The sequence below is a fragment of the Morchella sextelata genome, assembly GCF_020137385.1.
Source record: "Morchella sextelata strain SCLS chromosome Unknown scls_29, whole genome shotgun sequence".
NCBI lineage: Eukaryota > Fungi > Ascomycota > Pezizomycetes > Pezizales > Morchellaceae > Morchella > Morchella sextelata.
In genome coordinates, this window is record NW_025408644.1 from 1 (window position 1) to 52807 (window position 52807).

Consider the following 52807-nt stretch of genomic DNA (forward strand, 5'->3'; position numbering starts at 1 on the left):
AAAACTTTCTTAAGAAAATCGAAATATTTGCAGGCTGTGAAATGAACTTCATAAAGGTAAAACTCTTTCTGAAGAAACCAAAACTAAAATGTCTCTTTCTCATCCTAATGGTACGAGAATAGAGGTAACAGATTTAGAATTAAATACTTCAGCTGTATTTAATTCTATTCGTGAAGCTGCTAAAGCCTTAAATATAGGTCATCCTCCTTCGCGTAGCCAAGGAGCGTAGCTATAATTGGAAATCTCAATTCAAAAATACCACAAAACCTTACAAAGGTTGATATGTTTTCAGTAAAATAAAATAGCGCTTAATTTCCCTCCCTCCCTCCCTCCCTCCCTCCCTCCCTCCCTCCCTCCCTCCCTCCCTCCCTCCCTCCCGGCTCCCTTAAACCTAACCCCGCAGGAGGACTCCACCCCATCTTTACCTTGAAAAACATAATATAATGGAAATACCTTAAACAACCAAAATTAGTAATTTGATATCTGCACAATATAAAAAAAAATAACAACCCTGGTATTCCTTGCTATTCCCTGTGCTACGCGAAGCTACTGCGCATGCATGCATTGCTCCATGCGCAGTAGCTTCGCATGCGCAGGGGGGGGGGGGGTAATTTGTAATTTGGTAATTTTAAATTTGGTAATTTGGCGTACAAGGTTTATTGCTTATTCCTTGAGCCCTTTACAGCCAAAAAGAGCCATTTCCCGTCATAGGTTTTAATGAAAAGGTATAAAAAGTTGAGGGCCAGCTGTCCTATTTCTATTTCAGAGGGTCTGTATGCAAGGCTGAGACAAGGGAGCCTCCGAATAACCCCCTCTCATCTTCGATGAGAGGGGTGAGGTGGGAAAACATCTTTTCCGGCAGAGCAGTGTTTTTTTTTTGGTTTTTTTTGTTTTTGTGTCTTGTCTTTGTCCTGCTCGCGTAGCAAGTTACAACTACATATGTAGTTGTAACACAACTTCGTTAGCCCCGGAGTCAAAACCGACCCTTTACCTGTGGCTCACACCAACAACTCCGACCCGGTTGTAGCCGAGCCTACGTGAGGATTAAGGAACAGGGTTGGTTTTGGCTCCGGAAGTTGTGCAGAAACTGGAACTGGGTAATTTGTTTTTTTTGTCTGCCCCTACTTCGTAGCGAAAGGGTAAGGTAGCTCCTGGCTGCGCAAACGTATTTTTTTTTTTCTTCCTGCGCCCCATAAAAAGGGTCGGGGCGACTCCTCATTTCTTTTTTTTTTACCTTCCCTTCTTTAATTTCCCTGTGTGTGCAAGCCTACCCCCCGAGGGTCACTTCCTTGAAGCATACCCCCCCCCTTCTTGTCCTTGTATAATCCTTCGTTAATAGCCCTGCAAGGGAGGTAATAGGAACTAGGTCACGGTCAAGGAAAAGGATAACCCAGCGAAGCACCCCTCTCCCTCAGCCTCTGCCTAGGTTTTCCTCTCCCACCAGCATATTCAGTTTCCAGCTGCATCTTCCTTGCCCACGGGATAATGCGGCCTAGGTAACTACATACATATGTAGTTGAAACTTGCTAGGCGCGACCAAGGCCGCACACAAAGTGTGGCCCTCCCTTCTCCCCTCCCCCTCTCACCAGGCGAAGGCCATCCACTTACTACGTAAGTGGACGGAGCCGGGGGGGAGGAGGGATATATTGGGGTATTAAAATGGACCAGGAAAGCAGGCCCCCTCCTATCCTCTCATTAATTTCCTACCCCCTCTGACCCCCCCCGCCTTGGTCGGGGGGGGGGTAGGGAATTAACGGAGCCGGGGGGGGGGGCTCTCCTCTCTCTAACAGCCCTCTCTCTCTCTCTCTTTCTTTCAGAGAGAGAGGTTTTTTGCCGCTAGCTTCGCATGGGGCTGCGCCCTAGCATAAAAAAATGAGAGAGAGTAGGGGCGCCGCTCCGAGGGGAGGGGTGCTTGGCCTTTGGCCATGCACCCCTCCCCCTGGGTAGGCAGCCTCCCCACAGCCCATTACCCTGCCAGGGTAAGGGTCTGTGGGGAGGCTGCCGGCGATGCTCTTCTTTTTTTTTTTGCCGCCCCTCCGGTTTGGGCTGCGCCCTAGCATAAAACAAAATGAAGAGAGGAGCCGGGGGCGCCGCTCCTCCTCTCTCTCATTTCCATAGGAAATGAGAGAGAGGAGGACTTATAAAGGCATATACAAAATAAGAATGAAAAGCTAACGGAGGGCAGGCATACTTTGTTAGCCCCCCCTAATTTAGTGCATCTTTGTTTTATGGATTGATTGGATTGGTCCCACTAATTCTATTTATTTCATTTTACTTAATTTTTCTTTATCTAATTTATTAAAAAAAATGATAGTTATATTATTAACTAATAGCCATAGAAATCTTGAGCGGTCGGTATATCACTTCAATCAGATTTAGTTAAATAAAGTTATTTAGCGACCCGGTCGTTATAATCAAAACTTATTAAAGATAGATGTTTATAGCCATTACGGCATGGCGTAGCATCTAGTTGAATAGATAAATATGTATCAAATAACATGTATCGTTATCTTTATAACAATCTAATCATTTATTATATTCAAACTATGGTTTAGATTCAAACTCTAGTTATATTCAATGTAAATTACGGCTGCAGCTTAGCATGCAGCCACAATATTCCCTTCCTACACATCGATGCGAGGATGGAGCCGGGGGGGGGTGCACAACTTTGTTAGGGGGGGGGGAGCCCCCCTGCTCGCCACCACTAATTCTATTTATTTCATTTTTATCTTAAGGTGCTATACCCTGCATGCAGTAAATAACGTGGACTAACCAAAAATATATCAAGCCTATTCCACCTATTTATTTTCTTGTCCCTATACCTAATCCTGCAGCAAGTCTGCAGCCTGCATGGGTAAAAGAAGGTTCGTACCCATTGGCTGATATACAAGGGGGGGGGATACAGGCTAGAGCATAATCTTCTTAATTTCACTATTAGTGAATAATTCTTACATATTAAGTGGCCTCCTCCTTTCTGTTCTGCTGGCTCCTGGCTCCGCAAACACATTTTTTTTTTTTGTTATACACCCCCCTGCCTTGACCCCCCCAAAGCTGCGGATAGGGGCTGCATTTATATTCAGACCCGGTCGTGATTTTTTTTTTGTGTTTTGTCCAGTTCCCTACTTCCCCCTACCAAGGCGGGGGGGGGGGGCTATGGTACAGGAACTGGGTAATTTTATTTTTACTCTTCCCTGTCCCCAGGGGTCAAGGACTGCATGCACCCTCTTCGAGGACGCATGCAGCCTTGTTTTTGTTTTGTTTTTTTGTTTTTGCAACTACAAGGCTCCGCCTAAATAATGATAGGGGGGGGGGGTTCGCAGGGGGGGGCTGCATCCATGCAAGGCTGAGACAAGGACATACAAGGGGGGGGCATTTATATTCAGACCTGGTCACATGCAGCCCTCTCCGAACCATGCCCTCTCTGGGGAGCCATGAGGACCAATTGGCCCTCTGGGTGTATGCAAGCACAACTTCGTTATGCATGCATGCGACCGGTCGCATGCAATCCACAGCCCGATTCCCCCCCCCACTGCGTGGGGGGGGTCTGGGGGGGGGGGGGGGGAGGGGTGATACAAGAAGGCAACATAAAAAAAAAGTAGGAGGTTGCATCTCTGGGGGGCTTTCAGCCTGAGAGACGCTTTTTAGCTAATAATGTATTTAATTATTGTTTTTTTTATTTTTGTTTATTGGCTAAATTAAATTTAAATTCTGAATTTTGCTCAGCTCTAGGGCTCCGCCCAGCTCGAACAGCCCTCAACGCGCTTTCAGCGCGTAGAGAGGTTTTCTGGTCTTTTTTGCCCGGCTCCGGTCGCAAACCCAAAAAAAAGATAATTTTATTCTTGCCTGCATGCAGGGGGGGGGGGGGGTGGGGTAGTTTCATGGCTGCTCCGTACCGTAGAGTAGGCTTTCCATGGCCTTCGGTCATGCACTTGTCCCCTTTTGAGCCTATTCCTTGTTCTGGTCCTTGACCTATCCTTGAGCCTTTTCTGGTATGCAGCCCTTGCTCTTGCCCTTTATTTACCACTGCTTATATGTCCAGCATGTATAGGCTAAGGAAGTATGGCTGCCCAAATAGTGCATGGAGTCCTTGAATGTCCCTGCACATCCCTCCGGTACAGCCCCCCCCGCCCCCCTCTCACGGCTCCACTTTCGTAGAAAGTGGACCAGCAAAGCAGGGGGGAGGGTTTTCTTTAGGAGGTCCAATTAGGGTTATATAGGACCAATAGGTCTGCATGCAGGCGGTTTTACTTCTTCAACCTAAAAAAAAATGAATTTTTTATTTTTAAGCGGAGCCAAGGAGCCAAGTGTCCGTTTCCGGTTCGGTACCTTTACCCACGGGATGCGTCCTCGAAGAGGCTGCATGCAGACTGCAAGCTGTATCTGCAAAGCCTGCATGCAGCCTAAACGTAGGGGGGGGGGGGGCTCCGCCCATCCTTGTTTACTTAAAAATAGGTCTGCATGCAGGCGGTTTATTTTTTTTTATTTTGTTTTTGTCTGCCCCTACTTCGTAGCGAAGGGGGGGGGAGGGACCCAACTCCTGGCTCCGCAAACGTATTTTTTTTAGCGGAGCCAAAAATAAGAAAAGAGGAGTGTTAAATTTTTAGAAATAGGAATATGGACACCTTGATGGGGGGGGGGGGTCATCTAAAGAAACAAGATAAAATAGACTTAGCAATAACAGAATAATAAGGTAAACGAATCGAATTTATCTAATAATATATCTGATAAGGAAAATTAAATATTTAAATAATAAATATGTTTTTTTCAAATTTACTTTCAAATTTACTTTCGCTACTTGAAGTTTTACTGGTAGTAATCCCAGCATTAATGGTTGTAGCTTTTATTACTCTGGCTGAAAGAAAAACAATGGCCAGTATGCAAAGAAGAATAGGGCCTAATTTTGTAGGTTACATGGGGCTATTACAAGCATTCGCAGACGCTTTAAAACTAATCTTAAAAGAATACGTGTCACCAACACAAGCGAATTTCATTTTATTTTTCCTAGGTCCTATTATAACTTTAATATTTTCACTGTTTGGTTATGCTGTAATACCTTATGGTCCAGGTTTAGCTATATCAGATTCTAATTTAGGTATATTATATATGTTAGCAGTATCTTCTTTATCTACATATGGTATATTATTAGCAGGATTATCCTATGACTCTTCTAGATCAACAATTTTAGTTTAACAAAAATTGATAATGAACTAGAAGTAGTTCAAGAAAAACTTATAAATAAACTCAAAGCGATATATCTTATCGTCAGCCATTTAGTAGTATTATATGTGTTTGTGTTCAAACACATCTCTTTATTTAATCATGAACAAATACAAATATTATTGTTATGGTTTTTTATTATCTTTATTTATATCAATTATTATCTTAGATGACTGATAAACTAACAAATTAGTTGTACTTAGGTTAAGGCTAGAGCACGTCCTCTTCAAAACGGTCTAAAAAGAAAGAGATGCTTTTAGCATCCAACTGAATAAGAAATCAACAAGGATTTTCTTATACTGATATTAGAAAAGTTAGATTTTATTCTACTAACGCCAAGTCTTCTACTACACCTAAAATTTATCCATAGGACGATTCGGCAGTGTCCGACACAGGTCAAGAACAGGGTAGCTTATCTGATTTTTATTTTCCTAATAAAAATCTCGAATCCTTAAATCGTGAGGAGCTAAAAGTTTTACACCCCTTCGGGGGTGCACATAAAGGAGCGGCGGGCGCGCTACGCGCGCCCGCTGCATCCGCCCTCCGGGGGAGGGCGGACGCTATATAAAGATAGAGAGGCACCTGTGAAGCCTTTTGACCGTAGTCAAATTTTAGCTACTTGTTTTCATTGCTTAGATAATGAAAAATATCTTAAATTTTAAAAAAAGTGGGGGGGGGGTCTAAAGGTTGTATTTACCTTGTTGATTATAAACATGACCCTTTAATTTATTATATAGGAAGAACTACTCTGCTTAAAATAAGAGTAATTAATCACCTTAAAGCAGACAGCAGAAGCAAATTCCTCACCGGAGGTGTGGTGTTTTTTAAACGAGTAGAACCCTACGGAGAGAACACTTTAATCTGTCTGTTATAGATATATGCTTACCTGAGGAACAAGGAGGAAGAGAAAATCACTATCTCCAAACTTATCTTCCCTAATTTAATACTACTTTTTCTTCTTCTTTTTCCGAAACTGCGGCCCTCTCTTTTTTTTTTATCAAAAAAAAAAAAGAGAGGGATTTATACAAGCTTAAAAAGCAAACTGGATATGCTTAAACCTTCTTCTGCAGAATCTAAAAAAAAATGACATCGAACGTCTGTCTATGTGTATGAGATGGAAAGTAATAGCATTAATGAATCTTACGTTAATATGACACCTTAGCGGAAGCTTGTTCGACCCGGTCGGAGAAAATTGCTTGAGTTACACTAACTACACTTAAGGATACCAATGTGCCATTTAGAGGAAAGTTATATTATTCAAGCCTAATAACAGATTTATAATTAACATATAATTTAACTAAAAGTGCCTCAGTTGGATTAAATTTTTAAAATGATGTAGCTGTAAAGGTTTGGGTATAAAATGCCATAAGGCCCCTCCCCTCCCCATCCACTTACTACGTAAGTGGACCAGCAAAGCAGGGGGGGGGATCCGGGGCTTTAGAATTGTTAGAGGCTAGCTCTTATCCTTCCAAAACTCAAGCAGCGTATTATATAGGTATTAGTAAAGATGTTCTTAATTATTTTCTGAATACAGATAAAGCAGAAGGAGTTAAAGGAATATATCTATATACTAGAAAGCTTGAAGCTAAAAAGAGAGAGGCTCTTCTTAAACTCTCTTCTTCACTGGAGCTAGGTAACAAAATAAAAGTTTGAGCTAATGATGCAGCGACCGGTCGTCTCAAATTAATTAATGCTGAACCTTTTCCTAGTTTATTAGATGCCGCTAAATATTTAACATTAATTACAGAACTATTAGTCTACACTTAAACACAGGAAAAGCTACTACTCAAAATAAGACTCACCCATGCCCCCCGGCCGGCTCCGCCCCCCCCGTAGGGGGGGATCGGGTAGATGTACTTTTTTAGAAAAGAGATAACTTCAGATATAAGAAATGAGCGGCCCTCTCCTTTTTTTTTTTCTCCCCCCCCTTGGGGCGCCCGATAGGGCAAAAAAAGATAAGGAGAGGGGGATTTCTAGAGAGAGGGCTGCATCCCCCCTGCTTTGCAGGGGGGGCGCTTTTGAAAAATTCTACTAAAGCTAATATGAATCGTACGGAAATCTGGGTGTACAAAGTAGATAATAAAGGGGAGTTGGCGTTAATTCCTAATCAACCTTTTAAGACTAAACGAGAGGCTCTTCGTGTTCCACCCCCTCACCAAGTGTGTGGCACTCCACCCCCCCCGGCTCCCACTCATCCACTTACTACGTAAGTGGACCAGCAAAGCAGGGGGGGAGCCGGGGGGGGGGGGGGGGTAAAAATAAATTACATCTGATATCTAAAAGGTCTCATCTAGGGCTAATATATAAATAATTAAATAAATGGAGATAAAAGAGCTGTTACGTTATAATTATAAGTTTTTCTTAAATTTGCATTAGTCCTCCAATTATGTGAATAGTTGGGAATAAACCGGGTGAATTTCAAGAAAGACTTGTGTTAAGTCAACTTGAAGCGAAACATCATTTAATTTTCGACCCGGTCATATACCTTGTAATTATAAGGTGTATAAGAGTGTACCTTACAATGAGGTCCTCTAGGGCGCCCCCTTTTCGGACTACCCTTGGGGAGCCCCCCCCCTGGCCCCTGGCCCCTGGCCCCTGGCCCCTGGCCCCTGGCCCCTGGGGGGGGGGGGGGTCCCCATGGGCCGCTTTTTTGATTTTTTTTTTTAAAATAAAAAAGAAAAGGTTTTAAATATGTACGTTCAACGACTAGTAGATGAGTTAAGAAAGACAATAATTCTACCACGAGTACCCGGGGTCTTGCTTTATACTTCACTTTATCAAATTTCATAATTTTAAATAAAACAACTATACGATTATTAATGGCCTGACTTTGTTTCTTATTTTTATCTATAGGAGTAATTATCCCAGACTGTGATTATATATGTTTATTTGTTCTTGTTACCCCCGGCCGGCCCCGGCCTGCCCTCTCAACGCGCTTTCAGCGCGTAGAGAGGTATTTTAGATAAAAATACATGCACGCGGTTGGCTCCGCGTAACAAAAAAAAAATAAAAATTTATTTTTTAAGGCTCCGCCGTATGATATTAAGACAAATTTACAATATACAAACAAAAACATTATATTTTCACAGACACATATACGTAGTAGTGTTTGAATGTCTCTTCATGTACAAGCCAAAATGTTTGAACATAGAAAACAATCCTTTTCTACTACTTCGGCTTGCAGTACTATATCCAAAGGTAATGCTAATAACGATTCAAATTTACCTCAAAATAATAATACAGAATTATTAAGTTCTGAAGATTTAAAAGCTTTACATGCCGTATATATAAGAGAGCGGCCCTCTCTCTCTCTTCTAGAGAGAGAGGGCTGCATCCCCCTGCAGAGCAGGGGGACGCTTTACAAAGATAGAGAGGCTCCTGTAATACCTTTTTATCGTGACTTAATTTTAGCTACTTGCTTTCATTGCTTAGATAAGGAGAAAAGATCTGAATTATTAAAAGAGTGAGGATCTAAAAGTTGTATTAGGACAAGACCAAGACATAGTCTGAGCCATCTCGTGAGAGATGGAAGTAAAAGATAAAGAGCTTTTACTATAACAAGACTGCAAATTGTGGAATATATCCAAGTAGTGTGAATTATTATGAAGAGGATCATGAGGCCATAATGAAGAATCTATACATAGACGTGTTTGGTTAAGTTCTACTACTAATATTAATAAAGAAATGAAAAGACCAATATTATTTAATAAATATCTTTCTTCCATTACTTGTCCCCTTCCATCTATAAATGATATTGAAATTAGAGCCTTTTCTACTACTTCGGTGCAGCTTTACAGCGGAACTAAACCCTACCCCCGCCTTGGTCGGGGTGGGCCAGAGGGGGGGGGGCTAGGATAACTCAGATGAAAATTATAATACAGAAAAACATTATTATAATATAGATACCGATAAACTTCAAATACTATTAGATAATAAACAAAAACTTAACCCGGCCCTCTCTCTTTTTTTATCTAAAAAAAAGAGAGGGAATTAGTGACCGGGTTTTCTGATGCTGAATCAACATTCGTAGTTTTTATCGTTAAAAGTAAAAAACATAAGATAGGTTTATCAGTCCACCTGCATTTTTCTATCGCATTACATAGTAAAGATATAGCTTTACTATATTATATCCAATGCCCCCGCTCCCCATCCACTTTCGTATAAAGTGGACGGGGGAGCGGGGAGCGGGCCCTCTCCTCTCATTCATTTCCCTGCGTCCCCCCCCCCCGGCTCCCGGCTCCTAATAAATCAGAGGAGGGGGGGGGGGATGCATCGCGCGCGCTACGCGCGCGCGACGCTTTGCTGGAAATGAACTAGAAGAGGGGGGGGCCTCCTCTCTCTAACAACCCTCAACGCGCTTTCAGCGCGTAGAGAGGTTTTTTTGCCGCTAGCTTTGCATGGGGCTGCGCCCTAGCATAAAACAAAATGAGAGAGAGGAGGGCTATTAAAAGAAGAAAAATTCTATTTTTCTTTATTAAATTCCGAATATAACATCAGTAAAGATCCGGCTGCCCCCAATGTCAGGTAATAAGCACTCTAAAGAAACTCTGGCTAAGATGCGAATAGCAAAGCTTAATAATAAGCGGCCCCCTCTCTCGTAGAGAGAGGGGGGGCTGCATCCCCTCTCCCTCTTTACCCCCCCCCGGCTCCCCATCCGTACTACGTGAGTAGTAGGAGGGGGAGCCGGGGGGGCGGAGAGGGGACGCTTTCGGAAGAAACAAAGGCTCTTATTTCACTTTCTATGCTTAGTAGTATAAAAGTTAAAGTTATAGATAAAGAAACAAATACTACTGTTAATTATGATTCCATTACTGCAGCAGCTACAGCTTTAAATATTCGTATTCAAGCTATTTGTAATTATCTTAAACGTAACCAAGTCAACCCCCCCCGGCTCCCTTTTCTTTTGATTTTTTTTTACTGTGGGGGGGGGGGCGCTGGGCTCCGCCCTACCAAAAAGGGGGGGGAAGGAGCTGGGTGGAGCCCTAGCCACAAATTAAAAATAAAAGGCCCCTCCCCTCCCCTCTCCTCTCATTCATTACCCAGCAAAGCGTCGCGCGCGCGTAGCGCGCGCGATGCATCCCCCCCTCCTTCGGAAGAGGGGGGGGGACGCTGGGAAATGAACGTAGAAGAGGCCCCCTCCTCTCTCATCCCCTTACTCCGTAAGTGAATGAGAGAGGAGGGCGCCGCTCCTCCTCTCTCTCATTTCCATAGGAAATGAGAGAGAGGAGGACTTATAAAGGGAGATATGTATTTGAAAAAATTTAAAGCTACTACTCAAAATAAAACTCATCCATGCCCCCGGCTCCCGGCTCCCTCCTTGGTCGGGGAGGTGTATTTCTTCAGAAAAGAGATAAATTCAGATATAAAAAGTGAACTTAAAAAAACCCAATAATGCTGATTAGGCTCGTTCTGAGATCTGGGTCTACAAAGTAGAGGAGAATGGTGGGTTGACTTTAATTCCTAATCAACCATTTAAAACTAAACGAGAAGCTCTATGTGTTCTCGGTATTCACTCTAGTGTGCTGAATAAACATCTCGATTCTTCTATAGTATACAAAGGATTACGATCGGGGGGGGGGGGTTCAACATGCAACCTGCTGCGAAGCTAGCGACCAGGTCGTTGAAACCCCCGCACTTTTTAGTTCTCAACATTCTGAGGAAAAAAGTAAATAGGTAGTAAACATGGGATATACTAGGAAACTTTGTCACATGGGGCTCCGCCCGCCCATTATTTTTTGTATATTTAGTGAAGTAAGACTCGTATGTCATGGGGGGCTCCGCCCACCCTTCACTTTATAATGAAAAAGATTAATATAAAACAAGACTAAAACATAGTCTGAGCCATCTCGTGAGAGATGGAAGTAAAAGATAAAGAGCTTTTACGATAACATCACTGGAGCAGCTAACTCTAAATATTCTTTTTTAGGGTCGTTAAGAAGTACAGCTCAATTAATTAGTTATGAGTTAATTTTAAGTTCTGCTTTGTTAATTGTTATTATGTTTACAGGTAGTTTAAGCTTAACTGTAATTGTAGAAGCTCAAAAATGTATTTGGTTTATTCTACCTTTATTTCCTATATTTATAATATTCTTTATAGGAGCCTTAGCAGAAACTAATCGAGCTCCTATGGACTTAGCTGAGGCTGAACGAAAATCATTCCGTTATGCAAATTGACTGATAAAAATATAAATTTTATTATCTTTTTATGCACTTACTCTTGATTTGGCCTCATTAAAGATCACTATATGCTGGGATGGTTTTACGCTAGTAGGGACTTTGAGAGAAAAAGAAGGGAGGGATAAACCTATTTCTCTTAAATGTGACAGTCTTACTAGTTATATCGAATCAGCAGGAAACCAAAATTTAACAATAAAAACTTTCGACCAAGGATGGAAAAAAGATTTACGTTCCTTGTGCCGGCTCCAAAAAGTCAAATTTTTGGATATATCCACAAGAAAAATACATTTTATTATTATAATTAAAGTCTTTTTTATTCAAAACTCGATAGGTTTGGGTTTCATGGACTACGATATTTACCAAGTATAAATTTATATAGAAAGGTCTATCCTCTGCCATAAAGTAGCCCATTCCATCTTTGTTTAAAAAACTTCACTAATAGTGAATAACTCCTACCTTTTGCTTATTTAGCCATTTAGGTATTTAGTTATTGTTACGCCTAACTTTTAAGGAAAAATTAGAAGATTTATATATTTAAAATGAACAAAAATAATTGCCAATTATCTAATACGAATATAACTCCAGTCGCGGCAAAGCCGCGCGTGGTTTATGAAAAAGCTAAGCTTCAGAAGAAGCAGATCTTACAGGAAAACAATGTAAAATCAGGAATTTACCTCTGAACAAATTTGATAAATGGAAAACAGTATTTGGGCTCTTCGGTAGATTTGTGTAGAAGACTTTCTCAATATTTTTCTCAAAATCACTTAAAGCGCTGTGAATACATGTATATCTGTCGTGCTCGCCCCCGGCTCCTCTCTCACCAGGCGAAGCCCACTTAAAAAAAAAAATAAATTTTTATTTTTTTTAGGCTCCATTTTCGCTTTTCCCCCCCCCCCACACACGTGGTGTGGTGGAGGGGGGTACAAAATGGACGGAGCCGGCCTAATAAATAAGAGGAGGGTCTTAAAATACGGTTCGGGGGGGGGCTCCGCCCAGCTAATTTTTGTCGACCAAGGCGAAATTTTGGAATATTGTGAACCAGAGAAATGTATTGAAAGGGAAAATTATTACTTTAAACTATTAAAACCCACTTATAACATCTTAAAGGTAGCAGGATCAATCCTTGGGTATTAACATACTGAAGAAAATCTAGCGTCCCCCCCGGCTCCCGGCTCCTAATAAATCAGAGGAGGGGGGGGGGATGCATCGCGCGCGCTACGCGCGCGCGACGCTAAGATGAGGATAGCAAAGCTGGGAATCCAAATATCGGAGCCGGGAACATAAAGCAAAATTGCTTGCAGCCAATGTCGGTCGTAAACATAGCGAGGCTACAAAGGCAAAACAAAGTGCAGCAATGAAAGGGAAAACAAATACCTATAATTTATCTCAACGTAAATAAATTCAAGTTACTGACGTAACACCTAATATTACTACTTCTTATATTTCTATACATGAAGCAGCCGCAGCTTTAAATATTCGTATACAAGTAATTTCTAATTATATTAATCGTAATCAAAAAACAGCCTGGCTCCCCTCTCACGGCTCCATTTTCGTAGAAAATTATTTTTTTTTAGCCACTAGCTTCGCATGGGGCTGCGCCCTAGCATAAAAAAAATGAGAGAGAGGAGCGGGGGCCGCCCCCCCCCCCCTCTCTTTTTATTAAAAAGAGAGGGCTTTTTAAGGTAAGTATATATTTAAAAATAAGTAGGATCCTCAGAGACTACACGTGATCGTAGAACTTGGTTTAAGATGTTACTCATCATCTTAACTAAGATTAAATATGATATAGTCCACAATATAATATATGTATTGGCCCTGCGGGCCATATTTCTCATAAAAATATATTTCACCCCCCCCTGCGGGCAGGTTTAGTTTAAGCATTTTACTGTTGTTTATTATTGATATTCACTCCCCACCTCCTCAGGTTGTAGTTCTTCCAAAGCATAGGGTTTATCTAAAAGTTAAATCTAGGGCAAGGCCGCTTACCCCCCCCGGCTGCATGCAGGCTCCCCTCTCATTTATTTCTCTGAAATAAACGGGGGGGGGGAGCCGGGCCTTAAAAAAAAGAGGGAAGGTCAAAATGCATTTTTTTTTAGCAAAATTGGGGGGGGGCTCCGGAGCCTCCCCATAAAAGGGTCGGGTCAGGGCTCCGCCCAGCCCATTTTATATTGATGGGTGGGGGGGGGGGCTCCGCAGGCCCGGTAATTAAATTTAGATTAAATTAAATTTTCAGGGCTCCACCCTGCCCAAAGTAATATATGTAGATATGAAATTTTATAGTATATTTATCATTTTCTTAAAATATATAACTAAGAAACCCTTAATAATATTCCTCGGCCCCCCTCTCCTCGAACTACCCTCTCTCAATTTTATTGAGAGAGGTCTTTTTTTATTATTAAAAAAGATAGGAGAGGGGGGGGGGGAATTATAGGGGTATCTTAAAAAAATGTAATTTATAATCCTTAATTATACTTCCTTAAGTTTAAATAAAATTTTGATTTAAATAGGTTTTTAGTGTCATTATGAGCTTAGTAGGAGCTTAGTTTCATTTTGATACTCGTCAAAGGTATGTTTTGAAAGATACATCATGTGAAAGTACAAATTATATGTGGTGTATCGTGCAACACATACGGGCTTAAATACCAAAAGAATACACCAGAAAACTGCAGGTGGAGCCTCACATTATTATCAAAGAGTAAAATTATATAAAATTAAAATGAAAAACAACTTTTCGAGTCTATCTACTGGCCAAATGTTAGCTATCTATTATACAAACAAAAAACAGGTTCAATTAGCAGATGATATGGCTGCTGGCCGGAGGCCTGTCTTTATTGTAGTACTTTATCAAATGAAAGTAGATTCTAATACAACATTCTTTTATTACGATAATAGAAGTTCTCGTATAGTTAATCATCTAGTATATAGAGGAAAGTCGGCCCCGCCCTTTTCATTTTTATTTTTTTTTTAAAAATTAAAAATGAAAAGGTATTATAAAGCGCAGCATACTTCGTAAGCAGGGGAATTATGTAATAAATACTTTAACAAATCATGTGTATAGCTGAACCAAAACTGAGTTATCTATACTTATTTCACAAATTTATTGTAATAATAGACTTGCACAAAAAGTAAACCTTTTAACTGGATTTAACATCCAAACATATTTTTGAAAAAACAAAAACTTGCCCAAATTTTTAATTGAATTGCATAACTCGTTAAAACCGTCTTTGTTCATGGATAATTCCCAAAAACTTATAGATCATATTAATTTGATGGGGGTTTGTTCTACGCCCCCCTCCCCGGCTCCAACTACTACACGGCTCCCGACCGACCAAGGTGCTGGGCCGCTTGCATGGCTCCGCCAACGAGTGGGCGGAGCCGGCCCCTACATCATATTTTGTTTTTACCTTGCAATTATTATTTTTATTTTATTATTAAAAAAATATAAAGAGCTGCCTTCCTCACCCCGATTCCCCCCCCCACACACGTGGTGTGGGGGGGGTACGGGGGGGGGTGAGGAAGGCTGCATCTCGCGCGCGCCGCGCGCGGACGCTGCCGGCTCTTCCCCCCCCCCCCACTCTCTCTTTGAGAGGGGGGGGGGAAGAGCGGCTGCATCTCCTCTCCCTCTTTACCCCCCGGCTCCCCATCCGTACTACGTGAGTAGTAGGAGGGGGGAGGCGGGGGAGAGGGACGCTGCCGGCTCCGCTGGAGGGGTTAAATTTAAGTAGTAGTTAGACGGAGCCGGGGAGGGTGGGTCATATAGGGGGGGGTAAAGGAGTTACCTCCCATTCGGGCCTCCCTCCTCCTCCTACAACACGTGTTGCTGTTGGAGTAGGGAGGGCTCTATAAACTTTTCTTTTTTAATTTTTTAAAAAAAAAATCAAAAAAGCGGCCCATGGGGACCCCCCCCCCTGCATGCAGGGGGGGGGGGGGTCCCCAAGGGTAGTCCGAAAAGGGGGGAGCCGGGGGGAGCCGGCCTAATAAATCAGGGGGGGGGGGGGTAAGAAAATACTCAACCTTACCACCTAAGAATAAAACCGAAAAAATTAATGGAACAAAACGGTATAAAATTAGACAACCTAGATTCTATAACATCTCATCGTAGTTTACTAAAAACAAGTCTGTAATTTATGGAGTTATTAATGTTATTAATAATAAGCAATACATTGGTAGCTCCAAAGATTTGTATATGCCACTGCTGGAGCACGTTGTGGGTAACAAGTCAAATGGGGCGCTGCAGAGGAATTGCAAAGTTAAATAGGGAGGTTTAATTAATTTCATATTCTACGTATATGAGTTTTATTTTGAGAGTAATATGGTTGTTAACGGTAAACAGCTGACTGATTTAGAGACCGAATATATTGGAAGATCTAATTTTCAAGATTTATATAATTTCAAGAGAATAGCTACAAGTATGTTAGGTTACAAACATACAGAACAAGCTTTGTTAAAAAAGCTTGAAAGATTCAAAAAACAAAAAAAATCAACACATTACCTAGATTATAATAAAAAAATGGGGGGGGGGTTATTTCAATACATAATTATATTCTATTCGGAGTCGGAGTTAGTCTCAGGGTTTATGACCGAGCACTCAGCAGCGATTTTCGTGTTCTTTTTCTTGGCTGAATATGCTAGTATTGTACTTATATCTATTTTAACTAGTATCTTATTCCTAGGAGGCTATTTACTTCCTTTCCATTCATTAATAGGCTATATTAATAGTCCGATTATAGAAGGGCTTATTTCTGGTCTTTCATTAGGATTTAAAACCTGTATCATTATCTTTGGATTTATATGAGTACGTGCCAGCTTCCCCCGTATAAGATTTGATCAACTCATGACATTTTGTTGAACTGTGTTGCTTCCTCTCGTTTTTGCTTTTATATTCCTAGTATTATGTGTTATTGTTGCCTTTGATGCTGTCCCAACTAATGTTTCTCTTCTTTTCTTCCCGGGTTTGTCCTTTGCAAAAAAAAAACCCTGGTTTAAATTCAATTAAACCTAAACTAATAGCCTCCGCGCGCGCTACGCGCGCGCTAGGATGCATCTCCCCCCCCCGGTAGCTTCGCAACCGGGGGGGGGGGGACGCTGAAGATGGAGATAAGGAAGAAGTTTTATCTACGACAAGAAATAAACCCAGATTTAGACATAGTTAAACCGATAAAAGTGTATGAAAACCTACATTTAAAAGAAACACGTAGCCAGATCATAATGGATTATCCGAATCACACAGGGTTATATGGGTTTAAATGTTTAGTTACTGGTGATATGTATATTGGAGCCGGCCGAGTGCTATAAAAATTCACAGAAGATATTATGAACATACACATGGTTTTCATTCGAACATTATTTTACAAAATGGCCCCGGCTCCTCCTCTCTCAATTCTTTTTGACCAAGGCGAAAATAAACGAGAGAGGAGGGCTTATAAAAGTATGGAGCCTTGGTCGATAATTTCCCGGCTCCTGGCTCCGCATGGCTCCGAAGCAAGTTTTATAATCTTTGTTGCGGTTTCTGCCAATTTAGATATATTCGATAAACCGGCAGGCTTGGTCGAAAAAATCTGGGCGCCGCCCGCAAAATTAATTTCGAGCGGTCGTTATTTATCAAGAAACTCTTTATAATCTTACTAATAATACTGCTACTAATAAAGGGTTAAAACATACGGAAGTAAATAAACTCAAAATGAAAGAGTTAAGAAATCAAAGAGGACATCCAGCCCTTGGTCGAACGACCTGTCTATGTTTATGAGAAAGACTTAAGACTTTTAGCACGGGCCCCCGGCTCCCCCTTCTCTCATATTTTTTAATCTATTATTTTTATTTTATTCGCCTCCGAAGCAGCCCCTCCTTTCTCATTTATTTCCCAGCGTCCCCCCCCGGCTCCCGGCTCCTAATAAATCAGAGGAGGGGGGGGGGGGATGCATCGCGCGCGCTACGCACGCGCGACGCTTTGCTGGGAAATAAACGGAAAGGAGGGTTATTAAAAACATATTAAGAGAGGGGGAGCCGGGGGTTTTGATAGTGGGGGGGGGGGGGGGCAGCGCCCCCTGCAGAGGGCCGCTGTGCGGCCCTCCGCTTATCTTATAGATGTAAGAAAAATAGGTATAAATGGTGAGGTTTTAAGAAAATATCTAGATAGGGATAAAATATGGAGAAATCTGTATGTTTTTAAAGATACCGGCCCCGGCTCCTCTCCATTTATTCCCAGCGTCCCCCCCTCCCGGGGGGGGATGCATCGCGCGCGCTACGCGCGCGCGACGCTTGCTGGAAATAAACGGAGAGGAGGGGCCCGCCCTTTTCGGACTACCCTTGGGGAGCCGCCCCCCCTCAAAAATCACCCCTCTCATTGAAGATGAGAGGGGGTAGTCCGGGGGGGGGGGTCCCCATGGGCCGCTTTTTTGATTTTTTTTTAAAAATTAAAAAAGAAAAGGTTATTTGAAGGAAGTATAGCTGAGGATATAGATACTTCCTTAGTTATACAGCCAAAATATAAAGGTAGCAATAAAGACTTATTTGTTTATAATCTAGAAGGATCTCTTGTACATGAATTTTCTTCTTATACTGAAGGAGCTAATGAGTTGGGTGTTCCTTTAGCCAATCTAAATATATACATTAAAGAAGAAAGACCTTGAAAACAGAAATTTATCTTTACTGATAAGAATAAAGGGCCAAAATGAGTTCCTACGCCCCGGCTCCCCTCTCACGCTCCAACTACTACACGCAGCCTTGGTCGTAGTTGGACGTAGCCGGGGCCCCACCCGCTTTATGTTATGGGTATGGAGCCGGGCGGGAACCTCCTCTACCCCCCCTCTCCTCTCATTCATTCCCTAGCCCCTCTCCCACCCCGACCAAGGAGGGATAAGGAAATTAAGGGAGCCGGGAGCCGGGGAGAGAGAGAGGGGGCCGCCCCTCCTCTCCATCCACTTACTCCGTAAGTGGACGGAGAGGAGGGCTTATATAGTGATAAAGGGTAAATAATTAATCTTTCCTTCTCTAAACGCGGCTAAAGAGCAATTTAATATAGGCTGAAAATCCTTAAAAAGCATCTTGATACCGGAAATTGGATTACTTTACAGGGAGAAGATTGGATTATACTATCAACTCCTCGACAAAACAAATAATGGGAAAACTGTATCTTTTAGGTGTATTTAGTCAATCAGTTCAAGGTTTTGATATCATGGGCTGCATGATATGATTGGTACTGCCTTCATAGCAGTATGCTTCTGAAGAGTTTACTCTTACCACTCTACTGATTCACATCACCTAGGTTTGGAGTCAGCAATACTTTACTGACATTTTGTCGACATAGTCTGATTGTTCTTATACGTCTCTATTACTATTGGGATCATAGCGGCCCCCTTCCAGGGGGCTGCATCTCTCCTTTCAGGAGCTGGGCGGAGCCCTAGCGGCCCCCGAATTACCCTCTCTCAATTTTATTGAGAGAGGTCTTGGGAGCCGCCCCCCCTCAAAAATCACCCCTCTCATTGAAGATGAGAGGGGGTAGTCCGGGGGGGGGGTCCCATGAGGGGGGGGCTGCATCCCCTCTCTCTCTTCGAGAGAGGGGACGCTTTTAATTATTCTTTTTTATATAATTTGGATTACAATTTCTTTTCTGTTAAACTTCTTAAAGAAGGCAGCCGTGTTTGTTTTCTTTTTCTTGGCAGAATATGCAAGTATTGTGCTAATTTCAATTTTAAGATCTATACTATTCCCCACCACTCAATCCTACTACTCGCGTAGTACGGATGGAGTGGGGGGGCAAGCCTTGGGGGGGGGGGGTTATTTGTTACCATTTTCATTATTCACTTCTATAGGTAATCCCATTCTAGAAGGGCTTATTTATGGTCTTTTATTAGGATTTAAAACATGTATCATTATCTTCGGATAGTATGAGTACGTGCCACCTTCCCATGAATTCGTTTCGATCAATTAATGCAGTTCTGTTGAACAGTGTTGCTTCCATTAGTCTTTGCATTCATATTCTTTGTACGACCAAGGCGTATTCTTGTAGCATTTGACAACAAGGGTGTTCCAACTAATATTTCTCTTCTGTTCTTGCCAGGCTTTATCCTTTGCAATTAAACCAGGGAATTGGGAATTGGTAATTGGCAATTGGGCGCTTCGCAGCACAGCATGCGCTGGGATTGCTTGCCTTTTTAAATAACATTAAACCTAAACCAAAGACTGATGATGAATTTCATCTATGATTTGTGTGTTTATACCCTCCCACCTTAGCCCTCACCTTAGCCCTCCTCCACTAGCTAGCGTGTCGCGGAGGGAGGAGCCTCCTCCCATGACCAAGGCCGCATTATCCTACTTGCCCTATTTCATAGGGAAGAAGGTACTGCATGCTGCAAAGATGTGGGTGGGAGGGGTGGGTAGGGAGGTAGGGCGTAGGAGGTGAAGGTAGTTTTTACATAAGAACTGCAAAGGATGGGACTATAAGTTTTCTTTTTCTATTAAACTGCACATCGATGGCTAAAAACTACACTGCCAGTGGCCGTGACCGCCTGTGGCCGTGAGCCTCCGTGACTGCTTCCTTGAAGCACAACCTCCGGAGGTTGGGACTGCATGTCCTCGCCCCCCCGCCCTCCCCCCCCTCTCGCCCCCCCCACTCCATCCGTACTACGCTAGTAGTAGGATTGAGTGGTGGGTTTATAGAGGGGGGTATTTGGGACTGCAAGCTGGGGAGTGCTTGGGGAAAGGGGGGGGGGGGTGCGGTCGGCTCCTTGGAGCAAGCATGCGACCAGGTCTGAATATAAATGCAGCCCTTTCCCGGTAGCCATGCACAGGAGGAGTCTACCCAAGGGAGCTGGTAGATCCCTTAGTTCTTCAACTTTCTATAAAAATAATAGAAAATATTAAACCAAATTTCCCTAATTGAGGCAGCTTCTTGTTCTCGACCTGGTTGCATAGCAACAAAAAAATCCCCCCCTGCGTGCATGCCCTCTTCCGGGCAGCCAAGCGGTGGCTCCCCCCAACCCCCCCCCCTCCCCCTTCATCCAACTTACTACTTGCGTAGTAAGTTGGACGGAGAGGAGGGCTTTATTTGGGGGGAGGACTATCCGAAGGATGTGCTGCATGCAGCCCTGTCTCTGCACAACTTCGTTAGCCCGGGTGCCAAAACCTAGGCTGTACCTGTCCCAGTAGGGTCCCCTGCTGCTTAACGAAGGGCCCCTCCCTCTCACCAACTACTACAGGCAGCCTTGGTCGTAGTTGGAGGCGTGAGAGGGGAGGGTTGTTAATAGGAAAAGTACTGCAAGGACCCTCTTCTCCGAAGGTGGACGCATGCAGACTGCATGCTAAGCAGATCAGGGGGTTATTAATTTTACAAAGGCTGCACCCTGCGAAGTGGCCAAACAATATTTTTTTTCATATGAATATCTTTACCCCACTTCCAACGCGAGTAGGGCACCTTCGTGGAGAGGGTTAATTTGGCTCAGGATTGGGTCTGATTAAAGGAACATTATTACCTTATTGATTTTACATGTTTGATAGCCTCCCTGAAAAAAAATAAGCGGAGTGCGGGATGAGGCCTCAGGGTAAGATAAACACCCCTCGGCTGTGGAATTTATGTGTATTATATTTGATTATATTTTTATACCTGATACTATGACCTGTCTGCATGCACAACTTCGTGACCAAGGCGGGGGTGGTGATGGGGTTTAGATGTATATTCCGATATCCTGATGTAGTTAAGAATGTTATAACAGGCTGTAATAATATAATAGGGTAGTCTCCGCCAATGTAATGGATAAAGATTTACCTCATATTGTAGAAGAAACTAAAAGAATAGCACGAATAGACGCAATAATATCACTACTTAACACAGAAATTGAAGTGGGTATTGAAAGAGCAGAAGTACGTGTAGCTAAAATAGAAAAAAGTGAGCTTCAAAGTATTGGGGGGGGGGGTAGCTCAGATGGGATTTGCAAATTCGAATAAATAAGGCCCGCTTTGCAGCAACGTTGAGAGACTTGGGTATCAAAGACCCTTCTTTCCCTATGGCCATGACCCGAAAGAGGGGCTAGCATGACCCCCCCCGGCTCTGGGAAAAGGCACCCACAACTGGCCCCCTCCCCTCTCATTCAACTACTACACGCAGCCTTGGTCGTAGTTGGACGGAGCCGGGGGGGAGGGTCTTTATAGTTAGGGGAAAAGACGATATCCTAGAAGAATTAAGACGAGCAAATAATTAACTTTGTTTAACTTTATTTTTATATAACACAATCAATAATTTCAATATTTCTTATCCGGAGGATGAGCAAGCTCCCCGGCTCCTCTCTCATTTATTTCCTGCTAGCATCCGCGCGCGCGGAGCGCGCGCTAGGATGCGTCTCCCCTGCTCCGCAGGGGGACGCTGGGAAATAAACGTAGAGGAGGGTTTTAGAACTGCTTAATAGATTAGATGAATCAAAAGTCTTAATCCATCATTTAATGGCGGTATGCCTACCGGAGTGTAACGTATTTAACATTAACATAAACTAGTTATGCTTTTTTTTAACAGAAACAAATCATCATAAAAAAATGCCTCAATTAGTTCCTTTCCATTTTATAAACCAAGTTACATTTGGATTTCTACTTTTAACTACAATAATATATATATTTTCTAAATATATTTTACCCAGATTCGTGCGTTTATTCCTTACTCGTACATTTATAACTAAGTTATAATTACATTCTTTAAATCTAGCTATGCTTTTTTAACCAAAAAAGGTTATTAATAAAAAAAATGATGAACCTTTATACAAAGATATCTAGCCCTTTAGATCAATTTGAAGTCAGAAATTTACTAAGTTTTGATGCACCTATTCTAGGAAATATACATTTATCTATTACTAATATAGGTTTATATTTAACTGTGGGAATGCTAATAGCATTAACTTTAAATATTTTAGCAACAAATTACAATAAAATAGTATCGAATAACTGATCGATAAGCCAAGAATCTATCTATGCCACTATATATAACATAGTAGTAAACCAAATAAATGCAAGTAAAGGACAAATATATTTCCCATTTATCTTTGCATTATTCATATTTATTTTAGTGAACAATTTAATAGGAATGGTTCCCTATAGTTTCGCTTCAACTTCTCATTTCATATTAACATTTTCTATAAGTTTTACTATAGTTTTAGGGGCTACTATACTTGGATTCAAAAAACATGGATTCGAATTCTTCTCATTATTTGTACCTGCTGGTTGTCCTTTAGCTCTATTGCCTTTACTTTGTTTAATAGAAACAGTGAGTTATATTGCACGTGCGGTTTCACTTGGTCTTCGTTTGAGTGCCAACATTTTATCTGGTCACATGTTACTAAGTATTCTTTCAGGGTTTACTTACAAAATAATGATATCTGGTGTTATTTTCTTTTTATTTGGTTTATTACCTTTAGCTTTCATTATCGCATTCTCAGGGCTAGAAATAGTTATCGCTTTAGTTCAGGCTCAAGTTTTTGTAATATTAACTTGTACATATATAAAGGACTCTTTAGATCTACATTCGTAGTAACCTTAAAATAATTTAATTTCACCCCCCCCCCTTTGACCCCACCTCCGGCCCAATTGAGGGGCGCTTCGCACAAAGGCGGATCATATCTAAAGGTCCGCGCTGCATGCACACGCCCACCCGGCCGGCTCCAGAAGGGTCCCACCTTAAAGGCTGAATATAAATGCAGGCTTTTTCCACACCAATAACTCCGACCCGGTCGTAGCTAGTCTACGTGAGGGACCCTTGGGGGGGGGGGTGAAGTAGCGGCCCTTGGTCGCAAAAATTAGTTAAAAGAGCATAAATTCGTACATTTTATTAATTTAAAATTACATTAAACCTACCACTCTAAAACATTGAGTTAAACAAAGCAAGTGCGCCGCCCCACGGTTTAATTTTAAAAATGGATATTCTATATGAGAGTGGGGCTGTACAAAGGCGCCACCCTCCCTTTTCTTTTTTTACAAAAAGAAAGAAAATAGCTTATTTCCATATTTAATTTTTATTGCTGTGCCAACAAGCAGCCTCGCCCCGCCCTTTTCGGACTACCCTTGGGGAGCCGCCCCCCCCTCAAAAATCACCCCTCTCATTGAAGATGAGAGGGGGTAGTCCGGGGGGGGGGTCCCCATGGGCCGCTTTTTTTTGATTTTTTTTTAAAAATTAAAAAAGAAAAGGTTTTAGTAAACCTACTGCTTAATAGATTAGATGAATAGCCATCCTTCATTTAACGGAGGTATACACCGTATTTAACATAAACTAGCTATGCTTTTTTTAACAGAAACAAATCATCATAAAAAAATGCCTCAATTAGTTCCTTTCCATTTTATAAACCAAGTTACATTTGGATTTCTACTTTTAACTACAATAATATATATATTTTCTAAATATATTTTACCCAGATTCGTGCGTTTATTCCTTACTCGTACATTTATAACTAAGTTATAATTACATTCTTTAAATCTAGCTATGCTTTTTTTTTTTACCCCAAAAAACCAAAGTAAACCATAAGGGTCTTTTAAGACCCTTATGATCAATCCCTGTAGGGGAGTAGATTCAACCATTAATTATAGTGAAGAAGATTCATGCATTAATTATAGTGAAGTAGCCCCACGGCCTTGGTGGTAGATAATGAGAAGATTTCTGTGAATACCTCAATGGCTGCGGCGTACCCAGCCCCCCTCTTCTCTCATTCATTTTCGTAGAAAATGAACGTAGAAGAGGCCCCCCCCCCCCTTCTCTCTTTTTTCAAAAAAAACCTCTCTGAAAGAGAGAGGAGCCGGGGCGCCACCCCTCTCGAACAGCCTTCTCAACGCGGGGCTGAAAGCCCCGCGTTGAGAGAAGTTTTTTTTTTTTGAATAAAAAAAAGAGAGGGCTATTAAAAGGATAATAACTGGGACTAGTTTTATTCCCTGGATGTGCCAGGAATATTTAAAGGTATGAAAAGGAATGGTGACCAGGATACTTTGGACCAGGATACTTCGGATCATGTCGGAATACAAAAAAAGGAGCCTCCTATATTATACGGAGGCCAAAACAAGGCCCTACTTTGCAATAATATAGGAGGCTCCGCCGCCGACCGGCCGCAAAAAAAAACAAATATATTCCAAATGGATTTCCTTTCCTTGTCCTGCATGCAGTCCTTTTATTCCAGCGTCCCCCCTCTTATTTATTAGGAGCCGGGAGGGGGGAGACGCATCCCTCTCTCTCAGAGAGGGACGCTACTTGGGTAATATATACCTGAGCCTGTATGCAGGCGTGTATGTCCCCTGCTTACATGAAGGGTCGCCCCCCCTTTGGCTGAGGGGATACTATACCAGAGTAGTGCCTCCTCCCCCCCCCCACTTGGGGGGGTAGGGGAGGGAGGTGGGAAAAGGAAATAGGGACAAGGGGGGGGGGGTAGGTTGCTTAGCCTCCGGGTGGGCATGCAGGCTGCATGCAGGGAATATAATATTGGCTAGGAGTGGGGGGGGAGGGGGGGGGAAGTCAAGGGCAATAAAGGGACAGAAAAGGCGTAGCAGGCCGGTTAAAAATTTCAAATTATTTTTAACCGGCCTGCATGCACCCTGCATGCAGGCTGCATGCAGGGGGGGGGGGGAAAAGAAAACTAAATATCACTTCTATAAGTAATATAGGTTTAAACCCTCGCTTCTACGAGTAGAATAGACTTTACATAAAGTCGTAGGGTGGTATGCATGCATGGAGGGGATCTGAATCTGGTAGTGGTAGTGGTGGTGGGGGGGGGGTATTCAAGGACAATTGTGAAGAGGTAGCATTCAATAAGGAGGGCATACAGGAACTACACAGATCAGCGAGGGGGGGGGGAGAAGACAAGTAGGGACAAGTAAGGGACTACTTCTGCTTGCATGGCATAAATACATGGGCAAGGTCAAGGTCAATAAAGGAATGTCAAAATACTACAAGAAATATATAATAAGAAAGGGATTAGCTCAGTGGTAGAGCGATTGGTTTACACCCTATAGGTTGCAAGTTCGAATCTTGTATCCCTTATTATTACACCCATTAGCATTACCGTATCCTTATCCTATCCTCGGGTTTAACATAAACTTAATCTAGTTAAGGTTTAACCTTAACCCAAGTTATGTGTTATAAATATATTCTCATATAAAAAGGTAAGGTTGGCTCAACAAAAAAGTATTGACATTACAGTTTATAGATCGAAAGAAAAGAAGAAAACTAAAAAAGCAAAGCGAAAAAGTACCTCGATTTTTCTTTATCTATAAATCTGGTTAGTTATTATGTATATTTTATGGCCAAAAAATAGATAATTGCATTAAAATTTAAAGATATAATAAATTATTAAACCTTTTTTTTATTTTACTCAATTTTTCTGCATGCTGGCTGCATGCGTCCTCGAAGAGGGTGCATGCATGGCTGCTTCGCAGTAAGCTAAAAGAAATTAGTGCTTCGCTAATTGAGAGTAAAAAGATATAAAAAAAGGCAAAGCGATCAGGTCGTTATAATTAAATTAAATATCCAATATATATAAAAGCAGTAATAATATACTATATAAAATGAAAAACATAAATTAATAAATAAGAAAAAAATGAGAATTTTAAAAAGTTATCCCTTATTAAGAATGGTAAATTCTTATGTAATAGATTCTCCTCAACCCTCAAACATTAGTTATTGATGAAATTTTGGTTCTTTATTAGCTTTATGTTTAGTTATACAGATCATAACAGGAGTTACTTTAGCTATGCACGTGCGCTGTGGTAACAACGCAATGTCGTGGGATTTGATCCCGTTCGTTCCTTTTCTAGCGATCGTGTCATCTGAGTTAGGTATTACAGAAAGTGTAATGCTGAACATAGCATCTCAGCCAGAAGTGGGAGGTCGTTGAAAACCGATATCTAACGATTATACTGCAAGACACAACTACTATGATGAGACTCATACTAGTCAAACAACAATAACCACTGCCTCCAAGCTAAGAGGGGCCCTCGTCGGTTACAGGGGTCTTACTCTCTTGAGTAAATGTAGTGCATGTTTACTTATCGAAGGAGAGAGTACAGGTTCTACAACAAGTACAATTAAGGTTATGGGTGTTGCATCTAAGGTGGTAGTACGAACATTGACTTTGAACACAGGATTGCCTAAGGGAAGAAATTCCTATGGTAACGGATCAACGGTAGTACCTGGCGTAGCCCCTAAAAGGCTGCGATACGACTCAAGTAATATTGGGTGAAAGGGAAGCGTTGAAGCCTCATTATTATTCAAAAGAACATACGTCTCCGGAGGAGATACGGGTTTAAAATCCAACGTAGGTTTAAAGTTGAATAAACTCTTGGACAGATCTAGATCGGGACCAGATCAAGTTATAGACCGTAATCTGTACAACATACTATCTAGCGTTGAAATGTTAACCTATGCTTATGAGAACATAAAGAGTAAACCGGGGAATATGCCTCCTGGAGTCTCCCCGGAAACTCTGGATGGTATCTCTAAAGAAAAATTGGAGCAGCTCTCAGCCCTACTTAAGAGTGAGAAATTTAAGTTCGCTCCTAGTAGAAGAATTGGGATTGGCAAACCATCAGGAGGAACGCGCCCCTTAACCATCGCCCCACCAATGGACAAAATTGTTCAGGAGGCCATGAGATTAATACTAGAAGCAATCTTCGAACCCTTATTCAAAGACTGTTCGCACGGGTTCCGACCAAATCGAAGTTGCCACACGGCACTGAAGAGAGTAAGTCAAGAATTTCAACCAGCACAATGATTTATAGAGGGTGACATATCTAAATGTTTCGATTCCATCCCCCACGATAAGCTCATGAAGCTTATTGAGGATAAAATCACAGATAGAAGCTTGACAAAATTAATCTGAAAAGCCCTAACTGCGGGATATTTCGAATTCCAAATCTTCAAAAGTAACATCATTGGTACTCCTCAAGGGTCCATCGTAAGCCCTATCCTATCAAATATATTTCTAGATCAACTTGACCACTTTGTGTTGTCCCTTAAAAAGGACTTTGACAAGGGAGACAAAGCCATAAGAACGAAAGAGAGCAGGTATTACGAATATCATGTCCTCAAAGCTCGAAAGGCCGGAGACAAAGCCCTAATGCGTAAACACATCGCCGAAAGATCTCAATTTCGGGCCATTGACTTTGGAAATGACGGCTTTAAAAGACTGTCCTACATCAGATACGCCGATGACTGGATAGTAGGAATAAGAGGAACCCTCCAGGAGGCCAAAGAAATACTCAACAAGATAAGTCTTTTCTGTGCATCTATTGGTTTAACAGTGAGCGAAAGCAAAACTAAGATAACAGCCATAAACACAGATCCCGCCCTATTCCTTGGTACATCAATATCAAGATCTAACCATAGAAGCCATAGCAAAATGGGAACTATGCGTCGATTAAGACGTAATAACCTCGGCCTAAGATTTGAAGCCCCTTTAGACAGAATAAATAAAAAATTGTCTCAAGCGAAATTTATGGTCAATGGAAAGTCGGCTCCGAAATTCCTTTGATTACATAACGATCACGACCAGATAATCGTTCTTTACAACTCAGTCCTCAGAGGATATTTAAATTACTACAGCTTCACTCACAACTATGGTAGATTAGCTACTTATTTGGAATACATCTTAAAACAATCATGTGCTAAACTGCTAGCGACAAAATTTACACTCGGAACTATGGCACAAACATATAAAAAGTTTGGACATAGACTAACGAGCCCGAAAGGAAAAACATTCTTTAAACCGTCATACCGAGCCACATATAAGTATATGGAAAAGCCTAATCCAGTGGTAGGAGCCTTATCTCGAGAGAAGACAAACGCAACGTTCGAATACTTAAGATGTAAGAATTGTGACTCCGACTACCGGGTAGAGTTCCATCATATCAGAGCCATGAAAGACCTTAACCCAAAGATCTCTTACATGGACCGGCTTATGGTAAAGGCCAACCGAAAGAGAATACCACTTTGTATAGCTTGTCATATGATGAAACACAGAAAACGCGAAACAGTCTTCGATCAAACTACCTAGAAAATCCCAATAGCATTAATGGGGGGGAGAGCCGTATGATGGGAAACTATCACGTACGGTTCGGGAAAGGGTGACTGCTATCCCACCCCACCTTCGGTGAGGGAAATCCGAAGGAAGCAGTCATCTAGTTCACTACAACCCAAGTGTTTTAGAATCATTTAATTCTGTTGAGCATATCATGAGAGATGTTAACAATGGTTGATTAATTCGTTACTTGCACTCTAACACAGCTTCAGCTTTCTTTTTCCTAGTTTATCTGCACAGTGCGACAAGAAGTTGATAATTACAATGAGGTGAAATTCCTCCTCGAATGACCCTTCGAGTCCCTACCCGAACATGCGTTAGAAGTAATTCTTTGGTGTGAAGCTTTGGGAACAATGCTAAACAAAAGTTAGTTAGGGAAAAAGCTAAGGTAAGCGAAAGCGAAGATATGTATTTACGATTCGTAATTCTATTTTTTAATTCAAAAGTAATGAGTAAAATAGAAGTTCGTAAGAGTGTGAGGTGTTGTGCAACCGAAGTCGGGTCTCCCTCGTTATTATTTAAATGAGGCAAATGCGACGAATCAAAGTATCTACCTAAGGCTAAAATAAAATAGTGTAATATCGAAACTTGGTAAGCCCAATGATTACCTATCTGTCCTTTATCTTATCCACGGCTTGGTCGAAATATGCTGAGGTGGATAGATAAGGGGTAACTATCAGAAGGAGGTGCTTTATAATATTAGTTTTAATAGAAGTGAGCATATCAATCAGTGGGTAAAAGACAATCGAAAAAGCGAATGCCAACTAGTAATAGGTTGGATAGAGTTTTCTCAAATCTGAAAGGATGCTGACTTCGATATGGGTGATCTAATCTACACAATAAAAACCAAAATAATTTTCTATCATCTTTTTTTTTTCGACCTTTCTGCAAAGCGGGGTGAGCTACGCTCACTGCTTCGCGTGCTACCTCGTGGCACCCCCTCCCCGACTCTCTCATTTATTTACTAGCCCTGATCAAGGCGGGGAGGACCCCGTGATTAAGGAAATAAACGGAGTAATACCTCTATCGAAATCTGCGATAATATTTCGTTGTGCCCTGGTTGACGCGTGAGAAATACTAGACCCGTTGTGGTTGTAGCTCAATACCGTGACTGTAAGGTGGGTAGTGGGACTAAGGTTCTTCTTGCATTATCTGGTGGTGATTCCGTAGTCACAAGTAAAGAACAAGTAGAATTGAGTCCAATGTAATGGGCGTAAGCCCTGTGACAGAAGCCATTCTAGAGGACTAACCCTCCTCTTTGACGGTCCTACCTTTAGTCTAGCCTAGTGTGCAACCGAATATTATTAAAGTCTGCGATATCCTGTCCTCTGTGTTACTATTGATTAAGATTTAAGAAAAAAAAATAATTATGTTAAAAACCAAAGGTCTTCTGTCACAGGGTATCGCCTTCTTTACTTTTGCAGTTATCTTAGTGTGCCTCTTAAATTTTTATGCTTTCAATTCCCTTGATCTAGCCGCATTCCTTTCGTTAAATCTGAGCCAACAAAGATTTTATTCAAGTAAAATTCCTAATAATAAAAATGATAATACAAATAAATTAAATTCATCTTTATCCCAAAAAGATGGATATGTTATAATAAATGGAAAAATGATTTTAATGTCTTTAACAGAATTAGAAATACTTATTGAAAAATATAAAGATGAAGCAAAAGAGTCTTATCATAATCAAGAATTTTCTTCTGATTTCTTGTTAGCTATGCGATATTTATTCAACGGCTTTTTTCAAGCAGAAGGTAGTTGATCTGGAAAATTCCACTCTAGTTCTAGTCACCATTTTAGCCCAATATTCTCTATTGGACAAAATGTAAGTGATAAGAGTTTACAATTTTTTTCTTTATTGTGAGTAATATTAGGTTGTCAATTAAAGTGAAGTATTTCCAAAAATCTATCTGGAAAATACCATATACAATTAAGAAGCACTAATAAAGAATATATAATGTCGGTTCTTTTTCCTTACTTATCTTTAACTTATGGTGAGAAGTTTACAGCAATGGCTAAACTATCACGAATAGATGAGTTAAATTGTTTAAACACATTATCTTCCCGTCTTGAAATTATTAATTTAGCATATAGCTTAACACCAGGGGGTAGAGACCGTACTACTTCATTAGAGGAAAAATTCTCACTTGTTACTGAAAATTCTGAAGATTTGATTACACCTGACTCATCCGCGGACATTTCTATGTCAAATCAATTTGAAGCAAAAGAAAATACTACTTTTTTAAATATAGTTTTTATTTTAGGTTTCTTTTTAGGGGATGGTTGTGCTTACATAAGAATTAGAGATAATGTCACTGGTCTTTTATTTATTCCTAAATTTGAAATAAAACAGAAAAATACTACTAGTAATTTGTATCTGATGGAATTAATTTGTAATTTTTTAATCAGCAAAGGGGTGCAAGCTTGTTTAAGAACAGACTCCTATTATGTATTATGTGTTATTGAGGGAGTAGAAAATATATCTAACCTTTTATTACTATTAGAACCCCATTATGAGTTATTTTTCTGAAAGACTAATCAACTTAAAATGGTTCAACAGTTTGTAAAATTAATTACACTGGATAGTCGTAATTTATTGCCAGTTAAATATCTTATGATTAAAACTATTTATTCAATAGAAAATAACAGGGATTATACAATGAAACATTGGCTTAATAGAATAGACGAAATTTTTAACAAAAAATCAGTCAGAAATACTTCTGGTGAGTTTTACATTTCACCTGTTATTGATAAAGTAAATAAAACAGGTAAAGTAACTAAGTGGTGTGTGCATCTTCCTTTATTTTTAAAATCTAGTCCAAGAAGTAAATATTTCTCTTTTGAAAAATATGGTGGACAAGATATAGCTTTAAAAGAAGCAATCGCTTATAGAGATTCAGTGGTTAATAGATGATTTACAGATCAGGGATATGTTGCAGATCCTTTAATTGTGGGTAGTGATACTTAGTGTTTCAAAAGCTAATCCAACTGCCGGTCCGCAATTCTTTTTAGTTGCGCATTACTGCTTAGCCTTTAGCCTTAGCCCTTTTTTTGTTTCCTTCCCATCTCCTAGCTTCGCTCACCCCCCCCCACTTCGTGGGGGGGGAGCGATGCATCTCGCGCGCTGCGCGCGCGGACGCTTCGCTCCGGTAAAGGGCGGGGTGGACTACGGAGCTGGGGAGTGGGCTTATTAAATTAAACCTAACCCCATAGGGGAGGCAGGATTTTATGCAGAAAAAAAAAGAAAAAGAAAAATGAAAATGAAAATGTTGTATAATAGAAAAAAATTGTGTATAAAAAAAAATAGATTGCTCGAGCCATGTGCTGGGAAACTAGCATGCATGGTTCTTAGCGGGGGAAAGTCTGAAAGGACCTACCTATCGCGATTCGGAAGAGGTTTATATTATGGATCTTACCAAAATCCAAGAACATTAGTTTGAGGTATAGGTACTGTAATTTTTATCTTAATGATGGCTATTAAGAAGTGGCCAAATTGAATATTAGTTAATATTATTTATAAAGGAGGAACTAGATCTTTAAGTTTACTCGCATTTAATAGAGCTAGAACTAGAGCAATATTACGTGTGGGACCACATAGTAAAGAAGTTCTATCAATTATTATAAGTGGCAATAAGAATTTAGTTACTATTTGTAATAAGAATAACCGACTTAATCCTCAATTCGTAACTGGATTTTCAGACGGTGAGGCCTATTTTAGTATAGGTATAACTAAACGTACAAACGGTTGGGTAGCATCGCCAGCGTTTGGAATACATTTACATTGTAGAGATTTACCTTTATTACACAATATTCAAGATTTTTTCGGGGGTATTGGAAACATTTCAACAGGTAGTAAAAGTCAATCAGTTACTTTTTATGTGGGAAATTTAAATGAATTAGTTAACGTTATTATTCCCCATTTTCAACAATATTTATTAAGAAGTGCTAAAAGCATAGACTTTATATTGTGGGCAGAATGTGTAAAATTAATAGCGGCTAAAGAACATTTAACAGAAGATGGATTAAATAAAATACTTTCCTTAAAGTCTGCTCTAAATTTAGGTTTATCTGAACAAGTAAAAACGCAGTTCTCGAATGTAGTTCCTATGGTTCGTCCAACTTATTCAGTAAGTGTGGTTCCTCTAGACCCTAATTGGATAAGCGGATTTTCGGATGGAGAATCTTGTTTTTATGTTTCTATTACTAAAACCAATCAAGTAATAGCTTTTTTCCAGGTAGAACTACATAATAGAGAAACAACTTTAATACACAAAATACAAGAATTTTTTGGAGGCATTGGTAAAATTAATTTCCCATCAAAGCGAGAGCTAGCTCGTTTTACTGTAACAAAACAACAAGATTTGTTAAATGTAATAATTCCACATTTTGATACTTATGCATTAGAAGGCAATAAAAATAAAAATTATTTAATCTGGAGAGAAATACTGTTATTAGTTAAATCTAAAGCACATTTAACCCCAGAAGGACTGATTAAGATAGGAAAACTAAAAAAAGAACTTAACAAATAGATGAACAACAAATTTTTAATAATGAAAACTTTAACTATGTTTATTAATTTACGCAATTTCAGGGGCATACTTGGCCCCCTAAATACGTATGGTCAATACTACAAAAGACCATATTTTACTGGATGTAAGCTTGAAGGATCTGGATCAGAAGGTGACCTCAAGAAAAAACGTTTATTAAAATTTGAAAAGAGAAGAATTAGTAGTCTAGATAAATATTTGCAAGAAATTTTAATAGGTCTTTTACTTGGGGGTGTTTATGCTCAAAAACGTAGAACAAAAGATAATACGTGTTTATTTTTTGAAAAGAGTATTCTGGAGAAAGATTATATTTTTCATTTATTCGAGTTATTTAAAGATCATTGTAGATCAGGACCTAGAGTTTCTGAGCGTCTTGCTGATAAATGTAGAAGTAAAGTATATACTCGGGTACAATTCGCTACTTATTCTTTACCGTGCTTTGATGAATTACATGATACGTTTTATCCTAAAGGAAAAAAAATAGTCCCATCAAACATAGAAGAACTTCTTACACCTTTAGGATTAGCCTATTGGATATGTGAGGATGGAAGACATCATAAAAAACATAAATATACAATGCTTGCTACAAATACTTATACGTTAAGAGAAGTTGAACTTTTATTAGGTGTCTTAAGAGTTAAATATAATTTAGATTGTTATGCAGTAGAGGAACGTAGTGGCTATGTAATAACTATTGCAGCAAGATCTGTACTTGATTTACAACCCATGTTAAAGCCAATAATGCCTAGTATGATGATGCATAAGATTGGATTGTAGAATTTATTGCTGTTGATTAAGTCTTTTGAACCAAAATAATCATAAGCGTGAAGTATGCTGCTTGGTGACTGGTGAGCTGACGAAATTAAAGGTCAAATTTTGCCAAGTGTACGGTTTAACATTGAACAATCAGTTAAAAATTCTGCATATATACACAATCTTAGTTTATTTTTATTTGAACAAGGTTATTGTTCTAGTTTTGTACCAAAATTAGTAAAAAATCCTCACCCCGCTCATCGAAGATGAGCGGGGGTTATTCGGAATTAATGATAAACGAATGGATAAAAGTGTAACAAGATTCAATTATAGACTAACATTGTTTACATTTACAAGTCTTCATTGAATATATGAAGGATTCTACCACAAGGTAAATGGTATTACTGTAAAAAGAGTACCTAAGTGGATAGGTGAGTATATAACACCTCTAGGCTTAGCTCATTGGATCATGGTTAGTGGGTCAGTGCAAAGACAAGGATTAATAATTTGCATAGGTTCTTTTATTGAAGAGGATGTAGTTAGAATCATAAAGGTATTAAAGGTTAGATTTAATTTAGATAGTACAATACATTACAATGAAGAAAAACCAATGATTTTTATACGGGAAGGGTCAATGCCACTTTTACGATCTATTGTAAGTCCTTATATGTTCCCATCTGTGAAGTACAAATTGTATTACGAGCTAGCTCATCCAGCTAAAGTTGATTCTGTTTCAATTTAAACCAACTCTACCCTTGCATAAAATCCACTGGTCGTTATAAACAACAATGAACAGTGCCATCATGAAATAGTTTTTCTATAAGAGACCTATTTAAAGACAAATCTAACTGCGTCGTAGTAGCCATGCAGACTTTTGCAAGCCTTGGTCTGCATGCAGGGGGTTTTTCTTGTAGTCAAGCAGACCGTTCTATTTTCTGCAAAAACCAAAGAAAAATTTAAGTGCCCTTGGTCGAGAGCTTCGGCTCTCGACCCAGGTTGGTTAGTACTAAGGAGATTCTGTAATTTAAATAATGTTAACAATAATCAGGTGTATTCAGATTAAGAAGGAATTTCTTCAATATTAAAAAAAAACCAAAAAAATGTATGTATTTAGCGAATTATTATCTGTGGATTTCTGCTTATTTATTGTTCCTGCTGTTACATATTCCAAACCTGATCTTCAAGAGAAATTAATAAAAGAAGAAAACAGAGGAAAATCTGGAGTGTATCGTTGAATTAATTCAATTAATGGAAAAACTTATGTTGGAAGTAGTGTTAATCTTGGAAAAAGATTTGGAAGCTACTATAATGAAAATCTTAAATGTAATATGGTAATTCATCGATCCCTACTAAAACCAACCAAACCAACCTACTACTTGCGTAGTACGGTTGGTTTGTTTGGCGGCGTTTGGGTTTTCTAATTTTATCCTAGAGATCCTCGAATATTGTGAACCTCAAGAAGCAATAAAAAGAGAGCAATACTATTTGAATTTTTTAAAGCCCGAATACAATATTTTAAAGATAGCTGGATCCACGTTAGGCTTTAAACACTCTGAAAAGACCCTATCCAAATTCAAAGAACGAAAATTTTCAGAAGAGCATATTGGCAAGCTAAGAGAGCACTTGACTCGATTACATGTTATGAATATGCGAAAGGAGATAAGGGCAAAAATTAGCGCAGGTATGGCTAATTTCAATGTTTCTACTAAAGGTATAGTGATAAAAGTTACTAACCTTGAGACAAATGTTTCGGTTGAATATGCTTCCATAAGGGAAACAGCCAGAGCGCTTATTTCAAATAAGACTACGCTAACTAAATATCTACAAAATTCAAAGCCGTCGCCCCCCCTCTCTTTCAAGAGAGGGGGGGGGGGGCGAAGGCATCTCCCCCACTGCGTGGGGGGACGCCTTTCCTTGGGATTTATCGGCTAGAGACTAAATTTACGGTTTCTAAGAAAGAAAATTCTAATAGAAAAATTCATCCTGCCGCTATAAAAATTGAAGTTACTGATCTAGAATTAAATACAAAAACTACTTATGATTCTATGACTGCAGCTGGAATAGCTTTAAATCTTCAAACTACAACAATTGCTAATTATTTTAAGCGTAACCAAATAGCACCTTTTAAAGGAAGATATACATTTCAAAAAGTATAGCTTATATTCTTTTATCCTTGCCTTATCAGTTTATAGTTTCCGAACCCTCCTTGATTTAATCGATGCACTGCTCGATTAAACCTAACCCCAGGTGTAAGCTGCAAGGTGGAGCCCTGCTCAGGCTTGCTCTTTATGCAAGATGGTTCTCGTCAACAAGGACAGGGTATTACATTTGCAACTAATAGTTTTACTAAACAAGACTGTATCTTTTTAGCGGCGCGCGCGCGTAGCGCGCGCGATGCATCCCCCCCTCCCGGCTCCGGAGCCGGGGGGGGGGACGCTAAAATTTTAGAGGATAAATATGCTTTAAAAACTAGTGTTATAAAAGCTGGATTTGATAATCAATGGAAAATCAGTGTAAAAAAAGAATCAATGGGACTATTAGTTTCTATTGTATCAAAACACATTGTTCCTGAAATGCAATATAAAATTAAGGCATAATTATAAATAATATTGAGAATATTTAAAGTCCTATCGTATAGAGCATAAGCAATATATATATAGAAGTATGCTATTATAATTATATAACGATAGAATACCCTGACAGGGGTATTGGATAATGAAATTTATCTGGCCATACTAGTGAAAACGGTCAAAAAGAACTACATATTCAAGACCGTCGGTTGTATATACAATCGCTACAGACTGGGTCACTAGTGGGTGTCTGGAATGATGCCTAATGTACAGTCGGGAGTCCCTAGCATTAGCTATTCAAGGCTCTACATGAAAAAAATTAGAAAGATAGTTAGCAATTATTGAGGATTAATTTTTTGATAGAGTACAGAGGTCCTATCTTGTAGTAAAATAGGTAGTAAACCGGGACTTTGACAGCTTTCTTGGGTTACCACAATAGCCCAAAATGATCTAAATTTAATGTTTATAATAATAATTCACGTAAACTACCAAAAATATCTTATGGTTTAGTTTCAAAAAGACATAACTCTAGCTTAGCGAGGGGGCCCGAAGGGCCCCCTTGCGTCTCGCGCAGGGCGCGGACGCTTCTTCTACTCTAGAAATTAACAAGAAATCAGAAATAGTAAGTAATTTTATTAAAGAAAAAAATCTAAAACCTGTTTTTTGTTATGAAGACTTACATTTAGAATCTACAAGAAAAAAGTAAAATATGAAACTAAAAATCTTAGTGGAATTTATTTAATCTTAAATAAAACAACGCTTGATTACTATATAGGTTCAGCCTCTACAGATAGAATATATGCAAGATTTTCTAATCATTTATATAATTTTCACTGTAAAATTGTGAAATTAGCAGTAAAAAATTATAATTTATCTAATTTTTCGTTTTTAGTTCTAGAATTGTTTCCTGAAATAGTTAATAAAGAAAATAATAAACAATTATTAGACTTGGAAGACTTTTATCTTAAATCCATGTTACCAAACTATAATATATTAACTGAGGCTGGTTCAAGCTTTGGCTATAAACATACTGAAATAGACAGAATAAATATGAAAGCTAATTATAGTTTAGAACGTCGTCTAAAAATAGGTAACTTAAATAAAGGTAAAAATCTTTCGATTAAAACTATAGAACTAATGAGAGAAAAAGCATTAACAAGAAAGAGGGCTCTCTATTCTGAAGAAGCTGTGCTTAATATGAAAAAGAATTCTAAAGCTATAATACTTTATAACTTAGATCGTACTGTATATGGTGAATATCCCTGTATAGTCGAAGCAGCTCTAAGAATAAATTGTAGTGAAAAAACAATTAGAAGAGCGAGGGGCGCGCCCAGCGCGCCCCTTGCAAGCGGCCCCCTGATTTTTGAGGGGGGCCGCTCGCTTTAAAAACTGAAAAAAAGCTTCTAAAAAGACGTTGAATTGTTAATTATGTCTAAGATAAATATTATTATTATTAAAATATTGAATTTGGATTATAGTCCCACGAGTATAAACTTCTATGCAATCTTTAGAGAGAAATAGTTTCGGCCTAAAAAAAATCTTGCGGCGGAGCCGGTAGATTTTTTTAAGTCTATGACGACTGAAACCAGGGCTGCTTTGCAGCCCTGGAAAGTAAAGTGGAATAACCTGACGGGGTTATTGAAGAAATTATTGTATTTCTTTGGCAATGTTAGTGAAAACGATCAAAGAGTTTTTATTTTTGTATATTGTAAAAAAGTAAAATACAAAATTCCTGTATTTATCCGTAGGATAAGGACACTAAAATAAGAATTAGAGATCGTCGGTTATCTAAATGATCGCGACAGACTGGGTCACTAATGGGTGGCTGAAATGCTGCTTAATGCACAGTCGGAACTTTTAGTTATATTTTATAACTAATAGAATAAACGAAATCAAAGTTATTCTAGCTTTTTATGTAATGCCTTTTCATTCATAATATTAAGTAATAAAAATAAGCAAGTTTGTATGAAGATATGAACTATAGTTTATTTAGTCCATTTATTATTACAAGAAATGTAACTAGCATGGTGGCTGCGAATAGTAGTAATCCTACTAAAACAGGCCATACTACAGCTTTTAGTCCCGCGCGAAGCTCTCCCCGCTTTCCCCCCCCCCACATGTGGGGGGGGGTACGGGGTAGTGAATTAACAGCAGAAATGCTTAAGAATGAAGAAAAAGAATTAGAGTGACTTAGTGGGTTTTCAGAAGCTGAATCGTCGTTTTATATATCCAAACAAGGTGATTTAAAATTCAAAATTAAATTACATTGTGAGGATCGACAGACACTTGTCTATATTCAAAAGTTGTTAAGTAGATTGGCAAATCGAATAATAGGAGTAATTGTAGATTCAAAAAACTATCATGAATCTTATTATTCAGTAGACAAATTACAGGATATTATTGAAATAATTAACCCAATTTTTACTAAGTATCATTTTACCACATCAAAATATCTAGATTTTATTGATTTTAAGGCAGCTGCTAACATAAAAATAATATCTTATTTAGCGTCCCCCCCCTCCGTAGGAGGGGGGGAGATGCCTCCTAGCGCGCGCGTAGCGCGCGCGGAGGCTAAAAGAAAGTTAAATGATCAAGAATTGCAAGAGATTTTAAAACTAAAGTCTAATATGAACACCCTGAGAGTTTGTTTTAATCCAGAGAATTTACCTAAGCGTCCTTTAACTCCCTATAGATTGCTTGGATTTATAGAGGGTGATGGTTCATTCTGTTTACCTAATATGGTACCTACTCTTACGATTAAGCAACATACTAAGAATATACATTTTTTTTATGAGATTTCTGAATTTTTGAGCAACTTACCTTTCAACCCTAATATAGGGCCAGTCACTGATGTGTTAAATAGTAAGCCTAGACCGGGTATTTACGACGCTAGAAATAATCCTCAAGCTTCTAGTATGTCATCAATAAACGTCTCTAATATTTTACAGCTTTATAATTATATATTACCATTCTTTAAATCTTTAGAATTTAAGTCACGAAAAGCCGTTGATTTTTGTTATTGAGAAGCTGCGGTAAATCTTAAAGCTCTAGGTTATGCTACCCTACCCCTAGGAAGAGAATATCTAATAGAGATTTCTAAGTATATTAATAAACGATATTCTTCTAACCTTGAAATGGCAAAAGCACCTAATATGGAGGGAATCGCAAAATTATTAAAGACGCCACCTATATTTGATCTAACTTCTGGATTAGCTTATAAAAATTTCTCTGATTTGGCTAAAACTGAAAAAGGAGGACATGGAGGGTATGGTGTTAATGTTTATGATGGAGGAGAGTTATTAAAAGGTTCTCCTTTTCCTTCTTACACAAAAGCTGCTTTAGCCATGGGCAATATTAACATTTCTTCTGTAATATCTAAAAAAATAGATACAAATAAACTATACAAACAAAGATTCAAATTTGAGTCTGCCTTTATTAATCGTGATATTACAAACTGCAATTAAAAAAAAAAACAATTACAAGTAAGTTTGTACGTTTTACCTGCCGAGCAGTGTGGGAAATTGCTCATTGTGGGTGTTTAACTATCAAACTCCGGGGACTCCCTAAAGCTTCTGATACCAAGCTTTAGTCGAAAGACTATAAGTGGCTGAACTAATCACTCCAGGTATGGTAATAAGTCAGAAGATTTCTTGAAAAAGAAATGGGATATCGCGGATCTAAATCAGACAGCATAGCAGTCTGTAAAAGAGCAACGAGTAGACGGTAGTTGACACAATTTTATTGTGTTTAAGGTATACTCTAATGGGTTTCGCAAGAAACTATCAAATCAGAATCCCTTCTAAGCAAGCAAATAATATAAACATGGATTCGATAAATCTAAATATGAGATTTACCTGCTTTTATATCTCAAAAAGAAGTATTTTAAATCTAAACCATCTTGTTTATACTTGTATGATAAATCTGATCGCCATGTATGGTCAAATGTCGCTCTGAGGTGCAACAGTTAAGTAATAGCTGTTGGAAAATATCACTATATGCTGGGAACCTCTTATAACTAATTTACTCTAATTGTATAATTAAGTAAAAGAGCTTAGTTTAGAGCAATCAGCAGGAAACCAAAAGAAAACATTTATCTTAGTAGGATCCTCAGAGACTATACGTGATATATCCCCCTTCGCGGAGGATGTTATTCCTTAATTTTTTTGCTGCTTTATTTTTTTACCCTAAGCAGGGATGAGAGTATGAGCAGGCTGTAAAAATGAGAAGGGGGTAAAGATATAGTCCAAAATTAAAGAAATTTAATGTAACCTATTATACTATAATTAGATAATCAAGAGTAAATTTTTCTGATTCCCACTAATTTTTTTGAAACTAGTCCCCTGCTTTAAAAAATCTACCCGCAGGACGATTTTTTATCCCCTTGGCTTCGCTGGACCAGGCTGACCCGTAGTGATTAGTTTTAAAAATAAACAGCGTCCTGTATAAAATCTTTTATTCTTTTTTTTAGGACGTTTGTGGGACTGGGTTGTATATCTAAAAGGTTTATGTATTACTTCTTTAATAGTTCCTTTTAAATTATCTTCATCTAACCTGACCCCCCCCTCTCTCTCTTTTTTTAATAATAAAATAATTAATAGTAAAGAAGAAAAAAAGATAAGAGAGGGAGGGCAAATAGAAGTACGTAGACTTACTACATCCTCTTCTGAGTTGGAAAATAATAATAACGGTCCCCATGAAGTATCATCTAAAGATAAACCTTCAATAAATCTTGGATTTATTGAATGATTTGTAGGTATCAGTGAAGCAGAATCTAATTTTTTATGCCGAGTGCGTAAAAATAAAGAAGGAGTAGTAACAGGATTTGAGTTTGTGTTTAGAATTGCCTTACATAAGGACGATAGAAATGCTTTAGAATATATAAAAGCTACTTTAGGTTGTGGTAGACTTAACACCGAGCGAGATACATTAGTATTTACAATATCTCAATTAAGTGATATTGAAAAAATATTAATTCCTTTGTTTGAACAATTTCCATTAAACACAACAAAACATCTAGATTATTTGGCTTTTAAAAAAGCATTTTTTATGTTTTTAAACCGAAAAACTAGTGAATTAAATAAACAAGATTTATATTCAGATATTATTCAATTAAAAGATAGTATGAATGATAAAAGAGTATTTTATGATTTACCTGTAGGTCATCGCATAAGAATTACAGGTAATTATTTAGTGGGTTTACTGGAGGGGGATGGATCATTTTATTTAAATAAACACGATATGACTGTCCGTGTCTCATTTGTTACTACAACACCTAATAAAGTACTTTTAGAAAAGATACGAGAGTTTCTTCTAAGTCATTTAGACGAGTACTCTTGTATATTGGGTAGTTGCACTAAATTAATTAATATCAATGATAAAAAAATAAGAGGGAACAATAAACCTATCTCTATTTTAGAAATTTATCAAATTGATTATTTATGTAACATCCTAATACCTTATTTTGATAGCTTACAATTTAGAACTAAAAAATATCTGGATTATCTAGATTTTAGAACAATAGCTTTTTTAACGTTAGAAGGTAAATATCTCACAGAAAAGGGTAAAGAATTAATAATTAAATTAGGTGATACTATGAATAATAACAGATTGTCAACTAATTCTAACCCCTTAACTCTTGATATGGCTACTAAATCAGAACTAGATCTATTGATTAAATCAAAACCTTTAATAAATATAGATTCTGAGGGTAGAGCTATGATAATAAACGAAAAAAAATATATAAGATCTACCTACATTATTAAAGCTATTTTTTTAAACGGTTCTATTAGTTATTTTACTAACGGGGTCTCTTGTGCTAAAGCTCTACATGTAAGTAATAACACTATAACACAGCGGTTAAATGATGGAAAACCTGTAAAAAATCAAGAAGGTTTAATATCTGCTCTAACTGTAAAAAGAATTAAAGCCTACTCTCCTAAATCTTCTGCATAGAACTATACTACAACCGCCTTATTTTATAATCCTTAATATATTAGTAATACAAAATACGTATTACTAACCTTATGAGTGCGATACCTTGGGTAGGACAAGATATAGTTGAGTTTATCTGAGGTGGCTTGAATCAATTATTAATTGAAGAGCCTGGCAACAGTGATGTTGTTCAGCAAATTTTGCTTAATGCTAGGATACCCCCAATATCAGTATTTGGATACGTCTGTGTTTACACAGCCGTGAAAAAGCCAAAATCATGGGGACAACCAGCAGGGGTTAGAGGTATATCTACTCTCGAAGCCTCTCAGAGACTAAACGCAGAAAATCTTATTCACGCGTATTTGGTTGGTTTGTTTGAAGGTGATGGATTTTTCACTGTAACAAAAAAGGGAAAATATTTTCAATGTGAGTTAGGAATAGAGTTGAGTATAAAAGATGTTCAACTTATATATAAAATTAAAGATTTATTAGGTGTAGGTATTGTGGGGTTTAGGGAAAGAAAAGGAATAAGTATGGTATACTTAAGAGTGAGAAAAAAAGATCACTTAATAAATTTTGTACTACCTATCTTTGATAAATATCCTCTTTTTTCCAATAAACAATATGATTACTTGAGATTCAGAAATGCAATTTTATCTAATGTAGTGTTTTATGACGATATACCAGAGTACACTAGGCCTAATGAACCTTTGAAGTCTATTGAATTTATATTAAATGCACCCTACTTTTCAGCATGATTAGTTGGATTTATTGAAGCTGAAGGTTGTTTTAGTGTTTATAAATTAGGTAAACCTGGTGATTATTTTGTAGCCAGCTTTGATATTAGCCAAACTAATGGTGAAATTCTAATTGAAGCCATTCGTATGTATTTATCTTTAACACCTAAGATTTATAAAGACAAAACTAATAGTTTTAAATTGAAAGTTACAGGAGTTAGATCTATAGAAAATGTAGTTAGATTTATAAATAAAGCACCTGTAAAATTATTGGGTAACAAAAAACTCCAATATTTACTTTGAATAAAACAGCTTCGTACTATCCCTAGATATGCTGAAAAAATAAACATACCTAACATATACTAAATAGAGTAAGATTATGATATAGTCCAAACAATGTAGAAATATATTGAGTGTAGCGAGAATTTTTTTGCGAGCTAGTGCCCTGCTTAGCTGGGGCCTTTCTTTGTCTTGTGTTATTACACACACACGCTCTATACTTCGTATATCTGTAATACAAGGGAGGTTGTATACCAGCTCCGCTAGCAAGTAAAAGAATGGGGCTGCCAACTTTTTTTTGTTCTGTTAATAATGCTACTTTAAATAGATTTTTTGCCTTACATTTTGTATTACCTTTTGTATTAGCTGCTTTAGCTTTAATGCATTTAATTGCTCTTCATGATAGAGCAGGGTCAGGTAATCCATTGGGTATCTCTGGTAATAGTGATAGATTAGCTTTCGCTCCTTTCTTTTTATTCAAAGACTTGATTACTATCTTTATATTTATATTAGTATTATCTATCTTTGTATTCTTTATGCCTAATGCATTAGGGGATAGCGAAAATTACGTTGTCGCAAACCCAATGCAAACTCCGCCTGCGATAGAATTAAATATTTTATGTGTATTACCTCCTATATCTAGTGTGAATTATTCTGACACGGCAAGAGTGGAAGATGAAATTAATTTAGACAAAGAAAATAGTGTAAGTGAAAATAATTTATCCTTAGATTACAAAGAAATTTCAAATGAAGCTCAAAAAGGCTTTATTACAATCCAAAATAAAAAGCAAGAAGTTTCAAAATTAGAGCTTCTGAACCTAATAGAATCCACTAAGGAAAAAATTCTTCAAAATAATAGCCCCGGGGCGCCGCTCCGAGGGGAGGGGTGCTTGGCCTTTGGCCATGCACCCCTCCCCTGGGTAGGCAGCCTACCCACAGCCCATTACCCTGCCAGGGTAAGGGTCTGTGGGGAGGCTGCCGGCGATGCTCTTCTTTTTTTTGCCGCCCCTCCGGTTTGGGCTGCGCCCTAGCATAAAACAATGAAGAGAGGAGGACTTAATGAGGCAAAGTTTTTAAATGGGCCCCCTTCCTCTCTCTCGAACAGCCTTCTCTCCACGCGGGGCTTTCAGCCCCGCGTTGAGATAAGTTTCCTTTTTTTCAAAAAAAATGAGAGAGAGGAAGGTTTTAGAGACTTAGTAAATGGTGTATTCCAAGCTGAGGGACACATAGGTGGATATTTCCCGAGTGTTCCTACTATTACTTTCCGACCTTTAGTTTATATTAGTCAAAACGCTAGTGATTCAAGTATAGAGTTTTTAGTTATTTTATGAACAATTTTAGATAAAAACTTAAAATTTGATATATATCAAAACGAATCCTCTAAATACTTTCATATTAGACTTTTGAGTCGTGATTGGGATTTTATAATAAGCAGATTAATTCCTTATTTATCTTTGGTTTATGGGGACAAATACAAAGGGCCCCCCCTTTTTCTTTTTATTTTTTTAACAAAAAAATTAAAAAGAAAAAGGTTTTAAAGACCTTAAAGATATTTCTAATCTTCATAAAAAATCTAATCTCTCAGATAGTTCTAAAGTTCAAGTTATAAGTTTAGCCTATAGTCTGGTAAATTCTCCACGTAAGAAAATACATATTTTAGATAAAATTAAAGCGGCCCTCTCTCTCTCTCCTAGAGAGAGAGGGCTGCATCCCCCCCCCCTGCTTTGCAGGGGGGACGCTGTTTTAGGTGAAACTATGGAGACTGGATACCAAGAAAACATAAAAACATATCCTGACAATAATAAACCATTAAGTGTATTATTTATATTAGGGTTTTTACTGGGGGATGGAAACTTTGCCATAAGAATTAGAGATTCCAAAAAGGGAGTGTGATTTATTCCAATAATACGGTTAGAACAAAAATATACTTTAGACAATGTTAATTTATTGAAGAAAATTGTTGAATTTTTGAACAAGTTAGACACGGAGGCACGAATCTCTCAATATGAAAAAAGTCATAGCTCTACGCATATTGTTTTAACTATAGATAATAAAGTAAGTGTATGTAATTTTGTTAATGTTATTAAACAACATAGAGAATTGTTTTTCTGAAAACAAGAACAGATTGAATTAATCATAAAATCTTTTATTATAATCTCTGTTGCTGCAAGACATTGGAAAGAAAGTCAAATAGCCTTACTACGTTTATTATATAATAAAATAGAGAATAATCTAAAATTCAGTTTTGATTATTGGGTTAAAAGACTAGATGAATTGTACGCAGAAAGAAAAAAATCCTCAACTTTAAATGAATTTTACATTACTATGTCTAAAAATAGAGCTTGAGCCGTAAACTTGCCTGTTGCTTTGAAAATAAAACCAAAAACTAAATACTTTTTCTTTAAAACGTTTAATGAATCCAAAGATGAAGCATTAAATGCTGCGATTGATTATCGAAATGCTCAATTAAACAAATGGGCGCCGCTCCTCCTCTCTCTCATTTCCATAGGAAATGAGAGAGAGGAGGACTTATAGATACTGGATTTAAATAATTTCTTTTTTCTTATTAGTTAGATTACACTAACCTCCCCCCCCAACCTACTACTCGTGTAGTACGGTTGGGGGGGAGGGGGGACCGCGAGGGGGGGCTCCAAGTTTTTTTCGAAGAAAAAAAGAAAAAGAGCGCAGCGCGCCCCCTTGCAGCCCCCGGGAGGGGGCCGCTTACTGTATAACCAAGGTTATACCCAATTTCTTACAAAAAAATGCTTTGCTTCACATGTAGGGAGACGACCAGGTCGAAAATTTCGACCTGGTCGTCAAATATCTGTCATAAATATCTGTAGTCGCCTAAATTTAAGTATTTAGAAAAAAAAAGGGTGAATTGTCATAGACAACTTGGTGCTACAGTGTCGATAAGAGCAGGGCCAAGTCAATATGCAGCGAAGCTTGTTAGAAGACAGATTTATAGAATTTATCTAGGTATATTCGGTTAATTCTTATACGCAAGAACGTTCAACGACTAGAAGGTGAGTATTTTCAACAATAATCCTTCCACGAGAGCCCTTCATCTTGCATCTCTTTTTTTATGCAATAAAAAAAGAGATGGGATGATTATATAGTCTGAACCATCTTGTGAAAGATGGAAATAAAGGATAAAGAGCCTTTATGATAACAAATTTGAGTACCGGAGTGGTGTACAGATGCCACTTAATCTCGTCATATGCTGGGAAACTCTAGTGCCTTATATACTAATAATGTTTTTATTTATTTATAGTGATAAAGATAAGGATATTATAATGAGCAATCAGCAGGAAACCCACCTTGGTGGATATTTAAATTTCGACCAGTCGTATGATTCCTCAGAGACTTTACGCGAGACTTTGTTTTTAATTATCATTAGATATAATTTTTAACTATGAAGATAAAGTCCACAATTTTACATATTTGATTTGTACCACAGTTCTTTTTTGCCTGGGGCTGATTCATCGGGGGGTCCCCCGATGCTGGTTCTACAAAAGGTATTAAAAGATTATCCGCGGCCGAAAGGGCAAAGATAACAATACCTGAAGAAACAAAAGAAGCCCTAGTGGGTATATTATTAGGTGACGCACACATAGTCCGAAGATCATCTACTAGTAACTCCAGATTAGTGTTTGCTCAAACTGCAGTATTACATAAAGAGTATTTTAATTATGTATTAAATATGTTTCTGCCATTTTGTGCAGATAATTATACACCTCAATCTGGAATAAATAGAGATAAGAGAACAAATAAAAGTTACAGTTCTATATCTTTCACTACTATGCAATTACCTTGTTTTAATGAATATAGAGAAATGTTTTATGCCTTAAATGTAAAGAAAGTTCCAGAAAATATTTACGAGCTTTTAACTCCAAGAGGATTAGCAATCTGAATCATGGACGACGGAAGTCGCCAGGGATCAGGACTTCATTTAAATGTATATGCTTTCTCTAATGCTGATGTTGACAAATTAATGTTTACATTACAGGATAAATTTGGGCCCCCCCCTTTTCGGACTACCCTTGGGGACCCCCCCCCCCCCTGCATGCCTGCATGCAGGGGGGGGTCCCCATGGGCCGCTTTTTTGATTTTTTTTTTAAAAAATTAAAAAAGAAAAGGCTTTAGATGCTCAATACATTATAACAAGAGTAAAAGGCCCAGAATTTATATATTTAAAGAATCTATGGATAGTTTAATATTACAAACATTGGAATATTTCTATAAGAAGTAGAAATACAATCTACAAATAAATTTTCATAGTGGACCAAACTCCGTCTATAGTTGCAATCAGGTAATTTTAGGCCGCCGCAGCCTTGCGGTGCCGTGAGGGGATAAGGTATGATTTTAAAAGTCTCTTTTAAACGTTTGTGCGTTCCTCCTTACTCTAAACCCCTCCCTCGAACAGCCTTCTCTCCACGCGGGGCTTTCAGCCCCGCGTTGAGATAAGTTTCCTTTTTTGATAAAAAAAAGAGGGAGGGGGCGGTAAGAAATAAAGGTATGTGGTTAGCTATTTAAATCCTTTACTATGTTCGTGTGATATAAGACGGGTTGAGATGCCCGGATAAAAAGAGGGGAGAACTTTTTGAATCGGTCCGTTTTGCTGTCTAGGAGTGGGCTGGGGTGAAAAGTAGAATAGAGAAGGGGTGGAAAACCCATGAAGTGTATAGTTCTATTTGCATTTAAGTCTCGAAACACGCGCAAAGTCCAGCTTATAACTTTTATCCCTCCTATAGACACGGTTATATAGATTAAGAATAATAAAAATCACTACTATGAAAACAACTAATAAAAATAATAATCCAATCGTTCCAATTGTTCCTGCAGTAATATATACAAACGCTGATATCCATAAGAAGCGAATTCTTGAAGAAAATAAAGGAAAATCTGGTGTATACCGTTGAACTAATTTAGCAAATGATTATTTCTATGTTGGGAGTGCTGTTGATTTGGCCAAAAGATTAAAATTTTACTATAATTCTAATCATTTAACAACCATTAATATGGTTATTTATAGAGCTATAAGTAAACATAAACATTCAAACTTTACTCTTGAGATTCTGGAATACTGTGAACCATCCGATGAAATATCGAGAGAACAATATTATCTTGATCTTTTCGCAGAGTCGCCCAAATACAATATTTTACCAATAGCAGGATCATCTTTGGGCTTCAAACATTCTGAAGAAGTGAAGACCAAAATGAGTGAAGCCCGTATGGGAAAATATCGTCCTGCGGGGGGGAAAAACTCATTCAGAAGAAACTAAAATTCAAATGAGTGAAGCCAAAAAAGGTAAAAATAATCCGTTATTCGGTAAAACTGGAAAAAATCATCCAAAGTTTGGTAAAGGAAAACCCCTTTCAGAAGAGACCAAAGCCAAAATGAGTGAAGCCAAAAAAGGTCAAAATCATCCGTTTTTTGGAAAAACCCGTTCAGAAGAAACGAAAGCCAAAATTAGTGCAGCTCACGGTGCTTCAATAGAAGTATTGGATTTAGAAACTAATATTAGCACTAATTATGCTTCCCTTAAAGTTGCAGCTAGAGCTTTAAATATTAATAATCATAAAATAATTTCTCAATATATTAGTAGAAAACAACAAACACCTTACAAAGGCCGGTTTATTTTCACAAAGATTTTGGCTGGAGTTTAACCTTTTTTTTGTTAAAGAAATATATAAATTAGGGCTATGTGCCTTTCCCCTTTTAAATACAGCCAAATTTTGTTAAAGGTTATATAAATTAGGGCTGGTCTAAATAAGCCTTTCCCCTTTTAAATACAGCCAAATCTCAAAATTTTGGCTAGGTCATTTAATGTCTTTGATCTTTTACCTTTCTATGCTATATTACGTTCAATACCTAACAAAGCTTTGGGTGTTCTAGCTATGTTTTCTGCAATACTTATCTTATTAGCTTTACCTTATCTAGACTTATCTAGAGTACGGGGAATACAGTTTAAACCTTTAATGAAAATAAGTTTCTGAGCATTTGTAGCCAATTTCTTAGTCTTAATGAAATTAGGTGGTTTACACGTTGAAGAACCTTTTATCACAATGGGTCAAATTAGTACTTTCCTTTATTTTTTATGATTTGTTTTGGTTGTACCTATAATTAGTTTAGTTGAAAATTCACTTATGTGACAAGGAATTAAAAATAAACCTAAATTTGGACACAACAATACTTTGGAGCCGGCCGGTGCCACACAAAAATTACAAGGTGTCCATTCCGGACTACCCTCTCTCAATTTTATTGAGAGAGGTCTTTTTTAGGATTTTCTGGCCTAATTAAAAATCTTAAGCGAAGATTTACTTTAAAAAAAATAGTTGTAAGATTATTTTTACTTTTATTTTTATATGAATATGCTAAGCCTTTCCTGGCCCCCCTCTCCTCGAACTACCCTCTCTCAATTTTATTGAGAGAGGTCTTTTTTTCTGGTAAAGCCCCCCCTAACGGGGGCGCTAGCCCGAGAGGGCAAAAAAAGATAAGGAGAGGGGGGTATCTAGAATGGGAATGGTTAGATCATTATTTTTACCTTCTTCCTTTTATATTTTTTCTAGCATCCGCGCGCGCGGAGCGCGCGCTAGGATGCGTCTCCCCTGCTCCGCAGGGGGACGCTGTGGATTTTATAGCAATGATATTTGGTGAGATTTTCCTACCTAATACTATGACATTAGAGGGTGACAATTCAACATATTGTAAATCAACTAAGACTCTAGATGGTAGAAAAACGTCTAATATGCTTTTCTCCAATGCGGATAACGACCGAAGTGATAGCGGTTTTGAGGATAGCAGCAGTGAGGAGCCGGGAGGTGGCGGTGACGACGGCTGTTAATAGTGTAGTTAAATATGCACAAGAACCAAATCCGCATATGAATTATCCAGGTGATTTACCTGATTTAAAAGATGCAAATCTCTTCAACACAGCTATAATTGAGGCAGATGATAGTCCCTCACGTATTAAAGCGTCCCCCCCCTCTTTGGTCCCCCCCTCCCCCTCTCTCATATTTTTTTTTATCTATTATTTTTATTTTATTATGAAAAAAATATTAAGAGAGGAAGAGGGGTTTTGAGGGGGCCGCTAAGGAAGATTATAATGATATCCTTGAAGAATATAAGGATAGAATTGCTGGACACATTAAAATAATCGAGGAGTTGATAGATAAAGATTTTGAAGATAGAAACCCGGAGAAAGGCTCGGAAAACTTGGAAGCTGAGGTTTCTCACTTCGAAGGGGAAATCTTGGAAGAAATCGATGGAATACGTAGCGCTAGAGATGATTTAAAAACAAATTTAGAATTTACAGAGGAGGAGGACGAGGATGAGGACGAGGACCTGCTTGCTGTAAAAAAAAAATTCCGAGCGGTCGTTATACCAAAGTTTTATTAATCAAAGTTTTGAAAAAGATTTGTCTGTATCGACCAAGGCCGCTGATGTTGACAAATTAATGTTTACATTACAGGATAAATTTGGGCCCCCCCTTTTCGGACTACCCTTGGGGACCCCCCCCCCCCCCCCCCCTCAAAAATCACCCCTCTCATTGAAGATGAGAGGGGGTAGTTCGGGGGGGGGGTCCCCATGGGCCGCTTTTTTGATTTTTTTTTTAAAAAATTAAAAAAGAAAAGGCTTTAGATGCTCAATACATTATAACAGGAGCCGGCCGGCCGGCCGGCCGGCCGGTAAAAAAGGCCCAGAATTTATATATTTAAAGAATCTATGGATAGTTTAATATTTCAAAGTTTATACTCTACCTCTTTTCCATAACTCCAACCCAATAAAGATTATAGCCCTATCTACTCAGAGATAGTAATCCATATATCTTTAATTAGGTTTATTCATAAACAAATAATTAAACGGAGCCGGCCGGCCGGCCGGCCGGCCTAATAAATAAGGGGGGGTTACCAAAAAACCCTATGACCAAGTAACGAGCTTTCACCTCCTAAACTCGTGAGGGCAAGGAGAAGGGACCACGTAAAACGTCTGGTAAAGCTCCATTCTCCGAGCAGGAACATACCTGTGACCAACTGAGGGGCACCAAATACAGGTGCACGGCACTTTAGCGCTAACGGCTCAGATTGAAATAATTGCCATAAAAACAAGTTGGGGCTCTCTGATCGAAGCAGGAAAAGATATATCTCAAGTAAGTCAATGAATGAAATAATAACTCAAAAGATACCCATTCGTTCAGACGAGTTGTCAAGGATATTCATGTAGGGTAATCCCGGCGCCGTACCGTTGGGAGCAAGACCTCTGGGTAGAGGACATGGAGGCCCACAACAAAAGGACAGAAAGAGAAATATATTCAGTACGCCAATTAAGAGACTTCCAAATTGTACCAAAAATATTGTAATATTTTTGGGTCGCTTGCGCACCAATAAGAAGGGCTCAATGGTCCGCCCCCCCCCCCCCCTCTCTCTCATATTTTTTTTTTACATTTATATTATTATTTTATTATAAAAAAATATTAAGAGAGAGGGGGGGGACTTTAAGCTAAGAGTGGGCGAATTGGACCCACATGCCGGAAGGTATGGTTTGAAGAAGAAATTAGTGGGAGAATTAAAAATAGAACCCGCAGGAAACCGTGCAATGAATAAATATTTAGAATATCAAGTCAAGAGGCTACTCAAAGCAAGAGATGGGACCGCAAGTCATCCTCCAAATCCAAAGTCTCATTTATTTCCACCCCCCCCCAGCCCCCCGGCTCCCCTCTCGAACAGCCTTCTCTCCACGCGGGGCTTTCAGCCCCGCGTTGAGATAAGTTTCCTTTTTGGTAAAGCCCCCCCCTAACGGGGGCGCTAGCCCGAGAGGGTAAAAAAAATGAAGAGAGGGGAGCCGGGGCTTTTAAGGGGGGGGGGTTGAGGGTCGGAAATAAACGGTGGGGAGGGTTGTAAAAAGAAGAAGGTACTGGAGAGATTTGCCTCCTGCCCCCCCCTTTTCTCCCCCCCATACTCTTCTTCTCTTCTCATTCTCTATTCCTTGAGTTAGGAAGGGGGGATCTCAAAGACGCAATGGAAAGTTAAAATGGAACCACAAGCCTCGGGAGAACTCAGGAACATGAAAAGCAAACTAAAGTAGTATAGCAGAGATCAGCCCCGACACGCACAAGTGCGCGTTCAGGGTGTGGGGGGGGTCCTGAGGGCGCGACTAGCCTGCTGCAAACCCTGGATGTAGGTCGTGCCTCTAAATAAGGGCAGATAAAACGTGGGTAACACGAGGGCCTAAAGATGAACTGAAATTAAATAGCGAGCCGTGGAAGTTAGATTGAAAAGGAAGTCTAGTGGATTAAGCCAAAGAAACTAAACTGTGACCCAAATAGGCGCTAAGTAGTAGGTCTCAAAGTATGGCCACAAATTTAGGAAAGGACCTCAAGTAGGCGGGGTTGCTCGGCCATCTGAAAAGAAAAGCTGGCAATTCAACCAAAAGGGGCCAAGGTCTATAAGTATTCTCAGACAGATACAACAGGGATCATTTCCTCGAGTTGTTAAAAACTACCGACATTCGAAAGGATGGACGCAGCATGTCAGATCGCCAACCGAGTAAAATCAAGGTGAAA

General features: G+C 38.8%; 3 protein-coding genes across 3 annotated transcripts; 2 read left to right on the top strand and 1 right to left on the bottom strand.

Annotated features, from left to right (window-relative positions):
* Positions 1-26804: 26804 nt before the first annotated feature.
* H6S33_008823 (uncharacterized protein) lies at positions 26805-27039 on the top strand (the record flags this gene model as incomplete). Its single annotated transcript, XM_044840261.1, has 1 exon — positions 26805-27039. A coding segment is annotated over one exon (235 nt), but the record flags the coding sequence as incomplete, so codon positions are not given.
* Positions 27040-27231: 192 nt separating this feature from the next.
* Positions 27232-27775, top strand: H6S33_008824 (uncharacterized protein; the record flags this gene model as incomplete). Its single annotated transcript, XM_044840267.1, has 2 exons — positions 27232-27647; positions 27743-27775. Coding segments are annotated over 2 exons (449 nt in total), but the record flags the coding sequence as incomplete, so codon positions are not given.
* A 2638-nt stretch (positions 27776-30413) lies between these two features.
* H6S33_008825 (uncharacterized protein) lies at positions 30414-30623 on the bottom strand (the record flags this gene model as incomplete). Its single annotated transcript, XM_044840268.1, has 1 exon — positions 30414-30623. The coding sequence occupies one exon, from the start codon at positions 30621-30623 to the stop codon at positions 30414-30416; it is 210 nt and encodes a 69-aa protein (XP_044687545.1).
* Between the last annotated feature and the right edge of the window lie 22184 nt (positions 30624-52807).